Source organism: Cajanus cajan, chromosome 4, assembly GCF_000230855.2.
Source record: "Cajanus cajan strain Asha chromosome 4, NIPB_CcT2T_4, whole genome shotgun sequence".
Lineage (NCBI taxonomy): Eukaryota > Viridiplantae > Streptophyta > Magnoliopsida > Fabales > Fabaceae > Cajanus > Cajanus cajan.
This window is the reverse complement of record NC_138520.1, coordinates 2,532,940-2,604,361: the sequence shown is the minus strand read 5'-3', so window position 1 is coordinate 2,604,361 and position 71,422 is coordinate 2,532,940. Positions and strand designations below refer to the sequence as shown.

Below are 71,422 nucleotides of genomic sequence, written 5' to 3'. Positions count from 1 at the left end.
AAGAAAAATTAGATTTTAGCTATTGATAAATTTCGATGGCTATACATTTGAAAGTTCACAATACTTGAAATTTTATTGAACCAAGGTTAGCAGAAGGAGTTGATGAATGATGATACTGTTAGGAGGAGAGACTAGTTGATGCTATCACAAAAATTCACCAAACAGTAGATTGATCTAGTTTTGGCAAAATTGCACATGCCAAAACATTCAAAGAGGCGTGAAATGTTTTGAAGTTATTATATAGAGTAAAGAAGACTCAAAAATATAAGCTGCAATCTTTATGAAGGCAATATGAAAGGTAAGAAGTGTACAATTTTAAATTCGTGAAACAATACTTTTCATGAGTTACAAATCTCCTCAACAAAATGAGAGTATATGGAGAAGATGTTTTTGATAGTAAAGTGGTGGAAAAAATTCTTTGAACGGCGTCAATGATGTAAGATCCTTTCATGACTACAATAAATAAATCCCATGACATAGACACCATGATTGTAACAGAGTTGCAGGGAAGCATCAAAAGTCACGGGAGTAGAATCTTGGAAAATATAGAAAAAGTAAATGAAGAAGCGTGAAAAAGTCAAGTAAATCTCAACAATATAGTTGAAATCAATCAAGTGATTGTTGCACTTTTGCTGTCGAAGTTGAATACATTGCAGGATCCGATTATACTACATAGGTAGCATAATTGAGAAGAATTTTAGAAGTGATGCACCAGAAGCATATTACCCCTACCGAAATATTTTGTGGCAACAAATTCACAATTGCATTGAGTAAAAATCTTGTTTTTCATGGGCGATCCAAAGACATTGATATTCAATTTGACAAGATACGATTGTCCATCTGAAGAGCAAGTTGTAGATATTTTTACAAAGTCGTTGAAAATCGAGTGTTTTTACAGGTTGAAGAAAATGCTCAAAATAATACATGCTTGATTTAAGGGAGACAATGTGAGTCAAATATTAAATCAATCTTGTTGAAAACTTGTTGAATAAGAATTCATCATTGCCCATATTGTTGCTTTGCCTTCGAGAATAATGTTTTTTAAATGTTTTCAGTTTCTTAAATTTAAGATAAATATATTTTTAATCCCTCTAATTTAAAATTGATTCTTTTAGTTCATATGATTTCAAAAAAAATCTCATTTTAGTCCTTATACTTAAATTTTGTTAAAAAAAATTGTCAAACATTTTTACATAAAATTTATTTACCGATATTTTTGTTATAAAAAACATCACATTAAACCTAATTAATACTGTATAATTATATAAATATGTTACTTTCAGACATATTATTAACGATCTAAGGAACTAAAACAAGATTTTTAAAAATTATAAAAACTAAAAATAATAAATTTGATAGACAAAAAATAAATTTATCCTAAATTTAAAAAACTAAAAGCATATTTAATCAATTTTTTTTCTGCATCTCCATAATGAGTAGCTTAACATTAAGTATATTATTATGTGAGTTAAAGTTTTAGTTTTCTTAGCAATAAAGTAATAATATTTTATTATTATGTAATGCCTATAAAAGACTGCACATGCATATGTATAGCAAGATTTGAATGAATCATTTTTGTTTTTTGAAATTCAATTGAATTAATAGTGTGGATTTCAAAATCTCTTCCCCCTCTCTCTCTTCCTCTCTCGTTTTAATTGTGTATGTATGAATATTTTTATCCCATTGATAACAACAACTAAGAAAAACTGATGAATGAATGCATGCATGCAAACAAAATTTCATAGCTTTATATATGTCTTTCTCTTTTCTCATTGCAAAATTTGTTTGGAGTGTTGTATATCATTAATCCGGCAATCGTTCTCTTCAATGATGTCAAAACTGATGTGGTAATCAAAACTCTAATGCTGGAATTTGAATTGAATCTTCTTTCATTGAATTAATGTTCCTAGTGGTAAGTGTATGACAACGGTTCGAGGAACTCAGTTCATCCAAACTTGAAAACTCATAATAAAGAGTTCAATGATTTATAAATAAAATAAAAAATAAAAAAAAAGAGTTTACAAGTGATTATGTCTGTGTTTGTCCTATGATCATAAACTCGCTAAAAATTTAAAACTCTAGAGCTTCAAAATAATGACAGTATCTAATAGGCTAGGCTTTTAATATTACAAAAGACTTTAACATAAAACATAACATGAAGCTTAATTGTAAGGAATAATTTCTTTTGTATATTATGAGTCCAATTATTGTAACAAAATGTATACAACAGAAGTTGAAGCATTGAAACATAATGCGGGTATTTGCTATTCATATTGTTTAATTTAATGAATAATAAGATAATGTAAATCAAACCAACTTCACTACTTACTACATTCTTAACTTTTCCTCTTTACTGTTATTTCTTCTTCCAAGCACACTATTTCTTTTTATCTCAATCCATTCCAAAATGAGGTGAAGTTTATATCTTGTCAGGGATAGGAAACATCGCTAATACTTGAAAGAAATTGTTCTAGTTCATTTGCATATCACTTGGAGCTTGATATAACACAACTGTGTTTTACAAAATACTCCTTTATTACAAAAAAAAAGAGTTATATCTAACTAAAACTTATTGGGCCCTTTGAGGTATAAATTTTCAAGAAATGGATAATCTGTGTATCCAACAACAGGATCATTGGAATAAAAGGTGCTTCTATCAGGCTTGTTCAACTCAGCATCCAATTCAAATCTTCTAGGCAAATCAGGATTAGCCAAAAACAAGCGTCCATAAGCCACCAAATCTGCACCACCATTCTCTATCACTTTGTTTCCCTCACTCCTATTGTATCCACCAGCAACAATGAAGGTTCCACTAAAGGCCTTTCGAATGGGTAACAAGGATTCATTGGTCTCATGCTTTTCGAACATTGTCAGCATCCTGGGCTCAATCACATGACAATAGAGAATGCCCAATTTGCTCAAAGATTGGGCCATGTAAATGCCCAACTCTTGAGGGTTGGAATCTCCACAATCACAATAATCAGCAAAAGGAGAAAGCCTAACACCAACTTTGTCAGGCCCAATTTCATCAGCTACGGCCTTCACAACCATCAATGGGAAACGACAACGATTTTCTAAGCTACCACCGTACTCATCATCTCTGTCATTCACTTTGTCTTTTAGGAACTGCTCAAGCAAGTATCCATTGGCTCCATGTATCTCCACCCCATCAAAACCTGTGTAATAAATTATTCGTGCAACAACTCATTTATATATACCCAACAAGATTAAATGACTTTATCACATTATCTTATTCATTTGAAATATTACATTAATTATATTCATAAAAAAACTCTTAATTATATCATGCATGTGTAAGTAACATTTGAAGATGCGGAATTACATTTGAAATTAACAAGTTGTTTTTTCATAAATTAGATCTTAGTTTGTTGATAAAAGAATGTAATTAAAAGAATAAATCTCATTTAAGATGGTTAATTAAGTTTTCTACAAATACTACTAGTTTATCATCAGGTTAAGAACATGATTCTCAAAAAGTAATATTTGAAATTATAAACTAGAAAAAGAAATGCTAAGCAAAGGTTAGTACTTAGTACCAGCTTCTATGGCATTTTTAGCTGCAATTCTGAAGTCATTGACAATCATAGGGATTTCATCTGCTGTGAGACGACGTGGAGAAGGGTACTTAGTGCTGCTACCTTCCTTCTGAATTGGCTTGTTTGTACTTGAAATTGGGGCCTGCCCATCTGGCTGGAAAACTATGGGACAGGGATATGGAAACAATATTTATGGCATGTTTTCCCTTTGTTTTGATTCACAACAAAATAAAGACAAGTAGAAAAAACAAGGAAGAAAGTTGGCTTTTTCCATTGTTTGAATAATAACAAAAAGTATGTATTCCCCTCGTTTATGACAGAAACACTAAAATAAGTAATGAAGGTGGAAAATTAGATGCAAGTTAATTGAATTAAGACTTACATATAACATTACTATTAAAAATAAAAAAAAAGATATGAATAAAGAGAGATACCATAGTGGGAGACTCTTCCTGCGTGCCAAAGTTGGCAAAAGAATATTCCACCTTTCTCATGAACGGCTTTCACAATTGGTTTCCATGCTTCCACTTGTTCTCTTCTCCAAATGCCAGGAGTATTAGGGTACCTTTGAATTTAGCAAAGAAAACAAAAAATGGAAAGAAATCAAATAATTGATGTAAATATTCTAAAAATTAGCAAAGCTTTTTGTGTTCAATTTTTAACATGTTCTTTACGTTGGGAGTTGGGCGTACGAGAGAGAACAGAGAGTGGGTGACAACTCGATCGAGAATGGGGTCTCTCCAATTCAGAACATAAACAAAATCGGTTCTAATAAAAATCCATTTTAAAAATCCTCACGTCACTTTTAAAATTCATCCCTCTTTAATTAATTTTAAGATTTTGATTTTAAAAATGATTTTTATACTAGTGTAATAAAATTAAGATAAAGGAAGCTACTTTTTTTTTTTTATTTTAATAAAGGCAACTGTTTTGTTTTCCCATACACTTTATAAAAAGAACGTTTGTTACTTTTTCATTTATTTATTGAAATTGAATTCAACATCAAATTTACAATAGTTTATACACTTCTCAATTAACTAAAACAGACTTGTAAATAAATAAATAAATAAATAAACGTATGCTGTGATTATTGATGTAATAAAAAAGTAATGTTTCCTAACACAAATTCATTTTATAATTATTTAACAGTGATACGTAATTTTAGATTAATTTTAATTACCAAAAATATTATAGAGTTTAAATTAAATTTAAAATCGTTATTTCATATAGAATTTTGTTACCAAAAAAATATAGAATTTCACCTAAAAATAATAACTTTTAGGTAGGCTGAGAGTTGATTATGCGATTATTATTAAAATTTTAATTAACAATGTTTAACACGAAAAATATTAACAATGCTATTTGATATGATTTTTTGTGTGAAATATAAGTTAAATTAATTATTAGATTATCTAACTATTTGTGAATTTTTAGTTTGGTCTCCAAACTACAATATATATATATAGAGAGAGGTTTGATCTTTTTATAATTGAATTTCAAATATATTAAAAAATTCATTAATTATCATTTAGTGACAATTTTAAGTCACCATAAACAAATTTCGCAGATCAAATTAAAAAATTTACAAAATCAAATATTTAATGACAGTTATCTTTTTCGAGGAACTTAATCAAAATTCTCAAATAATTCAAGACCTACTAATTAATTTAAGTTCGTAATACGAAAAGGTTTGAAAGACAAAAACTGTTTTGAAGAAAGGAAAAAAAAAATTGCCTTATATCAATTATTTAGTGTTGCTACCCTCCTATATGTGTTCATGTATCTTTCATAAAAACAAAAACAAAAAATTGCCTTATTTTTTAAACGACTGAAAATTTCACCACTAAACCGATATTAATTGGCTGAAAATAATAAATTATTAAATTTGAGAAATATATGTATAGAAATAATAAAAAAATTATTGAAAGAAAAGGACGATTAATATTATGAGGTTTAGGAAGATTACCCTTGTGCAGTTTCTGATACCCCAGAGGCTTCTCCAATCAAAAATCCACCATTGGTTGTTCTTTGAGAATAATAGAGAGCAGCATGAGGCTGTGCCACGAAGTTGTATGATCTCGTTCTTGTTAATGGTGCCAGAACAATCCTATCACATCAATATCAAAATTAATTATATTAATTAACAAGTTTGTGGAATAATTTATTAATTAAGCTACATACCTATGCGATAGATTAAATTTTGCCATGTTGAATGGGGTGAGAAGGGGTATCACTTTCTCCTTCTCTTCCTCCATTGTCGTCTTCATCCTCCTTTTCTCCCACCTACTACTTCACACTTCACAATCTCAGATGGACACACACCCTCTCTCACTCTTCATTCTTATAGTAACTTACTAACTTACCACATTATTTTCTCTTTTTCTTTTTTCCTACTATTAAGTGTAACTCTAGTTTGTGCATTTATTATATGGACTTTTACTTTCTTTTTCTTTTTCTTTTTCCTTAACTCTAGTCTAGATGCATTTATATGGAGGTATATTTATTTATTATTTATATGGAGGTATATTTATTTATATGGAGGTATATTTATTTATTATATGGGTTATCGAAGTATGCATATAATTTTAAGTTTGAACTTTGTTATAATTTCTACAAATAAAAAAATTAAGTTTATCTACTTTGATTCAATTTTTCATTTCTCTTATTAAAAGGTTCAATTTGATTCTTTAATTTAAAAAATTATGTGATGTAGTTATTTTCATTCAATTGAGATTAACGGTATTAACTCCTTGTAAACATTATATAATAAGAAAATAATATGTATCTCTATATGAACAAAAATTTAATGCTGTTAGTCTAAATTGAACAAAAGAGACTACATTGTATTATTTTAAAATAAAATTAAGGAATCAAAACAAACCTTTTAATAATAGAGGGACTAAAATATATTAATTAAATAAAATGAGAGACAAGTAATTTAACCTAATTAGTTATTATTATAAAGACAAGTAATGTTTAGTTAGCGAAAGCCACTTACAAAGCATATACTAGTCTTTTATTATTAGTTTTGGAACATTGCATGAACATGAATATTAATATCCATGAAAAAAAATGTTATTAGTTTGATTGCAATTGAGTTTGGATTCTTTAAATTAGTCTTTAAAGTTTGAGTATTGTTATTATTGTAAATATATATATATATATATATATATATATATATAAAGAATTCAAATAACATCGATGTAACTTTTACTAAGTATTGTACTGTTCAATAATTTTATATTAAATGTGAATTTTGTAAATTTAATCGTTAGATTGAAAATTCATATCACTTTATATATTTATATCAAATTTTGTTAAAATTGAACAACAACTTAAAGGTAATCAAAGTATTCATAGTTTATTATATTTTAAATATATATATTACGCTAATTTTGTTTTATAAGAATGAAATATCAAATCATTTTGAATTAATATAAAATTTTGTATATATGATCTAAGAGTAAAAAACTTTCAATCTAGTGGTTGAATTTATAAAATTCATATTTAATATAAAATTATTGAGTAGTATAATACTTAGTAAAAATTACACCGATGTCGTTTGAATTATCCTCTCTCTTTTTCTTTCTTTCTCTCTCTCTCTCTCTATATATATATATATGTGTATATATATATATTTGAGAGAGAAAAAAAATAATAAGAGTGTGAATCAATAAAATTAGCCATTAACAAAATTAATAAATACTTTACATATATTATTAGTTTAAATATATATTTTGTACTTAAAATGTACCTGTTTTTTTTTTATCCCTAAATATTTTTTTCTTAGTTTCTGTAAAAAAAAAATTTGTTTTAAGTAACTGCCAATTTGCCATAACTTTTTTCACTATTTTGATAATATGTCAATCATCAAATGACTTAAATCTATTTGAAAAAAATTGTGCTCACATTTTACTTACCTCTTAACTAAACCAAATTTATTTGGGATAAAATCTTAGGACATTGGTTGAAAAAAAAAAAATTACTTGACAAAGTGTCCATATGTTTGACACATCACCAAAAATAGTAACATAAAGTTACATGAAAGACTAAAAATAAAATAAAAAAATAGGAGCAAAAGTCAAGAAAAACTTTTAAGATCAAAAGTAAAAAAAAATAAGCACCGTCTCATGTTTTTATTATAAAACATTTTTAATCGAATCACATAAATTAATAGATTAATATAAATAATTATGTTAGTTAATTTTATTAAATTTATAAATTAAAATTATGATTTATCAATTTTATCTTTATTACATATCATTAAATTTTTACAAGATAAAAATATTATTCTATATTAATATTTATGTATCAATTACTAATAAAAATTATAAATGATAATAAAATTTAAAGAAATATGAGAGAAATACATATTATAATATTTTTAATTAAAAAATAAAAAATAAAATTATTACTACTTTATAAAAATTGTAAAGTAAATTTATAAAAAAAAAGTACCATTAATTCTTTTTTAAATAGTTTCTTATATTCAAGCCTGTTATTTATTTGTTTAGAGTAACTCTCGAATTTATTTTATGGAGTGTTAATTGTTTTGTGCCGCCTGTTGTATAAAGAATGCGTTTTCTCCTGAATTTATTTTATGGAGCATTAATTATTTTGCTTATATTTTAATGCTTCAATCCATTTTATCAATTCAATTTAAAATATTGAAACTTAAATGATAGTTAAAATAGTTTAATTCTTTAATGAAATATTTTAGAGTATGTTTGGATTGAATTTCAAATTCTTTATAAATTCTCCATCCAAACAAGGTATTTCACCTCAAAGAATTTGAAATTCTTCAAATAAATGAATTACTCCATTTAAATTTCTCATCCAAACATATTATTAAGCATTTTCTATTCAATACGGTCTAGAACATATAAATTAAATATATTTATATTTACTTGGTATTGTAAGTGTATATTTATTATAAAATTTATTTTTTTATTATTAAAGTATTATATAAGAAATCCAAAATAAATATAGATGTTTTTATTATTATTATATATTGATTGAAGTTAATTTTAAGAAAACAAATTGTTTAAAGTATTATATTAGATTAATTTAGTTAATATAATTTTAATTACATTAGAATTAAATATATAAATTAAATATACAATTACATATATTTATACATAATTTATTTTTTAAAATACTTTTTAATTGATAAGTTAATTATTATTTAATTGTAGTCTTAAAGAATTGTATTTCATTCATTTATAAATTTATTAAAAAGTTGTTTTTTTTTATAGTCTTAAAGTATTATATTAGATTATATAAATTTATTATAAGGCACTTTTAATCAAATTACATAGTTAATATAAATAATTATGCTAGTTGAATCACATAGATTAATATAAATAATTATATTAGTTGATTTTATTGAATTTATAAATTAAAATTATAATTTACCAATTTTATCTTTATTACATATCATTAAATTTTTACAAGATAATTTTATATCAAAATTTATGCATCAATACTAATAAAAATGATAAATGATAATAAAAAATTCAAAAAAAACATGAAAGAAATACATATTATAATAATTTTTAATAAAAATAAAAATGAAAAATATAATTAATACTACTTTATAAAAATTTTAAAGTAAATTTATATATAAAAAAAGTATCATTAATTCTTTTTAAATAGTTTCTTACATTCAAGCCTGTGATTTATTTTTTCATAATAACTCCCGAATTTATTTTATGGAGTGTTAACTGTTTCGTACCTGTTGTATAAAGAAAGTGTTTTTTTTTAATTTATTTTATGGAGTATTAATTATTTTGCATGATATTTTAATGCTTCGATTAATTTTATCAATTCAATTTTAAAAATTGAAACTTAAATGGTAGCTAACCTTTTAGAGTATGTTTGAATGGAATATTTAAATAGAATAGCTTTTTTAAAAAATAAATAAATATCTTGAGATAAAATGTTTTGTTAATTTGGATGAAAAATTTATAAAGAATTTGACTTTCAAATATTTATGAAATTCTTGAAAATAGTTGAATTTCAAATTCTTCAAAAAAAAAAACATAAATTTAAAAATTTCCTCTTTTTTTATTTATTACTTTTTAGCCTGAATAAAATACTAAAATTAAATTGTTTTAAAAACTATTTATCAAAAGTGATTTTAACTAACCTAGTAGGGGTACTAATAAAACACCTTGCGTGAGAGGTGTAAATGAACAGAAAGTGACCTAAGCATTTTCTGTTCAACACGGTTTAGAACATATAAATTAAACATGTTTATATTTACTTGATATTGTAAGTGTATATTTATTAGAAAATTTATTTTTTTATTAAAGTATTATATAAGAAATCCAAAATAAATATAGATGTTATTATTATTATTATATATTGATTGAAGTTAATGTCAAAGAAAAAAAATTGTTTAAAATATTATATTAGATTAATTTCATTATTATTTTTAATTACATTAGAATTAAATATATTTATACATAATTTATTTTTTAAATTATTTTTTAATTGGTAAGTTAATTATTATTTAATTGTAGTCTTAAAAAAAATTGTATTTCATTCATTTAAAAATTTATTACAAATTTATTTTTTATTTATAATTTTAAAGTATTATATTAATTAATTTAATTAATATTTCATTAATTTATGTTAGAAAAAAATACAACTACTGTAAAATAATTTATATTTGAATAGTTAATTTTAATTAACTTTAATTTTAAAGTATTATATAAGAATTTTAAAATAGACATACATACACTTTATTAGTATAGTCATATGTTATTTTTTTTTATAATGTCTAAATTGCAACTCTATCATGTATCTGAACATATTTGAATTGGTGATAAAAATATAGTATTTAAATTTTTTATACAATACTTTAAAACTATAAATAAAATAAGTTAACTTTTCTAATCAATTTATGTTTACAATATCAAGTAAATATATATGTTTAGTTTATATGTTTAACTTATATATTTAATTCTAACATGATTTAAGGAAATATTAATTAAATGAATCTAATATAATACTTTAAGTAATTTATTTTTTCAAAATTAACTTCAATCGATATATCTTAATAAAATGTAGCACTGAGCTTAGGTGAGTTGTGGGGTCTCTAGGCAGAGGTCCAGTTGACCTCGAGCAAAAAAATATATAAGGCTTCTTCTGATAATTAAACCTCATAATCTCGATTTATCAAAGACCTTAGAGAGAAAAGTTTAGAGATAGAAGTTTTGATTCTTCTCCCTTCTTCTGTTTTGTTGGGATGACACTGGGCATGAGAGTATCGGAGGTTTTTGACTTGGTGACGCCAAATCCAAAGTTGAGTGACACCCAACATGACCAAACTAGAGCTTTTTGTCTAGACGAGGTCAAACATGGGATTTTTCCATGTCAAACGTGAGGTCTCAGGGGTCTCTGTCTTATTTATGTCGAGCGAGATTATGTAGCGCTAGGTGTGAGCGAGACAGAGAGTTCCCTGCCTTAATGGCACTAGGTATAGAGTGTGTTGCATCGGGCGTTGATTGCTAAATGAGAACATGTTATTTGGTTTGATGAATTGTTGATTGAGTTTTTTGATGACTAAATGAAGATGAATAAGTTGCATGAATGATGTTGTATGTGATGATTGTGTTGTGAGTTGTTAGTTGAAAGTCGAGATGAGTTGTAGGTTGTGTGGTTGTGTCCCTATGTTGAATTTGCTATATGTATGATGTTGTTGTGTTGTTGAGGTGATGAATGTCAATAATGTTTTAGACATTTATGCATGATGTTGTTGAGTTAGGATGACCAATCTAGGATTAGATGAGAGGTTTTAAAAGTTTCATGTCATTGTGTGGATAATGTGTTATGGTGCTCTGAGATCCCGACTTTATTTAAAACCTTTTGTGGGAAGTTGACTCTTGAAGTGAACAGTTGTGTTGAATCTCCTCTAAGACTTAATTGGTATCATGTGTGGGTAAATTCGAGATACACATGTATAAAGCGACCATAGTATAGGGTCAGGTTTAGCTATATTGATGACAAGTGACCAATTGAGTAAAGTACAAAGTCAAAAACTTAATCCCTAGTCAAGTATCAGAAAGACATAGTATTTAAAGGGTAGTCAATGGGTTAATCCCATAGGTGACTTAGTTAAGTTAGCTAATGTCATGGTAGGTCTCTACCTAGTTATTCTACCTTGACAATGGTACTAGGCTTCCTTGTTTAAGTTATTGCATCCGAGAAACCAAGTTGTTGTGTTGTTAATTGATATCTAATTTTCTATTGATCTAGCAAGCAAAAAAAATCACCCTATATTGTTGGTTGATAGAGTCAAGTCACTTAAACTACTCACCCCATGTTGTAGGTGATCTCCTAGTTAAAATGTGTGATGTCACATATAATTATTGTGTTGTGCATATGAGGTGTTGATTTAATTATATTGTTCATATGCAATGTTGACTTGTTATGAAGTATGATGATGTGTTGAAAACTAAGTTGTTAATGTTGTGTTGTTTAAGTTAACATTGTGTTATAGTAGATGTAGTTGTAAAGTTGATAGAGTTGAATGTGTTGAAATGTTGATGCTGAAAAATATGAGTTGTGTTGTAAAATCTTGTTGTATATGTTGATGTTTTAAACTCTAGCTTACTCTTGTGTGTTTTCATGTGGTTTGGACTACGATGATTATATTGGGTATGCGAGTAAAATAGGATATGCCTAGGTGTGCTGCAATGGAGACCATCTCGTAGATGATGGAGTGAAGTCTTTTTGATTCTATTATTATGTAGTACTATGTATAGAAGTTGCTTGACCGACAACTAAACTTGTATAATTTATGTTTATTGGAATACTATATTTATATTATATATATTTGTATAGTTATTTTACCTTTATATGCATGATATATATGTGCTCATATTTGTATTTATATGACTCTAAGTTAATAGTTGTTCCGCTACTAGTAAATATACTGCCTAGTGTAAGAATCATAGTGAATGGTTACAAAATAGATAAAAAAAAATATAATAACAAACAAATATAAAGAAAATCCAATATTATTATCACTCACAAGTTATTTCATTAGTATTATTGATAAAATATGATTTTATTTTCTAAAGTTTTTTCAAATTTCTTTTTTAGTCTTCAATGAAAATTTTGATGGATTTTAATCCTTAAATTTTTTTCTTTGTTAACCTTTTTAATTTTTGTGATCAAATACTTTTATTAAATAATAATATGACAATCATGTTGACAACTACATCATCTTTTATGTCATCAACTAGTATGATATGATAGTTACATGTAATTTTTTTGGTTTGTAAATTATGTTTTTATCTTTCATTTTCTTTACAAAATTCACTTTTAATCTTAACAATTTTTTTGATTGGTTTTAATATCATATTTTCAATGAAATTTACTTTTACTCCTTAAAGTATCATCTTTGAATAATAATATAATAACTACATTTAGAAAATGAGTTTGAAAAAAAAAAAAAAAAAGCGATACACCGAGTAAAAGAATAACGTTAAATATATAAATTAACAACCCAATAGCCTATAATCCAAAGTACAAAATCAACTACCTTTCGACTATAAGCAAAATCAATAAAGTGTTGAGATACAAACAAGTCTCACATTGATAAAATAAAACAAAAAATAATAATATATATAACACAAAACATACTTCAATGAAAGAGAAGACAATATCAAATCATTATGAAGTATGTTTGTGTAATAACCTTATAAAAATAACACTCATAAAATATTTCCTCAGATAAATATTATAAAATAACCCATCATAAAGGCAGTCAAAATCACAAACTACCAAATCCATAATCAAAATTTCTAAGTACCAAAACTACGTAAGTTCAATCTTTGAACCCTTTTGCTCCATAAGAAATAATGTGAACAAAGGGAAAACACAAAGTGGTTACGATAGTAAGAGCACGTGACAACTACAAAATTTAATGTCGCCAAAATTTCGAGTTATTTACTTGGGTTACTGCATCTCCTTTTTGTTTTTTTCCCCTTCAAATTTTCAATTTATTTATTTATTTTTACATTTTTAAGCTACTAAAGAAATATGTAGAACTTTAATAACTAAAAAGTATATCCAACCATCGACATTTTATCAATGCCAAACTAGTAATTCCGTTGGTAAATAACGTGATTGCCATAACATCAATTACCAACGATACTTGTTAAAGGATTAAGTTAAATAGTATATTGAAGGACTAAGATCATAAAAATAACTATCGAAAAACTAAAAATGAATTTTATAAAAAAATAAAAGACTGAAAACATAATTTTTTTAAAAAAAAACATGTGGATACCATGTCATAACATAACGGAAATACTTAATTCTATGAAAAAAAAAAAGGTTAATGAAAAAAAAATTTAAGACTAGGAACGGTCAAAAAAATTATTTTGAAATTAAAAAATAAAAAATAAAAAATAAAAAATAAAAAAATAAATTTAATTTTATTATTATTTATAATATACTTGATTCCGATAAAAAAATACGAAATTTAAATTAGGACAAAACAAAATAAAATATTTAACAACGTATAAAAAAGTAACAAGATATTTACGGGACAATAAATAATGTCATAAAGATAAATAAACACAAGTTTTAAGAGTATTATTAGCATTTCTCATAAATTATTGCATGCATATCTTCTATTTGTTAAAAAAATAAAAAAGGAATGATTTTTTTTTTATTTCTTATAATTTTACTTAATTTAGCCATTAGTTTTTATGCTTATATTTTTTTAAATTTATTTTAGTCTATGTAATTCAAGATAAATTTTTTTAATTTCCACACTTATAATTTTTTTAATTATTTTAATCTCTATCAATAATTTTTTTAATGTTATTTATTTTATGTTGACATGATATATGTTTTTTATTTTGTGAAAGTAAAAAAAGTTAGTGAGGGTAGAAAAAATATGAAGCGTTGATAAACCTAAATTAGACTAATTGTAGCAAAATAAATGTTAAAGTTAGAAACACAAAATTAAATTAATCTCTATTACATTAACACAAAATAGATAATGACATTAAAAAAATAGGGATTAAAAATATTAAAAAATAGCAATAATAAAAATTTGAAAAAATTATCTTAAATTATAAAGAGGATTGAAAAAATAAGTAAAAAAGTAAAAAAAATAAAAATAAAAAGTAAAATAAGTGAAACTAAAAAGATTAAAAAATATTTTAAAGAAAAGGAATAAAGTATGTTTGTCGCCGGAGCTTTGAGTGGAGAGAGAACGGTAGAAGAGAGGGAAAAGGGGGCGCAGGAGGTTCCTGCGGCGGAGTAAAGTGGTTGGCAGTGGCAATTCTGTTTTATTTTGATTTCATTTGTTTGTAGCAATCAATGATTGAATTTGATTTTGATGTACGGATATTGAATGATATTTGAAATGTGTGTTTTGTTTGGAATCAGTGCGTGCGTGTGGTTGTTCTGTTTATATTTGAAACAAGCTTAATTCAGATGAATATCATAAACACAAGCATTGAGGACATACATGCGTACCAAAGAACCAAAATAACAAAAAACATAATTAATAGTATACCAGGTTGTTGTGGTTTCAATTCTTCGCTTGTTTTGACCTTTGTCTTCCACCTCTCTTCAGTGTCCTAGATTTCAGCCTCTCAGTCTCAGCATTTTGGTGCACTCTTTCTCTCCTTTTAATTTCCAACAGAATCTTATTGAAACTCTCTATGAATTAAAAGTTTTTTTTTCTTCAATATTTATCTTAGGGAGTTTGTAATTATGATCATATGTATCTTATCACGAATAATTGGAAGTGATTTTAGTAAATAATATAATAATTGTTTTTAGTTATGCTCAGTGTTCTGCCAATTGATGTCCACTGCCGTGAAGCTCAATCATCTTCCCTTTCTAAATGATGGCCATTTTTGAAATTTGTTTTTTTTTTTTCCCTAAAAATTTCTTGCCTCGCATGCTCTGATATGATTTGTTTGTTATGCATTGAAGATAAAGAAACTCCACCAACGTTTTTTCCCTTTAAATCACAAGCATCTTTTATGAAATGTAATATTATTGGAGTAGCTAAATATCATCACCCCTCTCATTTTTATTATTAGATATAATTTAGAAAAGATTATTGATCCTTTCTTTATAATATTTTATAAAATATTTTTTTATTAAAAATTATGAGAATATGTATTCTATTTTTTTAATCTTTTAGACTCTTTAATTATTATTTATTATTTTTTTTGATGTGCATAAGTCTTTATACCAAATAATATGTTCATCTTTCATGAAAATTTAATAATGATTAAAACAGATAAAAATGACAACTCAATATTTTATTTTATAAATTCAATAAAATTAATTAACATAGTTATTTATAATTCAGTTAAAAGTGTCTTATAATAAAAAAATATAAAGTGATGAATAATTTAAAGTTGTATAATTTTTTTTTAACGTATCTTTAAAGAGATAAAAATATAATTTATTTGATATTTTAACATATGAAAGATAAATATTGTAATATCGAAAAAAATTATAATTTATATTAAAAATATTAAATTAAATACATTAAATTATATATTTTAAAATAAAAAAATTGACATTGACAATGTAATACTCTTTTCTTTCCGAAAATAGTAAGTTACTTAACTGAAAAGTTTTACCTACAAACATTTTCTCCCAAAATTCATAAAACCTATATATAAAGACATGAAACCTATTTAACCTATACCAATATCTATAAAAGGATTGCCCTAACAGAATGGTGGTGTGGGGTAAGGACTAAGGGAGAATTATAAAAAGAAAAAAATGAAAGGAAAAAAAATGGAGGGAAAGTGGGTAACCTCTTATTTTATAACATATCTTTTCATCACATTGGTCATTGGTGATAGGTCATAAGAGATGGGTGGGGGATGAAAGCTTTCATAATAAACTGCATTTATTTAGTGTGTACTACATATATAATATCTTAAGGATTTCAATGTTCTCATCAATTTTTAAAATGTAATCCTTTTCTTTTCTTCTATAATTTATTTCTTAACCTCTGTATTAAAAATTGGATTAATTTCACCTGTTAAATCAGTAAGGAAGTGGGGGGAACTGGAGTGGTGCATGCTTTGTCCAACCAACCAACTGCATTGTCTTTCTAAAGAATCATTCGATACAGTTATAAAACGGATAAAGTAATTCATTTTCATTTTCATTTTTGCAATTTATTTATTTAATACTAGGTAGCAGGAAAAACTAAAAAGAGACGCTGTGTATCTCTCATATTCTTTTTAGGGTTTTGAGAGAAAACAATGGTTGCAGAAGAAAAAGAAAAAATATTGAGATTTAAAAACTCTAAAAAAAAAAAAGTAACATGTCTATCTGAGAGAAGATAGAAAATTAAGCACAATTTTGCAGAGTGTGCAGTTACACGAAACATTATTTTGAACTGGAAGATAATAGATAATTACATTCTTATTGGTTTAACTTTTTGTGTACACAATTTTTTCTATATTATTCTTTAATTGATATATTGGTAGAAAGGGGTTGTAATATATTTGAACGACAAAAACGTCTTAAGAAAAATTGAAAATCGAAAAGAGGTATTCCTTCTATCTATTTTTTTTTATAGATATAAGGTACAAATATTTATTTTTAATTATAAAATATACATTTTATTATATCATACTAATAATATAAATATTTTTTATTTATAAAAGTGATACTAAAGTCGGAACATAAAACTTCATGTAAATTATCCTAATCTACCCCAACTTATTTTAGATTGAAAATTTTGAAGTTTGATGCTATATATATTTGTGATGTGAAACAATTTTAAAATTTAGAAGCCAGAAATTTAAAAAAGATTTTATAAGATGTGAAATTAGAGTTTGAAAAGGAGATAATTTTAGATTTTTATTTTAGATAAAAGTTAATATATTTGGTTGATGATTTTTAAGAAAAAAATATTTGATCAACTTAATTTGTGAAAAAAATTGAACAATAAAATAAAAAGTAAAAATACTAAATTTACATAATTTTAAATTTATATATTTAATCAACTAAAAATCTTAAAAGACTAAAATAAAATATAATACAAATTAAATGAACTACAGTTAGAATTAAACATACAATATAGTTGTTCCACGACCTATATTTTCATTTGAATATAAAAACAGTTATTGATTTTTTTAAAAGTTATATAGCTTTTAGGTATTTTAAAAGTGAATTTTTTTATATATATAATAAGATTTTTTTTCTTCTTATTATCATAAAATTAGTCTTCCCCTTCTCATACCTAGAAAGTAACTAACAAAGTTTTTGATTTGAGTAATACTAATTTTAATTTTCTTAAGCAAAATCTTAGACTTAAGTATTGTGTATGATAAAAATATAATTGAAAAAGGAGATCTCACTAAAGTTCATCGTCCATTTTTTTTCTACAAAGATTAACTACCATTGATAAATTAAAGCACCATTAAAGTTCTTAGGCTATAGTGATAAATTAAATTAATCAAAATTTAAAATAATATTGTAAATTATTATATGACATGAACCCATATATGCAGCTAATTTTATTACTTAATGAAACAAAATACATATAGCTAGTTTCTGCATAGAAATGTAGCATTTTGTTTAACTATCATGTACGGACCAAAAAGTGGCATATACCTTTATGTGATGGATTTAATCATTTTAACATCATTATACGATGCTCGTCTTTCAAAATAGCAACTGAATATTGGAGTTGAAATTTTATGATGTTGATTAGTTTATTTTTATTTTTTATTTTTATTTATTTTTTCAATGTGATGCTTGGTATAAGAAAAGAAAGAGAAACCCGATAAGTAAATAAATATAAGGTAAGATGATTTTGTAAGTTGTTTTGCACATGTTAATTAAAAAAAAAGTTAATTTTTTTAAAATAAAAATCTACATAATAACATTAATATATCTAAATAAAAATAAGGAGAGATTAATGATTTTATATAAGAAAAACTCATGGGCCACGTATTTTTACAGCATGTATATCATCTTCTATGTATGAATAGCATCTTCTTCTTTCCTCCCTATTTATATTCTTTCAAACAGATCACAAATTCAAAAGAAGTCAAATATCACATTATTTATGAAAAAGTCGATTCTATTAAATCCATTAGGCATTAGATAACCCTGTAGCAGTTGGTAAGAGATGGTCATATTGAATTATATATCGATGGCAATGATAACATTATCTTATCTGCACCGGTGGTTATTAAAGACAACAATCCACTCTTTCTATGTCCAATAGTTAGAAGCATATCTGCCCTTATTTTAAACCTTAGTTAATCATTATGGACTTGAAGAGATCTCAAAAGTTCCATCATATCGTTTACACAATTCGTATAATAGTTCATAGTTCTATGAAAGTTTAAACAATTATATCAAAAGTTTATTTGTTTATTATTAATGCTTAATTTTGTTATTGTGTTTCGACACTTGTCCATTTTAAAATAGATTTGTAATTTTTTTTAAAGAAGTAAAATAGAAAGAAAAATGATTAAGGATGATAAATAAATTTGTACTTGTGGATAATGTTTGAATTCGTCTCAATGAATATCCAATTTGGTCCGACATAGATATGGATACGAGTAATACCCAATTTATAAAATTGAGTACACGAGGTGTGTATATACTTACTCGTTTTGTACTTGTTTCCTCTTTAAAATTTTAAAAACTTAATTTATATAATTTTTACTCTATTTTAAATTTATGTCATATGAAATTTAATTACTATAATTTTGTAAATGTTACTCTATGTTGAAATTCTTATTTAATATATGAGGAGTGTTCAAATGACACCGGTATAACTTTTACTAAGTATTATCAATAACTTTATATTAAATGTGAACTTTATAAATCAAACAGTTATATTTAAAACTCTTTATTCTTAGATCATATATACAAAATTTTATATTAATCTAAAATGATTTGATACTTCATTTTTATAAAACAAAATTAACGTAATATATACATTTCAAAATAAAATATGAACATTTTAATCATCTTCAAGTTGTTGTTCAATTTTAACAAAATTTGATATAAACATATAAAGTGATATGAACTTTCAATCTAATGATTGGATTTATAAAATTTACATTTAATATAAAATTATTAAGTAGTGTAATACTTAGTACAAAAGTTATACCGTGTCGTTTAAACCCTTTTCTTTAAATTAATTTTTAAATAGATACGAGACAGATATAGATATACCTAATATCCGATAGAAATAAAAATGAGACATAAATTTAATGTCCATCAAATATGAGACAAAAATAAATACAGAGTACAAACTCAAATAAAGATATTAGAACATTGTCATCCCTAAAAATATTACAAACTCATTTATTTGATTAAAAAAAAACCCATATTAGAATATAGATATTGATAGACAAATATTATAAATTGAAAATATAATTAATAATAGTAATGATTATTAACAAGAAATTAAAAACTTATCACTCTATTAATCTGGTCTATATCAAAGAATGATTCAAAATAAGTTAAGTTGACCTTTGAAAAAAAGCAACTCGAAGGAACTTATACAGTCCATAGTCTTGATGGAGCTGACTTCAAAATGGTAATGCATGACATCTTCAACACTAAACTATGACAAAAACTAAATTTAGTACATTACATGTAATTGTATGTTGTCCCAAAAGGAAGGATACGTGTCGAAACAAACTTGAAATCTACAGCACTTTGTAAAGATTCAAAAGAAGAAGAAAAAAATGGTAATTGAAAAGCGTGAACCAGTAATGAAGGGTAAGTGAGGTTTTGCTTGAGGTTCATGATATATACACTTTTTTTTTTTATAAGTACACTTCTTTTTAAAAAAATTATAAAATATTATAATTTTTTTAAAATAATTTAATTTTACACTTTCAACTTTCAATTTGCTACTTTCTTCTTCTTATTCACACACTTTTTTTCTTTTTCAATTTTCATATGTTATCAAAATAGGTGGGGTGAAGGAAAAATAAGGGGGTGCATGTAAAAATTGAAAAAATGAGGAAAGATGTGTAAAAAGAAGTACTAAATTAAATGTTGTGGATGTAAAATTAAAAAATTTAAAACAAAAAATTAAAAATATTTTAATATTTTAATTATTTTTTTTAAAAGAAGGTGTACTTATAGAAAAAAGGAGGTATATATATCATGAGCCTTTGCTCGATCTTCAATTTTGTTCTGAATCGGTGTCGTCAAAATCTGCAAAAACAAGCATTTTGGGTTTACAAGAGCCCAACTTTGCGTTTTTTCTGAATGGAATGAAGATTTCAAGATGGGAGAGACTGTTGATTTGGGTGTTATTTAAAGTGTTGGGCTTAAATAAAACGGCCCAATCACTGGTAAACTCTTATCTTTAAATTAGCAAGAACTTCACATTTAATTTAATTTAAAACAACTTTGTAAAGGCTTTTGCTGTTTACTCTCCCAAAATGCTAAATAGTAAATACATTATCTTTTTTTTTAATTTATTTTTTTATAACATGGTTACGCACAAGCAACTTTCGATTCCATACCTTTTGTCAAGTTCTTGAGATTCCTCTTTCATAACACTTCCAATTGTTCCAATTTTTCAACCATTCTAGAGTACATCTTTTTGTGAAAAAGGAAGAAGGGGGTAACTTCAAATATAGAAATTCCGGTAGCTGACAAATTAAAACAAAATTATTAAATAAATCATCCTGAGTGAAAAAAAAAAAGTGATATAAAAAATTGAAACATCAGAGATTTTATTATTTCAAGTCGTTTCTCTTATAGAATAATAAGAATATAAGTGGTTTTGTAAAATAAAATGAAAAATTGACGCATAACAAATATGTCGTTAGTTTAATTTCTTAATTTCATGATTTTCATTTTCCCGTATTTAAAAAAAAATGTAGTCATGTCAGTAAACCAAAACACCCACACAAGATATATATATATATATATATATATATATATATATATATATATCATAAATATCTCAAAATTTATTAATTTAAAGCTAGATATTAAATGTTTAACATGTTGATATGTATGTTAATATTTAATAATATAAAATTAAATACAGTATTATAAGTATTATTATTATTATTATTTTTAATGTTAATTTGATATTATATAAATTATAAAAAAATAAAAATTTAATTATAATTAATATGAAAACGGAAAATATTAGAGTTAAACTTGATGTAACCCAACCCCAAGCGTGTGGTTCAGCGGTAGGGGTTGATCCACGCTTAAGCAAGGTCAGGGGTTCGAATCCTGCCTTGTGTATGCAGCCGCGTTAAATCTTGGGGCCAGCTATCCCACCCTTTGAGGTGCCTCCAACGTAGCGAGGAGATTAGTCACTACTGTCGGCGGTGGATACTCCAGGAACGAACCTAAAAAAAAAAACTTGATGTAACCCCAAATCCATAATTTATATGAAAAGTTTTTATTTTTTAAATTTTAAATTCAGAAAGTTAATTAAAAATATTGTTTTTCAAAAATAATTTTTTGCATTCTCATAAAGCAGATGAAAAACTAACTTTCTTAAAATAAAAATAAAAATTTAATCATTTGTTTACTTAATACAATAAAAATATTGATTTCAGACATTTTAAAAAAAATTTATAACTGATTAAATAGATTTTGATAATTGTTGAGAAACATAATTCTGAAAACTAATGATGATTTTGATAGATAAAAAATTTGGCGAAAAGAAGATGGGAAACTTTGTCGGCCAAAGATGTAGCCGTACGCGTAAGGGAAGCGTTAATTACGCCAACATTGCCTTCTCTTCCAACGCGCTAAGCACAAATATTCCCATTTATTCTTAAAATAGTGAAAGCGACATAAACTTAATAAGAGAAAGTAAAGCGTGAAGTTAGAAGCTAAGTTGCGGGATTTGCGGAATGAGGCTAAATCGCGCAGTAAACTACGGTGGCTTAAGGTTTGACTTGAGGTTTGAGGAATGAGGAATGAAGAATGAGGAATGAGGAAGCAAATTGGAAATGCAATTGTGTGAGGCAAAGAGCAGAGAAGCAATGGAGGGAGAGCATCTGGAGGAGGTCTCAAACAGCCTTTATGTGAAGGTTATGACAGACGAGCAAATGGAGCTTCTGAGGCAACAGATATCTGTCTACGCCACAATCTGCGAACAGCTTGTTGAGATGCACAAAGCTGTAACCACCCAACAAGACCTCGCAGGTTTCTTTCTTTGCGTTCCTTCGTTTCCATCTCTCACTTTCCCACACTCATTTGTTGTTGTTGTTGTTACCTAGGATTGAGGCTGGGTAACTTGTACTGTGATCCCATGATGGCGTGTTCTGGACACAAGATAACTGCCAGGCAGCGTTGGACTCCGACGCCTCTGCAGCTTCAAATTCTGGAGAGGATTTTTGATGAGGGAAATGGCACCCCCACCAAACAGAAGATCAAAGAGATAACCATTCAGCTTGGACAACATGGCCAAATATCAGAGACAAATGTTTATAACTGGTTCCAGAACAGAAGAGCTCGTTCTAAGCGCAAGCAACTCGCTCCCGCACCAAATCTTGTAGAGCCTGAGCCTGAGCCTGAGCCTGAGCCTGAAGTTGACTCTCCAAAAGACAAAAAGACACGCCCAGAAACCCCTCACCTTCAACCCTATGACAGTTCCTCACCTCATAGGATCAAGGATATGTACATCCAGAGTCCTGACATAGGTAATTAATCTCTCACTTAGTTATGTCCTGTTTAGTATTATTAGTCTTAGTCTTGCTCTTATTTCTTATTGCTTCGTTTACGTAGGATTTGACCAATTGATGGCTAAAATAGAAGTTGCGGGCTGCTATAGTTCTTATTTTCTTTGAGAAAATCTGTGAAATGGATGGGTTCAGGACTCGATTCTGATTGCAGCTTGCTGGACTCGAGTTTGTTGAAGTGACTGTTATATATATGGGCTTTCCTCCATTATGTTCATGAACAACACATTATGTTGTCGTATAACTAATTATATTCACATGCATGTTGTATAAATTGTTTTACTTAGGAGCTTTGCAGAGTTAACTGTTGCTCAAGTGTTCTGTGACATTACAATTTTACAAGTTTTGGACCAGATTTCTTCTCCCAATTATTAGAGCTAGCGTGTATGTTATCATGGTTAGGCTTGATTAACACCTTTTTCCATATTATTAGTAACCTGCTTCTTACATCACTTTAGCAACCTTTTTGTTCTCATGAATTCAACATTTACTTTCACTTGTATTTCTACTTATCTCCTGTTCTTGAGGTCATCACCTAATCACCCGTCTGCTTTGGCATTGTTGATACTTGGTAGCATTAGTTATTACTTTTTCTTGTTCTATAATATCCAAAATTTCAAATAGAAATGTTGAACGTTAGAACCAAACAATTTCAATTTTATCTAATAGCAATGAATTTAGAGAGATCTAATAAACAACACTACTACACTTTGTTGCTAATTAGTGTAGAATCAGAGGAAAAGAAAGCACCAGCCTAAAACTAGCCGTAGAATGTACAAAAAATCAACCAAAAGCTCTGCATCTCGACACAAGATTGAAGTTTAAGATGGATAATTTAAGCATTTAGAATTGTTTGTATAAAATTCTCCCAAAACATTTCTAGAAGAAAAAAAAAATGAAATAAACTATTTTTTAAGCTAAAATCAGTTTATACATAAACTAATTTATAAAAACTCTCTTATATTAGTTTTAACTTATATGAACAAATTTATTTTGATTTTTTTATATTTAAAAGTGCTTTTAAGAGACTTTAGCTCAAACAGCAACTATCGGATACTTATCTAAATGGATCTCTCACTTGCATTTATATAATGAAGACTCGAGGGAGACATAATAAGAACTCTTGACAATCATTTGCGAATTATATATTCTTCGTAAAAAAAATTTGTTGGACGATCTTAACACACTTGTAAAAACTTGTTTATTTGATATCAAGTGTTATATGTGTGTTTAAACTGTATTTCCACTGTTATGAGTTGTAATATGAAGAGACATGAAATAAACATTTGTTTGAAACATTGTTATAGTGGACATATCATCGTGTTGAAGAGATAGAAAGTAACTCTTATTGACTAGTAAACCATTATAACAATATATGTTCAAAGTTTTTGTTCTTTGTCCTTCGTATTATGTTATCTTACAAAAATGTTTGTCTGAACGCATATTAAAAAAGATTTTGTGATTTTCCCCCCCAATATATTACATAAACAATTCAACCCTCCTGTGTGTTTGTTTTTACATAAATATCACACTTTTTCTATAATTGATTTTGATTTTCACTTTTTGAAATGTTATCTTAAATGATTTATATCTCTCTATTTCTCTCTATACATAGAAAGAGAAAGGAAGGACCAAATTATTTTAAAATAATTTTTAATATAATTACTCTATTTAAAAATTTATGGTATATATTAAATTTCAATAATTTAATTGTTAAATTAAAAATTCATAATTCATAGATTACATATATTTTTTTTAAAAGAATTTGAAAATTATATAATAATTTATTATATAAATTCAAATCAACATATAAAATATTTTATAATTATCTGGTAATTTGAATTAATAAAATAAAATATTTAATAATTTTTAATTTTTTAAAAAATTTAAACTTATCTATACATTAAACAAATTTAATTTAACACTTGAATTATTAAAATTCAACATTTACTATGTAAAATAACTCTATCAAAAATTATTTTTGAAATAATTTAATCTTCCTTTATATATATAATATCACTTTTTTAATTTAATTTATTTGAACAGCTTACTCTTAAATATGGAAGTAAAAATTATTCATATTGTTTTCTCCACTATTTTTTTCATTTCCTCTTCTCTTCTTTTACAATATACAAACAAACTCTATAACTAACAATTATTTCTATTTCCACTACTCACGTCAATTCAGAATTTACATCAATCAAAAAAGTTAACTCTACTCCTATTATTTTTCTAAACAATTATTTAATTTTTATTATCTATATATATTTTTTTAAATAACTATATGAAAGTAGAAAATTATTTTTTCACAACAGTATATATAAACTAATTTTTAAATAATTAAAATTAAAATGAACTATATTTATAATGATTAAGTTATTATTGTTTAATAAAAAGTTATTATGAGATAAAACACCTTTTATCCTTATATTTTATTTCAAAATAAAATAAAAAAAATTAAAGCTAAGTAATAAAATAGGTGAATAACGATTTGAGTGATTAAAAATGATTAACTTATTTGAATAATAAAAATAAAAATAATCTTTAATATTATTTTATATTAATAATATACCGACAAAAAATCAGTTATAAATCGATGCATCTTTGACACTCTATACCTTATTACTGTATTATCTTGTAATAAAAGAAGGAAGTGGACGATTATTATAATAAATATAAAGATAATATATACCGATATATAAAGAAAATATTTCTTTTTATAATTATTTTTCATCTTCATAATTTAGTAATCAACATTAATTAATTCTAAATAATCATTCACAGTATTATATTTATATTTTATTTTTAAAAATATTTAAAGAGACGAATTACCACTTTACTCTAATAATAATAATATTAATATTATTATTATTATTATTATTATTATTTGTTTGAGTGCGGAAATGGTAAAATTATTATAAGTAGAAATTTGTAAATGCAATTTGTATTCCTCCGTAGAGCCACAGCCTGGGCTGCGTTGTTGCAGTCGGAGAAGACGCCACATCCCAATCAACCTCGCCGGGAATAAATAAAATAAAAATAAAATAAAATAAAAAGCGTTAGCCTCTTCCACTTTATCGCCTTTCTTTAATTCTTCCAAATCTGCGAATTCAGGCACACAATAATCCAATTCCCCTTTCATCCGCAATTCATCGATTCCACGAAACAAATCCCTAACCGACTCGATCTACTTTGAGGTCGAACACGAAACCGGCGTAATGGCGGCGCCGAACATGGATCAGTTCGAAGCGTATTTCAGGAGAGCAGATTTGGACGGAGATGGCAGAATCAGTGGAGCCGAAGCTGTCTCTTTCTTTCTGGGATCCAATTTGCCCAAACCAGTCCTCGCTCAGGTTTCCTTCTCTTCTCAATTTCCTATCTAAACCAAACCTTTCAATTCTCTCCACTTAAATTCATAATTTCCACACGTGTTTTCTCTTCGAGGAATAGGATTTTCGTGATTGTTTGCTAGAATCTTTGATTTAGGTTTTCGCCAAATCTTCATTTCGCTTTTTTCGTTCGACATGTTATCTCGATCTAGATTATTCTAGAGTAATGGTTTTTGTTCTCGGTATGAGTTACAGGTATGGGCGTATGCTGATCAGGCTAAAACTGGTTTCCTTGGGCGCGCGGAGTTTTTTAACGCTCTGAGGTTAGTAACTGTGGCTCAGAGTAAGCGAGATTTAACGCCTGATATTGTGAAGGCAGCGTTGTTTGGTCCTGCTGCTGCTAAAATCCCTGCACCGCAGATTAATCTTGCTGCGATTCCTCAACCGCAGCAAAATCCGAGGCCCGGTGCTGGTTCTGTTGGGCAGATGGGTGTTACTGCACCACCCACGTCAGCTCAGAGTTTTGCCTATAGAGGACAAGGGTTGGCAGGTCCTGTTGCAAACCCACAATATTATCCTTCGCAGCAGAATCCTGCCCTGAGACCTCCTCAATCCATGCCTGCTAGTGGCGGTCCGCATCCACAACAGGGTGTTGCAGGTTCACGTCCGCAACAAAGTATTCCAGGTCTGCTACCACAACAAGGTGTTCCAGGTCTGCAACCACAACAGGGTGTTCCAGGTCCACGTCCACGTCCACAACAGGGTGTTGCAGGTCCGGATATCACTAGAGGAGTTAACATGGGTGGTCACAATTTCTCAAATCCTGGGGGCTCGAATGATTGGAGTGGAAGGCCTGGTACGGTTGCTACCAGACCTGCAGGAATCACTCCGTCAGCTGCCTTACCATCCTCAACATCGCCGGTCTCGCCAATGCCCCAGCCAACAACTGTTAACACTAGAGCATTAGGTGTTTCTGGAAATGGTTTCTCTTCCAATTCAGTTTTGGGCAATGATTTCTTGTCTGCTGCCTCATCCACACCGAAACAAGAACCTGCTGGACAGGGTTATTCTGTTAGCAATGTCTCATCAGCAATTGTTCCTGTTTCCACTGGTGCCCAACCTGCAAGTAGGCAAAATTCACTTGATTCATTGCAGAGTGCATTCTCGTCAATGCTGCCTGCAAATAGTCAGTTACAGCGGGCACAGTCTCCATCAAACAGAAGCCAGCAAATCTCACCACCGGCTTCTTCTCCGCATACCCCATCTGGAATGACAGTTGGATTTGGGAATGCAAATTCAGACAATTCACAGAATTCTTGGCCAAAAATGAAACCTTCTGATGTGCAGAAGTATACAAAGGTGTTTATGGAAGTCGACACTGACAGGGATGGGAAAATCACTGGGGAGCAGGCACGCAGTCTATTTTTAAGCTGGAGATTGCCAATAGGTAAAACCTTTTTCTTTTCAACTGACTATTTTTGATGTAATGTTTATGCATTTTGGTATGTTGATGTGTTAGTCAATGAAATGTTGCATAACCAACACTTTCTGATGTGCACTGATACTGGGAGTTTTTATTGTTTTTGGTGAAGGTAAGATAAATATGTTGATTTTATTTGAAAATAAAAATTGAAGTCTCCAGTAGCAAAGGGCCATTCAATGTCCAAGTTTAATCGTGACTAGTGATGGAAGTATGATTATTATGGCTTCTCATTCTAATCTGAATTAAAAACAATGGTGGAGGGTCAGTTCATATTTAAGAATCCAACGAGTGTGTCTACTGAAGCTTTAGTCAAGACATGCTTTGTCTGCAGGGTTTGATGGCATAATTTATTGGAATGCAAATTATGCAGTTTTTCTAGAGTCAGATTATGTCTTTTTTACCTCTACATTTTTTTATCTGCTTTCGTTTGGAATGAAGCTTTGGAATCACATGATTTTCAATTAAGTGAAAGTAAAATTGAGTATATAGATGGAATGCAAGTTCAGTAAAACACATTTGAGCATTGGCTTGGATAAAAATTGGAGATTCTACCATACTGTAAGTCACTTGGTTTAGATATAATGATATATTGGATTTATCATACTAGGTCACACAAACAGTGGAAGATATATCATATGATTTAAATTTGGTAGATGAAATGGAGAAATGCTTTAGCTATTATTGATGATCAAATGTATTGCCTGAGATGATTTGGCTACATGATGGGAAGACTAATAAAAGTTTCACTAAGGAGGGGAGAGGAAGTTCTTTTTTCAATAAAATGTTATAAACTAGGATACATTCATAACATAAACATTCCTCAGTAGGCTGAACTCAAGCAGTTAAGAAGTGCCTCTCTAGTGACCTCGTTTATATATCTTTTCACTTACTGTGAACTTCTTGGTACCATAATGGAACATTTTTTGAAGGATGGTGACAAAGATATTGATAATTTGAGAAGGGATATATGGTAGGTTACAGTTATTAAACCTAATATAAACTATACATTTATAAATGTTTGGTTGTGAACCAACTCAACCGAGGATCCCAACCAATTCCAAATCCTCATGTTTCACCTCAGTATCACAATAACAAGAAATACTGATGGCTTGTTATGTTAGATTATTTTGTAAAGGAAAGCTACAAAATATACCAATTTTTTGAGCAGGTTTATATCGTAGGTGAGAGTTTTGGGCTTGGGATCAACACCACATGTAAATTAATTTGGTATGAACCAAGAGAGTTTCCAAATTCCCATGTTAACCCTACATGAATTTTTTTGGGTCAACCAATGCAATTGTCATTGCTGACGAGGTCTCATTGTCAGACTGCTAGGAACCCAGATTATGAAATATAAGATAGAAAAGAGAGGTTGTTTCATGACTGAAAAATAACAGAAAATAGGAGAGATAGCTCTCTTTCAAGGGTAAGCCCTTCACAAAGGATTTCTGCTTTCACAAAGAGTAAAGCTCAATTCTCAAATGATACAATACAAGATAAAATGCCTGTTACCTTACATCCTCCTATTTATTTACCTCCCAAATCCCCTCTAGTTGACTAACCCTTCTTCTAATTAACTACTACAACTGTCCTAACTACCTTCCTGACAATATTATCATCTTGAAATTAAACCATGTCCTCAAGGTTGTAATTTTGGAAGTGAAAATTGAATAGAGACTCCCCATTAGCTATGCCCATCTTCCTTCCATTTGTTTATCTCTCAGATTCCCTCTAACTAACCTACCCTTCCACTTACTAACTAAAACAACTGTCCTAATTAATCCTAAAACCGACAGATGGACTAATAGAAATTAAAACTACCAAGAAAAACATGCTACATTGATAATGCTACTAGATATGTTTCTTTACTCTATTTTTAGATTCCGTTTCTTAGTTAAGTGCTTCACTATTTTGGAGAATTTCTTGGAGAGATGAAGATGTCTTGGGATGGCCTTTTTATTATTTCTCTGATAGCAAATAAGATCTTTGTGGACTCTGTGCAGATGTCTTAAAGAAGGTGTGGGACTTGTCTGATCAGGACAATGATAGCATGCTTTCTTTGAAGGAGTTCTGCTTTGCTCTTTATTTGATGGAACGGTTCAGGGAAGGTCGCCCTCTTCCACAGTCTCTTCCAAGCAATGTTATGTTTGACGAGACACTGATGTCTATGACAGGCCAACCAAAAATTGCTTATGGAAATGCAGCCTGGGGTACTGGCCAAGGTATTTCCCCTTATTTACACTTTCTCAAACCTTTTTTTTTCCTTTTCTCTTATAGGATATTTCTTGATTTTATTTATTTATTTATTTTTATTTTTTATTTTTTTACTTTTATCTGTCTCAAGGTTTTCAGCAGCAACAAGGGATGCCAGGTGCTCGGCAAGTTGCACCAACAGCTGGTTTGAGGCCACCTGTGCATGGAAGTTCTGCCCGGGCTGATGGCATAACTCAGTCCAATCAGCAAAAGTCAGGAACACCTGTGTTGGAAGATTCCTTTTTGAACCGCACAGATAATGGTGAGCAAAATATATTGAACTCAGATCCTCAAGGGGATATGACCGCAGAGAAAAAGGTAAATGCTCTGCTTTTGTAGTTATTGTCCATGTATAAATATATTTGGGAAAGTGAATGTCCCTATGCATTTTTTTTAATGCTTTTGTTTTCTGTGTACATCAAGGAAGATCCTTTATTCTCCATCCTTTGTAATTATCTTCTCTTCATCTTAGTGTATTTTATGATTTTCTCCTTTTAAAAGAGGTTACATGTTATTTTAATTTTTAAATTGGAAAATTATAAAACTCATCCATAAAGGTAAGAAACACTTTTGTAAAATACGAGGGATTTCTCTCCCAGCCAAATATACCAAAGAACTGTATAAACTGCACCCTCCCATAAACACACTGTTTCCTTATTTTTGCCAAAATCTTTTGAAAGTGTAACTAGAAACTGTTCCAGTAGAAAGGACACACAAACAAGTTCACAGTCCCTTAGGATCCGTTTGGTTCAAAGGAGGAGAGGGGAGAAGATAGAAGGGGAGGAGTTAAAAATTTTGTTTGGTTTGAGAGGAGGGGAGATAGGTCTTTTGTTGTTTGGTTTACAAGGAGAGGGGAGGAATATTAAAAGCTAATTTACTTTTTGTATCCTTATATTTTTTAATTTAATAATATAAATAAGAATATTTTGAATATTATATGAAAAATGTTTTAAAATCCATCTCTTCCCCTCCAAATTCCCTCATTATCGGAGGGGAGCTAAAATTGGGTTATGAGGAATTTTGTTCTCCTCCCCTCTAACCAAACGCTATGTTAGTGCTTGTTTGATGATGGCCCCTTCAAAATTAGTGATTGCCTTATGGGGCCCAAAATTACTTTTTGATCCAAAGTGAACTGTCACTTTTTATGCTTGTTTGGCGGGTGGGCCCAATTTACTTTTTTAACCAGAAATTAATTCCCCATATTTCAGTAATATCTTCAACCAGGTTTATTATTTTGTTAGAGGTCTTGGTTCTCTTGCACATTCTAAGAAATCATAAATAAAAAAATATTTTCTCTTCCCTGTTGTAGTCTGAAGAAACTCAGAATGTGATTTTGGATTCAAAAGAGAAGATCGAGTTTTACCGCAACAAAATGCAGGAACTGGTGAGTAATTCATATCTTGTTTCTTTATTATTATTATTAATTTTTTTTATTTACTTTGATCTTAGATCAATGTTTCTTGCTTAAGGCTTGGCGTGGTTGAAATCAACTATTTGTAGGCTTGCTAGGCCATTCTGCTGGTGGCTCAAGTTAAAGTGAACTTGTGTTTGCATTAATGAAGTTATTGCATGCCAAAGAGGTTAAAAATAAATTTATTAATGATATTTGACCTGTAGCTTTGTGAAGAATCATCACATGTTTGGTTTTGGTTGATTTTTACAGAAAATAACTTCTAAGCTAAATAGCTCTATTGAGTGTACTATTATAAGCATAATACAAGCTAATTCAAAACACAGTCAGTGGCTGTTTAATTTAGCTGTAGGGATTGGTTTGCTATGACAAGTGCAACTCATCCTACAATCTAAATGTTAGGTTTTATGGGTTTTGTTAGGCTTCAGTTGAAGCCTAGGAATTGTCTTTTGGTTAGGTAGACTGGAAATTTTGAAGGCAAGGAACAATTTATTTCCCCTCAAGAAAATCAATCTGGATTCATGCACAGTGAAAATATAGATGATTTCAAGTGGATAAGTTAAGGATTTAATTGGGTTAAAATCATTATGAATTCATTAATTTATTTTGTAATTTGTATGTATGCTATGAATCTGATTTAAGAAATGAGAATCATGCACTCACTCACTCCCTTCTCCCTCTGTGTTTACTTGTATTTCAGGTTCTGTATAAAAGCAGATGTGATAATCGACTAAATGAGATTACAGAAAGGGCATCAGCAGATAAGCGTGAAGTATATTCCTTTCTCTTAATATGTGATGCAAGTTTAAGGTGTGAAAAGAATTAGCTATCATTTGGTTTATGTTACAGGCAGAATCATTGGGCAAGAAATATGAAGAGAAATACAAACAAGTAGCAGAAATAGCATCGAAATTGACTGTAGAAGAAGCTAAGTTTCGTGATATACAGGTAATTGGAAAATCTGAATTACATGTTGAAAGATAAGCTATTTGTATACAGTGAGAGTTATTGACTATTTAATATGCACTACTTTTTTTACTGCATTGTTCTTATGTTATTGTGAAGGACCAACTCCCCAAAAAATTAAGCTGTTAGGCAAAAGCTCATAAATGGTTTTATATCTAAGATTCTAAAGCACTCCCCTCCTGCAAGATCCCTTTGGGATTGAAGCATGCATAACACACAACCACCTTACATTATGCTAAAATTCAACTTTTTATTTAGAATGGAGTGAGAAAGATTAAACTCGTGACCACTTAGTCATACAATCTCCAATACCATGTCTAGAACCAACTCTCAAAAGCTTAAGTTGTAAAGTAAATGCTCATGAATTGTTTTATATCTAACAATTATGAAGTGGGCTGTATTTAATTTTGGGCTTGAACCATAGTTGTCAATCCTGGATAGTGGAGCGGAATGGCCAACCCCAAAAGTGAGATAGCAGGATTGTGGATAAAGGGATGATAGTTATTCTAATATTATATTTATATATATTAAGTAATTAATAATATATATATATATATATATATATAAAAACTGAAAAACAGAAAAAATAACTTTAAATTCATGCATTAATCATTTTTAATCATAAAAGGTCATAGTACCCGAACAAAACATAAAATGTCTAGAAAACAAAGTTTTAAAGCTCTAAGTAATTAAAAGAGTAAACATTAAAGTTCAATCTTCTTCCTCGTCAAGATTAATGGTCTGGGATTGGGACTTGGGACCAAGAGCACCAATCTGGGATTGAGCTCTGTTTTTTCGGTTGGGCCATGGTTTTGCTGATCACCACAGAACAAAAATGCCCAAATAAAAAAAAAATGAACAGAAAAAAGAGAAAGAAATGGGACAGAAAAAAGTAGCAAACAGGAAGAAAAAAGAAGAAAATCACAGGAATGTCAGAAGAGAAAAAGAGAGAAAAAATACTGATGATTGGAGAAGAGAAATGGAGAAGACGAATGAAGAGAGTCCAAGAAGACAAACAGAGAGAGTTGGAGAAGACAAACAAGAGAGTCGTCAGAGGGTTAGGGCAGTTCACACTCAATAGAAAAGGAGAGGGGACTTATAGTTTAGGACAAACTATGTAGATGGTGATCCTTATGAAAAGGCAAAAATACCCTCATTTAATGAGGTATTTTCTGATTTTTTAAACCGTCACTCTGCTCTATCGTGATTCTCACCGCCTCCCTCTGCCTTGTTGCACCCACTATATGAAACCGCTCCGCTCCAAGGTCCCTGTAGCAGCATGGAGTCGCCCCACTCCACTCTGCTGCTATCACAGCCACTATTGACTACTATGGCTTGAACAGTTGTCAGTTACTCCTTGTCATCTTAACCTTTCTTAGTGATTCTTTTAATTGCTTTGATTGTCGGGTTTGAATGCTGGTCAGTGGTGCACTATTTGTTGGACCACTTAAATTATGTGTCTCTTTGACTCTTTCTCTTCTTCCTATTGTTTGTGTTGTGTGCATTATTACAACAGCTTGTTTGTTCAAACATAAGCAGTGGAGGTAAATCTACTGAATCATGTAATTAAATGAAAGTCCATTCAATATGCTTTGTATTCTTATGGAAAACTAGGTTAGGAGGAAATAATTTGCACAGCAGCCTGAATGTGCTCTATTTTAGTTTTAGAGCACAGATGACACTCTTGTCCATCCAAATCCACTGAACCCCCCTCCAAAAGAAAATTTTCCTCCCTCCATCCACACACACACACGTGTGTGTGTGTTTCAGAGAATGTTACTTCCTGTTTGGAAATGGTTCTGAAGTTGGGAACTGGTTATTTATTCCTCTCCTTCACATCTTTTTTTTGCATCAATAAACCAGTGTCTTAGGTGGATTATGAATGTCTTGAAAGCTAAAACATTTCAAATTTCAATGTTTTTAAACCAATGATTGGTGCATATTTAGGAAAGGAAGGTGGAGTTGCAGCAAGCCATTGTCAAAATGGTACAAGGAGGCAGTGCAGATGGTATTCTTCAGGTGAATTTTATTTCTCAAATAAAGACTGGTGCTTCTGGGGAAACTTGGCTAGTACTCTGTTACTGATGTTTAGCCAATTCCATAGGTCCGTGCTGAACGCATACAGTCAGATCTTGAGGAGTTATTTAAGGCTCTAGCTGAACGTTGCAAGAAACATGGGATAGATGTGAAGTCAATTACAATGGTTCAGCTTCCTGCTGGTAATTATAATCACATTTTGTTTCACCATGGCTTCTTTCTCAATCATTTATTTCTTTTATTTGTTGTTTCTCCAAGAATCACTCTGCAATAACAATTTTATGTTTTATTTTGACTTTTTTTCTTCTTGATATTTTTTATTCTTGGTATTGATTTTGATGTGAAAGACTTATGATTTAGAAACCTACATTTTTCTAAGGATCTTTTATTAAGATCAAGGGCATTGCATATCAACTGACTGATAAGCTACTTTATATTTGATACAATTGAATGCACTTCTCTCTGTTTCTAACTTTGATGTGGTTGTGTCCATGTATCTGTGTGAACCAATGAATTATAGGTTGGCAACCTGGAATTCCAGAGGAATCAGCTCTTTGGGATGAAGATTGGGATAAGTTTGAGGATGAAGGTGGCCATAAACTTTTTTTATTTTAGCAAATTATTTTCATGTTTTGCATGAGGTAACTTGTTTTATTAATTTCTTTGTTTACTTTTAGGATTTGCTAATGATCTCACTTTTGATACAAAGAATGCATCTTCAAAACCAAAACCTGCATTAATTCACGGAGAGCAAAATTTTGCTGATGATAATTCTGTACTTGGTTCACCTGTGAACGCAAATGGGAAGCAAGAACATTCTGTTAATGGTGATTATACAGTTGAGGATGAATCCTATGCACACAGTGAAGATGAGTTGGCAAGAAGCCCCCATGATAGTCTAGCTAGGAGGAGCACAGTGGGGAGTCCTTCTCAAGACTTTTCAAATGATCATTTTAAAGGTTCTGAAGCAGATGCAGAAACACATAGGTAATTTGTTTTTTCTTTTGGTCACGAGGGGTGTGTTGGGGGAGGGGGAATCTTTTCATGATGGTCGATTGATCTTTTCCAATTTTTTTGGTTTTTGTAATGGATGGATTTGAATGTGAGGCATCTAGTAATTGTGATATTATTAATCTATGGTAGCAGAAGTTTCGATGAATCAACCTGGGGGGCATTTGACAACGATGATGTCGACTCTGTGTGGGGTTTTAACACTAAGCCCAAGGTAACTCGAGCTTTACATAGCTTCTAATTTTATTTTGTTCTGGATACCAAGCTAATTAGTTGCAATCATTGAGAAGAATTGTTCTCGGTAAAATTCTTTTAAGATTATTTTTGTACTGAATTGATGTAAGATAGGCAATGGTGGACTTTTTCCCCTTATTTTTGAATTAGCGCTACTACCAAAGAACTGAATAAGGGATGTCATTTTCAAAGATCAAGTTTCTTTGGTTTTCGAGACAACATAACATCGCTTGCTACAGCATAGTGCTTTTGTGAAAAAATAATTGATATAAAACTACTACCAACTAAAATTTTTATGTTTGGTTTTGTAGGAATCTGACTTCGAGCAGAGAGATTTCTTTAAATCTGATGATTTTGGTCTAAACCCAGTTAGAACAGGATCTACACATACAGATGGCATGTTCCAGACAAAAAGCCCATTTACTTTTGATGATTCAGTGCCTGCAACTCCAGTTTCCAAGTTCGAAAACTCTCCGAGGTACAGTGAGGCAGGGGATCACTTCTATGACATGTCAAGGTTTGATTCCTTTAGGCATGAAGGTGGGTATTCTCCACAACCAGAGGGGCTCACGAGATTTGATTCCATAAGTAGCAGCAAGGATTTTGGCTTCGGTAACGACAAATTCACAAGGTTTGATTCAATGAGTAGCAGCAAGGATTTTGGCTTCGGTAACGACAAATTCACAAGGTTTGATTCCATGAGTAGCAGCAAGGATTTTGGCTTCGGTAACGACAAATTTACAAGGTTTGATTCCATGAGTAGCAGTAACGATTTCGGCTTTGGTCATCAGGGGCATGCAAGGTTTGACTCAATCAGTAGCACCAAGGACTTCGGTCACAGTGGTCCATTCTCTTTCGATGACTCTGATCCCTTCGGCTCCTCTGGCCCTTTTAAGGTCTCTTCAGAAAATCATTCTCCGAAGAAAGGCTCAGATAGCTGGAGTGCATTCTAGCCTGCAATCCAACTCGTCCCGGTTTTTCTTTCTTGTTTCCATTTCCTTGATTGTTCATCATAGCATATTATTTTTTGTGTATAGCTAGAAGAAAAGCTATTGTATGGTGTGACCAATGTATCAGTTTCAAGAGAGCTTTTTCTATATATTTTTTTTTGGTAATGCCCGGATGTGTGTGAATGATGGATAGATAAAATTAAATGTCTTGACGTGTAATATGTACTACTAAGTTTAATGGCAAGTGCATGGAATTTTTTCTTTCTTTCTTTTTCTTGGGTTCATTACATGATACACGTATGTGAAGCGTTCAATGTTTCATCATTTCGCTATTATCACAGAAGCAGCACCGAAATACATTGCTCACTCTCCACTTACTTCATGTCTTCAGTAAGCTTAGGATCAACAACACGAGAATACGATATATAGGCCAGGAGAACCGGTGAAGACTCAACTAGAACATATCCAATTCTATATAGTTTATTCACCATAAGAGATCCAATCCAATTCTACTTGTAATACTTGTGTTAATATATGAATATCTTGTCAATGAGAATTATAATATATATATATTAATGAGAGGAAGTCATCAAATTTGTAATATACTTCAGCACTATCTGCAAGTTTAGATAAGTTCGTACAACCACACACATAAGAAAATGAGAAAGAGCTAACTATACTATAGCAGCAAATCAAATAACAAAGAACTAAAAAGTTGTTCTAACGTGTATGTTTAATTTCAGTATTATCTTAATGTCCAGTTGAAATTACGTTTAGAGAAAAAAAAAAAAAGTACTCAGGTTCCCCATGAGTGGACCAAAGTTTTGAGTTAGTTTATCAACTTTTTTTTGTTAAACATAGCTTTGACTTCATAATTAGGTTTTTGACTTGTGTTATGTACCATGCAAACAAATTATGGGAGTATAGTGATTACTTATTAGTTAATTTTTTTTAATATTATGTAAAATGAGTTTTAACTTTTACATAAATAATAAGTTATGTTAAAGTATTTAAATTTAACATTTATGTCTTTACGAGCTATGAAACTTCAACTTGTATCAAACATATTTTATTTTTTAGTGAATCTTTTAATAATGTATACAAATAATCTGACCAAGTGAAAAAATTAATAACCTTACAAACATTGTTATAGCCTTATAATAGTAATAAAATACATAATAGATGAAATAAAAATATTGGGACAATTTAGTTTTTTTTTATAGTTTGAAAAATATAAAATCACTTTTGTTTCATATTTTTTTTGACGAAAATTTTGTCTTTTCTACACAAAAAAAATCATTTCAATATTGGAAGGGGGATAAATATGAAAAGAAAAAGATTTAACTCTATTTTTCATTTCTTTTATTTTCTTGAACCAAATACAGTGTTAATTATATTTAATAAGAAAATTTATTAGTTAATCAATAGTTTATTTGACTAAAAAAAATATTGTAAGAACCACTTAAATAAGTCATGTGATTTTTCTCTCTTTAAAATCACATAATTTAGTTATTTTAATGATAACTATTAATGATAAAAGTTTAAAGTTCGATAAATATTTTTCTCACTCTCACTATCCCTACTTTAAAAGAAGTATCTCTCGTAAATATGCTTCGTGTAATAATAAATCAAACTTGATATTTATTTCTAATATATCATTGTCAACTAATTGAGTCGTTGATTTTTTTCATTTTTCAATAATCTATATTTATATATAAAATTATAATATATTATTAGGAGATTTTAAAAATACTATGGTGAAAATCGGAGTAATACGAACATATTTTAAGATCGAATTATGATGAAAGCTTTTTAAACAATGATTATACAAGTAAAAATACTTTTTAAAGTTTTAATTCAATAAAAAACTTAAGTCTTGTTTTAAAGTATTACTATTACTTTTCAGTTAAATTTAAAACTTTACATTCATTAATTGTACCTGTTTGAGGGTACACTCGTAATCTTCTGTGGAGAAGGGCCGAACGGGAGCTTCAGGTAGATACTTCGGAAGGGGGGAGGTACCTGCAAAAGGCACTCCGACGCTCAAGTCAAGATAAACACGATTTTTTAGGATAATTAATGAATAGTGACGTACCTCGATATAAATAACCTATTTATACTACCACTGATAGGCCTTGTCAGTAGTGGGCCTCTTCTAAAGCTTACCAAATTAGATAATATGACTCTAATCGGCTAATTATGTCTTAATCATACACTTATCCTTGCTAACCATGATCAATATCATAATCCTTGCTTTATCCTTCGACACATCGCCGAGCCGACAGGTTAAGGCTTGGGGTGCTGGACGTCTTCGGCTGTTGGCCGGGCCGATAAGTACTTGCTCGGCTATTCTACTTGATCGGCATTTGGCTAAGCCGCTACGCGGTATATGGAGATGCATCATGGTGCCGTTCGTATCGGCCTTCAGCCGAGCCGATACTGCTAGCAGACTCTTCTCAGCCTTCAGCTGTAGGCCGAGCCGATGCTAGCGTCAGGGTTTTAGGTATGGTTCAGTTTGCATGGGTGTCTGACGGAACGGTACGTGTTGGTCCACGTGACCGATAGGGTCCTCCCGGTACATTAATTAATATTAACTTTTAACATCAATTTTTATCTCAAAAAGTACAATAAAGTTTTAATTTTAATTTCTAGAAATGAATATTCAAAAACTATACCTAAAGTCATTATTCTATTAGCACATGATATGAGCCAACCTGTTTTTTTCGATGGCTCGGGTGGATGATAGCTCTATCTTCTCTGCTTCCCTTTGTCTGACCTGATGACTATTACAATCGAGTCAACCTTCTCTCTCTCTCTTTTCTCTCTCTGCATTTTCTATTTTTTTATTTAAAAATATTATTTATTTTTATCTTATTGTTTTCCTTTTCCCTTCTTACCACTTTCTTTTCTTATTTCACCAAGTTTTTGCAATAAAGCTTGGGTTTTTTTTTTTGGGGTGTTTCTGTTTAACTCAGCTCAACTCAACTCAACAACCTCTCTTCTCCGGTTCGGCTCCTGCAATTCCAACTATTTACCATGGCACAACGCCAATTACGCTGCAAAATCAACTTTGCGTTAAGGGTTTCTCTTCAATTTTCAAACTAGAAAGTAAAAGAAGGATTTTTTTTTTTTCTGGCTCGCTGCTTCTTGGAACTCCGACACAGGTGCGGTTCTTCTTGATTAGCTTACTGTCGTTTGCGATTTTTCGATGCGTTTTAGAATTGAGACTTTCTGTTTGTTTATGGTCGTTTATCATCGCCGCACCGCAGTTACTGGAGAAAAAAAAAAGTTTCTATTTTTGATTGAGTCTGAATTACTTAAAATACCATCTATTTCTGTTTAAATGAAGCTTAAGCTGAATTATTTTGCATCGGCCTGTTTCTAAATTAAGGAATATGCAATTCTGGGAGATCTGTGTCTTACGTTTATTAATTGTTGATACTGGGTCATTGCAGCTATCTAATTTGTGTTAATAATTTATTGCATTGGATAAATTAATAATTGGGCAGTGACGATCAGAGGGGTTTTGACTTCATTTGATTCATAATTGGACGACATCTTGCAGTTTCGTTCTTGTAATTAACTTCTTACACAACTTGGTTTGTGTTTCTGTCTGAGTTGCTGATGCTTTTCTGGCACTGGTTGAAAATAATATGATATATAGAGTTTAAGTGTTATGTCAACCAATCAGAAATCATTCTATGTATAAGTTTTAGTTATTATAGAAGTAAACAAATGTACCATTCATGACAATTTGTGATTAGATGAGAGACATATAGTTCTAATTTAATTATATGTAAATGGCTACATATTTACGTTGAATTATTTGATCTTCCAATTATTGTATAAGTTTCTCAGCACTACCTTGACCGTGTGCTCTTTGTGACAATAGATTACTAGATATATAATGGCTGCGAGCTGGGATGGAAGTAATGACCCTGGCAGTCAGTCGGAAGATAGCCTTCATTTTGATAGGTTGCATATTGAGCCTCTTTATGATGCCTTTGTATGTCCGCTGACGAAGCAAGTTATGCGTGATCCTGTTACTTTAGAAAATGGACAAACTTTTGAACGTCAAGCAATTGAAAAATGGTTCAAGGAATGCAAGGAGAGTGGACGGAAACTGGTTTGCCCTTTGACTCTGCAGGAGTTAAGAAGCACAGAACTGAATCCAAGTATGGCTTTGCGTAACACCATTGAGGAGTGGACTGCCAGGAATGAAACTGCACAACTGGATATAGCTCGCCGGTCATTGAATATGGGGAGTCCAGAGAACGAAACTCTTCAGGCCTTAAATTATATCCAGCACATCTGCCAAAGAAGTCGATCCAATAAATACATGGTCCGGAATACAGGGCTTATACCAATGATTGTTGACATGTTGAAGAGTAGCACTCGCAAGGTTCGATGTAGAGCTCTGGAAACCCTTAGAGTTGTGGTAGAGGAAGATGATGAGAATAAGGTTTGTCATAGTTTGCTGGTTATCATTTCATTTCCTTTCTAGTTTTTTGGTTTCATTGATGTACTTTTGGCGTATTCATGTTAACATATTCTCTATGCTCCAAAGGAATTGTTGGCTGAAGGGGATATTGTGCGTACTGTAGTGAAATTCCTTTCACACGAACTTTCTAAAGAAAGAGAGGAGGCTGTCTCCTTGCTTTATGAGCTTTCAAAATCTGCAACCCTTTGTGAGAAGATTGGTTCAATCAATGGAGCCATTCTTATATTAGTAGGAATGACAAGCAGCAAATCAGAAGATCTTCACACTGTTGAGAAGGCTGATAAAACGTTGGAGAATCTGGAGAAGTGTGAGAATAATGTGCGGCAGATGGCTGAAAATGGTAGATTGCAGCCTCTTTTAACCCAGCTTCATGAAGGTACTAATACTCTATAACATATATTGCAGCATACCCATGATTTGTTGCTTGATTTATGTAGTCGCCCTCACCTAGTAGGATCAGGCTTTTGTTGTCGTTGATGAGTTACAATGCAATAACCTATACATGTTGCTTTATGTTTAAAATGTTCAAAATAAGCTTCTAACTGAAGATTGATATCATTTATGTTCCTAATAATCACTTCTAAGTTCTAGGTAGAAAATAGCTTCCTTGAAGATATTTCTGGGAAGAGAGTATTTTTAATTGAAATTTTTTGTTGAAAGTGATATAATATCTTATAGTTTTCTTCCACCTCTAAAATGTCCAAGTCAGTTTTATCTCTTAAAATAATAAAGAAATGTTTTCTGAAAAATTGTCTACCCCAAACACCAGAAACTATATAGATAATACAAACAATTAGAAAAGGTGCGATTACCAAAAATTAATCAAGATATAATTTCAATGAAATATTAGAGAATGCAGCCCTTGGTAAATTTTCGTGTTCCATTTAGTTTTGATTAATTATTTGCAATAACAACCCCAAAATTTGGAATCAAGATTCTCGCTTGTAGAACTTCATGTTCCTATGTGGATATCAAGTTGTTTTTGATTAAATGTTTGCAGGGCCACCAGAAACCAAACTCTCCATGGCTGCATACCTTGGTGAGCTGGTTTTAAACAATGATGTTAAAGTCCTTGTTGCTGGAGCTGTGGGTTCATCTCTGATCAATATGATGAAAAGTGGTAATATGCAATCAAGAGAAGCTGCACTGAGGGCACTAAATCAGATATCATCGTGTGAACAAAGTGCGAAGATTTTAATAGAGGCTGGAATACTTTCTCCTCTTGTCAATGACCTTTTTGCCGTGGGCCCTAATCAGCTTCCCACACGATTAAAGGAGATCTCTGCTACAATTCTTGCCAGTGTCGTAAACTCAGGAGAAGACTTCTTTTCCATTCCATTTGGACCTGATCACCAGACTCTGGTCTCAGAGGATATAGTTCGTAATCTGCTCCATCTTATAAGTAACACTGGTCCAGCAATAGAGTGCAAACTTCTCCAAGTTCTTGTTGGACTTACCATTTCCCAAACTACAGTTCACAGTGTTGTGGCTGCTATCAAAAGCTCTGGTGCCACCATTAGTCTAGTTCAGTTCATTGAGGCACCGCAGAAAGATCTGCGTGTAGCTTCCATAAAACTTCTTCAGAATTTGTCTCCTCATATGGGTCAGGAACTAGCGGATGCATTACGCGGCTCAGTTGGACAGCTTGGTAGTCTAATTAGAGTCATAGCAGAAAATACAGGAATCACCGAAGAACAAGCAGCGGCTGTCGGCCTTTTAGCCGAACTACCAGAAAGGGACTTGGGCCTCACAAGACAGCTTCTAGATGAAGGTGCATTTGTGATGGTCATATCCAGGGTGATTGCCATCAGGCAGGGAGAGATCAGAGGCACTCGTTTCATGACTCCATTTCTCGAAGGGCTTGTAAAGATTGTTGCGAGGGTTACATATGTCTTGGCCGAAGAGGCTGATGCCATTGCACTCTGCCGTGATCACAATCTCGCTGGGCTCTTCATTGATCTGCTTCAGTCCAATGGACTTGACAATGTTCAGATGGTTTCAGCCACAGCTCTGGAGAATTTATCCCAAGAATCGAAAAATCTAACCAAATTGCCCGAAATACCACCACCGGGATTTTGCGCTTCAATGTTTTCATGCTTCATCAAGCAGCCTGTCATAACTGGATTATGTCGGCTCCACCGAGGGATGTGTTCTCTAAAAGAAACATTTTGTCTCTATGAAGGGCAGGCGGTGCTTAAGTTAGTAGGTCTACTGGACCACACAAATGTGAATGTGGTTGAGGCAGCACTTGCAGCATTGTCTACTTTGATAGATGATGGGGTGGATATTGAGCAAGGTGTGGCAATTTTGTGTGAAGCAGATGGAGTGAAGCCTATACTTGATGTGCTACTTGAGAAAAGAACAGAAACTTTGAGGAGGAGGGCAGTTTGGGCAGTGGAGAGATTATTGAGAACAGATGATATAGCCTATGAAGTTTCTGGGGACCAAAATGTGAGCACTGCACTTGTGGATGCTTTCCAGCATGGGGACTATCGAACTAGACAGACAGCTGAGCGAGCCCTTAAACATGTTGATAAGATACCAAACTTCTCAGGAATCTTTCCAAACATGGCATAAGACGAACTTGTAGTGTTGTAGATGCTTCACTGTTCTGTTGGTGATCACAAATTTGTATGTAATTTTATCTTTGCCAAGCAGTTTTGGATTGTATCTATGGTTATCTTCTACTATTTGTATGCATTTATCCAACTGCAGTTGGGGATTGTTGTATACACGTTACCCATTCTTTTATGAGGTGTTCATTTGTTGCTCATGATTCTGTCGCTTTTTCAGGTTTGAATCGGATTTTAGTCCCCGGATCACTTCAATTTTTCTTCTTTTTTTCCCCCTCTTTATATTGTTTCTTGTATTTAGGTTTTCATCCTTGCTATCACAATACCGATTTCCATATTTTTTGCTCATTTAAATTTTAGTTATTATAAATAAACAAAATTTATAGACTAATACAGGTAATACTCATTTTTTTTTCAAAAAAAAATTATATCTAAGATTATATTTTTTGTATATTAGTCATTTTTTTATCTATTGAAATTGACCTAAGTATCAAGGGATTTTATAATATTCACATGTTTTACCCGACCAATTAAGTTAAACTCTCTTGTTCATTAACCATAAATTAAACTCTCTTGTTCATTAACCATTTATATGAAACATAAAATTACATTATTTTTATAATTTGACTTAAATTGATTTTTTAATTATCAATGGATTAATTAACGTCATTTTTTTTAAAACAATTGAAAAATATCATGTGTTTTATAAAACAAATATTTACTTATTATTTTAAATTATTGATTTAAAAAAATGTTTATATTAAAAGAATTTATTTATGAAAAATAAAACTTATTTAAGTAGGATAGAAGTTTATTATAGTTACAGTTTATTTTCATTTTCATTAACCTAATAATTTTTTTGTAAAAACTCAAATACCCCTTAAATCTTATTGACGTTACTTGTAATGGCCTTTTCAAGAGCATTGAATATTGATAATAGTAAGATATATTTGCTCCTCCTTTTAGGAAGAATTAAAATCATGGCCGAAAAATAGAGGTAGAAGTCGTATTATTTTCAAGAGAGAGTAAATTGAGAGTAAGTTATATTTTCTTATTAAAAAAAGTGTATATAGTTATTCGTAATTAGTGATAGCACATTCGCAGTTCTGAATAATTAGTTTTATTATATTAGAAAATATAAATGTAATTAAATTACCTTTTGAAGAATTTAATAAGCTTGTATTATCAATATACAGAAATTTATACATCAACCAATCACAAATTATTTCCGGCATCAACCAATCACATATATTATCTATTCTTTATATTATCAATATTGCAAAAATAAATAAAAAAGTATGTAGAAGAAACAAAAATCACAGTAATTTTCTTTTTGTTTGTATATTGCTCTCGCATAAATCTTTCAAACTCGGCATATGCAGTATGCAGGCAATCGACTGTGTTGTCATTATTCACATGCACAATAGTACACAATAAAAGTTCTCGCATGGCCATTTCAGAACCTTTACCGACCAAATAATTAAAATTTTGATTTTGTGACTTTTTTTCTTCTCATTAAAAACATATTTTAATAAATGAAAAAATAAGCCTTTATCATATGGTTAAAGGGATAAACAAGACTACACTTCACAGTTAACTAACTTCCACAATGGTCGTATGCAACAACATTTTTTTGGAGGGGTTAATGTTGTCATGTTTTTGGAACAATTTTCTGATACAAGAAAACGCTAATTATACCAGGTGTTTTCATGAGAATTTTAGTGATTTAACGATAGATGCACCAAAGATTCACAAGAAAACCTCTAGCAACTTTTCCAGCAAATATTAGCAATGATAGATTTGAGGGTGCTACAATGCACCTGATCACACATTATATGCTCGTTTTCATCATTAAGCCAATTCCCTGCCCAGGGATTTATGTCTTCTTCAGAACTGAGAAAGTCAAATTAAGATCTGTAATGTTTCATGCAGTCATGTGTGAGGCTAACTGCTACACTTGGAGTGCATAAAAGTATAGCCATATACCAAATTCATAAGGAGGTTGATTAGTGCAACAAGTTATGATACAAAACCATAGTTCCAGAAACTTGATGGCTAGAAGGAATAATACAAGTGCAAAGTCAGTGTGGAATTCAACTTTATGATTGGTGTGAAATGAATTAAATAAAAGGTACATGAGAAGCACAGAAACTGAGAATCGCGGAGTTTAGAAGATTTGCCCATATACAATTATATGCAGCAAAGATGAAGCAGGACTTACCGATCCTGTTGCATAACAAAACAACATAAAGGGAAGATCTAAGATTCTGTTTTTTAGCATACATGCACAATGGATTTCAAAGGTGTAGCACTGCCACAGATTTGGTCAAGCACGAAGAACCATCCAGCTCATGAGTCGCATGATTCCTTGAAATATGGTTCCAGTTTGCCATATCAGACACATCACATACAGTGAAAAAACCCAACACCCGACCAAATATTTTGAACATCTCCACCCCGAAAACCAGGTTATTGTCTGCCACAAAAACAGCATTCCAGTCCATTGGGGCATCAGGATGCACTGAGGCTTCAGTCCAGGTAAGATACATGAGATCCAACTCCCATAATTTTCTAACGGCCTTGTTTCGTCGCCCAATTTGACCATCCCCTTCACACCAGGACACTGAGAGCAAGAAAAGACGGCCATTAGAAGATACAAGCTTGGGGTAGTATTCATGAACCCGAGGTGGGATTGGAGTGGTTTGAATTGCAACCCAAAAACCCCGTTCTATGTCATATGCCGCAAGCGTATCCGTTTCAGAAAAAACATAAAACATCCTGCCACAAACAGTTCCAGAACGAGCAACCCCAAAATCAAAAGGTAATCTTGGGATTTCAGTCCATTTATTTGACACAGAATCATATATTTCTCCAGAGTCCAGAGGCTCATCCCAAGATCCCAGACCTCCTACAGCTATCAACAAGAATCTTTTACTGCCCTTTGAGCCTGAATGATCACTTTTTTGTCTAAGGAATTTGTATGCCTTTCGACTGGGCAAAGATGGCGCTTCGGTCTCATTAAAAGCAGATCTGCAATGACGTCTCATTGAAAGCTTATGAGGATCCTCATAGACATCTGAAACCCCACCAATCCTTGATCTTGGAAAACGTCTATCCTGCCGACTTTGATGGCTTTGACAAGCTGGAAAATCCAAACTGACCTCAGAGACTCCTAATATAGGATTTGATCTGGCATATTTCATGGACGGCATTTTACGCCAAGATTTAGTCAAGGGGCTAAATACAAGCACCCCTTTGTGTGTCTTGAACGAGCTCCTATCCACTTTCCCAAAGTTAGTCAAGCTAGAACATCCTCCAACAACGAAGATATCATCTAGTATACCAGCAACGGAGAACAAGAACCTTCCTCTGAGAAAATCGGCATCTATCCTGTGCCATTGATTCATAGACACATCCAGCACATGTATCTCACCAGAACAAAAGCCATCTTTAACAGCACCGAACAGAAACAACCATGGATTTTGATATGAACCATCCCTCCTCATTTGGAGGAATCTAGGCGTTGTAGTCAAGGACCTCCACTTTTTGCACACAAGTCGGGCATTCATGAGACTTGTCAACGGGAGCCTAACCAAACACATTTCAAGAATATCATCAGGAAGAAAGATATGCATTCTATTGTTCGTTAACAATTCTTCAAGCTCGGAATTCTTTCGGTAGTATCTCCTCCAAAACCTGTCCTTCACCCCATATGAAAAGCAATCCACAGCAGTTTCTTCCGGACCACAAATCGGTTTATATCCCTTCCCTTCGTCACTGGCACTAGACCTCCTTCTACTGCTTGAATCACCAAAATCATCACTAGTGTCAGCACCTACCTTGCAGCCCCCACCTCGTCCATACAGATTTAAGCATCTTAAAGAAACCCCATTTACATCATCATCATCTTCCTCCCCCACATTCCTGATATTCTTCTTCCTCAACTTCTGGCTAACACTCCTCACAAGTCTCTTCGACACACTCAAACTCTGCAAATCTTGACAATGAGATTGGTCTGCCCCCAATCTTTCAGAAAACATTATGCTCACTAATTCTTCGCAAAAAAATACACAATACCCATCGCTATCTGGCAGATTTGCGTTCAGAGTAGCACACAAGCTCCCCTTCTATGATTCATCCAAAACAATCAGATTCGAGCAATGTCAAAGAACAGAAACACCAAACATACACACACTCGCTGCAAAGCCCTACACTATCAATGTTTCAGTTAACATTCCACATCTAACCCACAGAATATTATTACTAAAACAAAAGGGAAAAACGAAGATGATCCTGAAAAAAAAAAAAATTACCTCGCAAAAGCAATGAATGAATCCAGATCCTGAAGGGAAAGAGATATGTAGGATTAAAATTAGTAATTAGTGAAATTAAGGAGGTGAGAGTGAACAGTGAGTGATACCTAAATCTTTTGCAGAAGCAAATACATATATAAGTTTGCGGATTGAGGAATCTAATGCATAACGGAAACCTCACTGAATTCCAAAGACGGAAAGGGAAAAAGGAAAAGGAAAAGGAAAAGAAGACTTACACAACATACCAATGCCAATGGGAAACAAATGAATCACCAATTTCTTCATCACTCATAGATCATATTCATATACATAGCATTAACATACCTACCCCAACGCAACTTTACTTTTTCATTTTATTATAAAAATACAAACAAATAATTTCCACACTAAACAACAATTTTCCGGTTTCATTCGTTTAGTAAAGCGACTGCTACACTCATCAAAAAGCCACGCGTCGCTTCTTTTTTTTAATATTATTAATAATAACATTATTCTTTTTTAACTTTCTTTTTCTTTTTCTTTTTTTCCACCCTTATGCCTTCTAACATGTCGTGTAATAATAACTGTTATCTTAGCATTCAATTCCCCATGTGTGTGATTTATTATTAAGCCACGTTTAAAGTTCAACGGTTACCGATTACTCTACTAGTATGTTATACGTATTGCAGTTTGTACAACGTAACAGTTTATGAATAAAATTTGGAGAAAAAAAAACAAAGGCAAATGCAAAATAAAATTAAAAAGGATCTCCAATTGTTTGATGGATGAAGGAGCAGGTGAAGTGATAGAATGTGACAGGACAGGACCACAAGTGGCAGATGCTCAATATGGGATGCACTCATATGAGGTCCAAAAATAAGTCAGCATCTATAATGGGAGTTGCTTAATCACTTTAAATGAGTCTTACTGTGTCATGTCACTCATAAGCAACTCATACTATATTTTTATAATTTTTGTTCCAATGGAAATTGCTTATAAGCACTCCTACTTTTTATAACTTATACTACACTTTTTGACACCTCACACTACATTTTATAAAATTTGATACAGTTAATAAGAGCTAAGCAACGTTGCTTGTTAAAGCTCCGTTGCTAAAAAATAAGCAACTTTCTATGCCAGCTAGGACTACTCTAATGGGAAGTGCTTCTAAGCACTGGAGCTTATTTTTAAGGGACAGCATAAGCACCTCCCGTTGGAGGTGCTCTTAATTACTTACACCTTTTATTTATTTATTTATTGAAATAAATATTTTTAAGTTAAAAGTGATTTTGAATTGATATTTAAATATATACTTAATTATGAAGATAGATACATCTTTTTATTTTCTAACAGTCAAACTCAACACTAAGCATAAGCGATAAATGTTTATTTTTACAGGAAATTCATCATATTATAACATTTAAAATAAGAAACAATACAATTAATTTGGAATCAAATTAAATATATTTGAACTAGCATAAAATCTAGACTCTCATGCTAAAAATGAGTGGATTGATATTCTTGTTGGCCGACAAACTAAATTTTACAGTTTTGAAATGTGAAAATATTTTGTCAAATATTTATGATAGTGTCAAACTCGTTATTCATGTGCTCCTTTGCATGCATGCGGTCAACAATCTATTTGCAATCGAATTCAAAGAGGATAGATAGTACTATCTGAGTTGTTTATTTGGACTCATTTGATTGTCGTAAGGAAAGCTATTACTTTAGCTTGTTGAGGAGATGATATTCCATAAAATAAAACCTAAGTGATTGAAGTGTGTATGAGACCACTTGAATTCAACTCAATTAAGAGTCGATAAAAAAAAATGTTAGCTTTTCTTTTATATTTTTTATCAGAACACGTGTTTTTATGTTGAATGTGATTTTAAATTAGTATTCAAACATACATTTAATAGTAATAAAGTTAACATTATGATCTCATATTATTAAAAATGATTGTGTTGCATTTTATGAAACTTTCATGTGATTTGATTCATTTAACATGGTTTATGATGTTTGATTTCACATCAAATATGACCATAATTAATTTGAGTATACCTAAAATGATTAGAATCACTAGTAACATTTATGATTATTAGTAGAATTAGTTTTCAAATGTGAAAATTCACATCTATTTGGAACTTGAAAACAACTATTAGTAATTTCTCCAACAAACAAAATTAATTATGAATTTTTTTCTATTCAAATTTATAATTATACATTTAAAATCAAATTTGATAACAAGTTTCTAAACAACATTTAATATAAAAATCAAATTCATATCTTTTATCACTCAAACAATAATCATATTAATTTGAACTCATATTTATTCAAAATCAATTCTACAAATTCACATCGATTGAAAATTAATTATACCATATTCAAACTTCGGAGCACACAGTGTAATGGTTGCAGGTGGTGCATGTTTTGCTTGAAACCACTTCCAATAAAAAAATATGTTAAGATGTTAATTGAAATGCGACACAAACCGACTCCAGTAAACTCTTCCACAATTTTTCACTCCTCTCCTCCATAAACACCAGAACCCAGAGACAATTCTTTCAAAAATTTGATTTTCACGGAGAGTTATGAGAATAGAGTGTTAGAAATTTTATTTCTAATAATTATTATGGGCTGCATATATTATTTGTAGTATTTATATTAGTTATTTACATTTAGTTGGGCTCAATAAAAGTGATCTAATTTTAGTGAGTCTTTAAACTGCCAACAGGAAAAACTGATATGGGCCCATATAAGTAGAAACCAAATTTGGCCCGTTAGGGGTTAATGGGAACCCTAATAGGTTTAAAATCATAAAGATGGTCATGGTCCCCAATATGCCAAATCAGAAACACACGTCTCTCTGTCTCCCCATCAGAAGAGTAACATCAAGTCCCATCAAGGAATCCAGTGATTTGGCTGAAGAAGATCATTGCACCAAAAGACTATTCTGCTGCAACCTTTTGATCAACGTCAATGGATACAGGTACGTATTATTAACATTAACTCTGTAATCTGAGACAACGGTTCTTAATATTAATTAATGGAAAATTTCTATTTGGCTTAAGAAATTTTATCCCAACAAGTGGTATCAGAGCCGCCGTTGTTATTAGGTTATAGGGTTCTAAAGTGTATTGTTGCAATTTTTTTCTCTCTCTTCATTGATAATACGTGTATTTGAATGCGTTGGTCAATTTTTTTTTTTTTTGCTTCAATTTGGTTTAATTGATTATACGGATAAAGAGATCGATTAAAAATTGAATTTTTAATTAAAGAGTTTTTTTTTTGTGAAATTGTATAATTTTTCTGTGAATGTTATGTATTTGTATATGTAACAATTTTGCAATGATCCTGAAGACATTGTCAAATGTAAATTTTTTTTTGAATTTTTAATTTTCTCACCGGAAGTGAGATAATTGTGCAACAATGCAATAAAGGAATATTTTCTCTCCAGAAGTGAGTTAATTGTGTAACAATGCAATAAAGAAATATTTTCTCACCAGAAGTGAGTTAATTGTGCAACAATGAAATAAAAGAATATTTTTCTCACCGAAAGTGGGAAAATAATATTATGTTTGATCCTTTGAGTACCACCAGAAGTGAGATTTTTTTTTGTTTTTTTGTCAAAATCATTGTTGTTATATTAAATGATAATAGCGAAAATTATATGATTAATATATTGAATTCCACATTATCAATTTTTAATGGAATTCGCGTAAGAATTATTTTCTTGAAATTTGATTGATATTAAGTTCATATTTAAATTGATATTTTTTTATATATCAAATTTGAGTGCGAATGTTGGCAGATTATAGACCCTCTTTATTAATTAATTTGTCTGGTAATTTTTAATTAAATAAATTGATGTAATATATTACCAAAGCAATCCCTATTATAGAAATTAATTTGATTAAAAATTACAATAGATGTTAGTATGAGATTATTTATGCGATTTGTGCTCATCCCAAAGGAAGACATAATTTGGCCAAATAATAACATGCCTGTGATGATAAATATGTGACAATTATAAAGTTACAATCATGTGAATAATAGTCGGTCCAAAGAAAGGCTATTATTTGACAGAATTAATTGTCAATATTTGATCGTTTCATTGAGAGTACCACTAACAAGTTGATTTGTATGTCCAAAGACAAAGAATTAATGTTGTGCTCGGTATCTTGTAATGGGTCTATTATGTAAATAATCTGCATGTTTTATTTATTTTATTTTACTGTGAGCATGTAATTAAATTAAAAAAAAAATTCTATGTTCTATTACAGTTGCTGTTGCTAGTGTTGTTAACTTATCTGCTCAAATTAATTGTATACCTATGCTTAATGGGACAAACTTTAAGGCCTGGAAGGAAGCAGTTGAGATAATTCTTGGCTGCATGGATCTTGATCTTGCACTTCGGGCTGAGAAACCCACTCCAAATCCGAAAAACCCGGATGAGGATAAGATTGAAAAGTGGGAACACTCAAACCGAATGTGTTTGATGATCATGAAGCGATCTGTTCCAGAAGTTTTTCGGGACTCTATTTCTGAGAGCCACAATGCTAAAGGTCTCCTTGATGTCGTTGAGCAGTATTTCACCAGTAATGAGAAAGCTGATGCAAGCAATTTGCTTGCTAAACTTATCTCTATGAGATACAAAGGTAAAGAAAACATAAGGGAGTACATTATGGAAATGTCTAATCTCGCGTCAAAACTAAAAGCACTAAAGTTAGAGTTGTCTGATGACTTGCTCGTGAATCTAGTTTTGATTTCTCTTCCTACACACTTTGGACAATTCAAGGTGAGTTATAATACTCAGAAAGATAAATGGACCTTGAATGAATTGATTTCTCACTGTGTGCAAGAGGAGGAAAGGCAACAAAGAGAAAAGACTGAAAGTGGCTCATTTAGCGTCAAGCTCTCAGAATAGGAAGAGAAAGAATAATAAGGATGTTGTAGAAAGGACTTCTCAACTAAAGAAAGTCAAAAAGGATGAGAACACACCTACTTTCTTCTTCTGCAAGAAGCCTGGGCACATGAAGAAAGAGTGTCCCAAGTACGCCTCTTGGCGTGTAAAGAAAGGGTTGCCTTTGGAGCCGACCGCCAAGTGATAATGAAAGATTTATATATGTGGGTGATGGCAACAAGGTCACAGTGGAGGCTATTGGAACATTTAGATTACAGTTAAAAATTGGATTTCATTTGGATTTATTTGAGACTTTTGTTGTACTGTCTTTTAGGCGGAATTTAATTTCTATTTCTAGTTTGGACAAATTTGATTTTTCTTGTTCATTTGGAAATAATAAATTTAGCCTCTATCAAAATTCAAATGTTGTTGGTTCTGGTTCTTTAATTGATAATTTATACTTACTAGATGTAGTTAGTTCCAATAAAGAAAATTTTAACATTGATTCTCGTGGTACGAAACGTAAAATAAATGAGAACTCAGCCACCTTATGGCATAAGCGTTTAGGCCATATCTCTAAACAGAGAATTCAGAGGCTTGTGTCAGATGAGATTCTTGAACCCTTTAACTTGTCAGACTTTGAGGTTTGTGTTGAATGTATTAAGGGTAAACAAATAAATTCTAGAAAATTAGGTGCCGAAAGGGCTAAGGACGTTTTGGAATTAATTCACACAGATATTTGTGGACCATTCCCTACGACATCTTGGAATGGACAACAATATTTCATTACGTTCATAGATGATTATTCAAGGTACGGCTACCTATTTTTAATTCATGAGAAGTCTCAATCCCTAGATGTTTTCAAATCTTTTAAAGCTGAAGTTGAGCTTCAACTTGGAAAGAAAATTAAGGCCGTCAAATCTGATCGTGGTGGTGAATATTACGGTAGATATGATGGATCAGGTGAACAACGTCCAGGGCCTTTTGCGCTTTTCCTAAGGGAATGTAGCATCGTTCCTTAGTATACTATGTTTGGGAAACCAAGCATGAATGGTGTTGCAGAACGTAGAAACAGGACTCTTAAGGATATGGTGAGAAGTATGATTAGTCATTCTTCCTTACCAGAGTCATTGTGGGGAGAAGCGCTTAAGACTGCAGTCTACATCCTAAATAGGGTACCAAGTAAAGCAGTTAACAAAACTCCTTATGAGCTATCGACGGGTAAAATGCCAAGTCTAAAATATTTACACATTTGGGGTTGTCCGGCTGAAGCGCGTTCTTATAGGCCGCATGAAAGCAAGCTGGAGTCAAGGACTGTTAGCTGTTATTTTGTTGGTTATCCTAAAAGCTCTCGGGGCTATAAATTTTACAATCCCACTACTAGGTCATTCTTTGAGATGGGGAATGCGAGATTCCTTAAGGATGTTGAGTTTGGGAAGGAAGAGAACATAAGAAATGTTATCTTTGAGGAAGAAGCTGTCATTGACAGTGATCAAGTCCTCGTGCCTATTACTATTCCAGTACCTACCCCAATAATAGGTGACAATCATGGAGTTATTCCTGACATTGTCCCTACACAAGACAATATTGAGGTTCTCTCTCAAATACCTATAGAGCAAGCTCAACAATCTCAAGAAGTGCCATTAAGGAGATCCACTAGAGAAAGGAAAAGTGCAATTCCAGATGATTACATTGTGTTTCTTCAAGAACATGAGGATGGCATTGGTTTAACAGAGGATGATCCAATCAACTTCTGTCAAGCTATGCAAAGTTCTAGCTCTCAAAAGTGGATTGATGCCATGAAGGATGAGATGAAATCTATGCAAGACAACGATGTTTGGGATCTCGTTGAATTACCAAAAGGTGTGAAATCTATTGGTTGTAAATGGATATTTAAAACCAAGAGGGATTCAAAAGGTAATATCGAGAGATATAAGGCTAGTTTAGTTGCTAAAGGTTTCACTCAAAAAGGAAGGCATTGATTACAAAGAAACCTTTTCTCCGGTTTCTTCAAAGGATTCTTTTAGAATAATAATGACACTCGTAGCTCATTATGATTTAGAGCTCCATCAGATGGATGTTAAAACTGCGTTTCTAAATGGTGACATTAAAGAAACAATTTATATGATGCAATCATAAAATTTTGTGTCTGGTGACTCAAAGTCCATGGTATGCAAACTAAAGAAATCCATCTATGGTCTCAAACAAGCTTCCCGTCAATGGTATCACAAGTTCCATCAAGTTATTACCTCATATGGTTTTGAGGCAAATATAGTTGATGATTGTGTTTATCATAAGTTTAGTGGGAGTAAATATATATTCTTGGTGTTATATGTCGATGATATACTGCTTGCCAGCAGCGATATAGGCTTATTGCACGAAACCAAGAGATTTTTAACAAAGAATTTTGAAATGAAAGATCTTGGTGAAGCCTCTTTTGTATTAGGTATTAAGATACTAAGAGATCGTTCTCATGGTATCATAAGGTTATCACAAGAGAATTATATCGATAAAGTTTTAAATAGATTCGGCATGAAAGATAGTAAACCAGGAGATACCCCTATAGCCAAGGGAGACAAATTTAGCCTCAAACAGTGCCCTAATAATGACCTTGAAAGAAATGAGATGCAAAAGATTCCCTATGCTTCAGCTGTGGGAAGTCTAATGTATGCTCAAGTTTGTACTCGTCCCGATATTACATTTATAGTGGGAGTTTTGGGTAGATACTTAAGTAATACTGGGATGCAGCATTGGAAAGCAGTAAAGCGTGTAATGCGCTATTTGAAGAGAACAAAAAGATATATGCTCACTTATCAAAAGTCTGACAGTTTAGAGATCATTGGATACTCAGACTCTGATTTTGCCGGATGTCAAGACAGTAAACGCTCCACATCTGGATACATCTTTATGTTGGCTGGAGGAACTATCTCTTGGAAGTCTGTTAAACAGACTATTATAGTTTCATCAACCATGGTTGCAGAGTTCATTGCTTGTTTTGAGGCATCCAACCATGGGATATGGCTGCGAAATTTTATCACTAATTTATGCGTGGTTAATGGCATTGAAAGACCATTGAAAATCTATTGTGATAATAACTCTGCAGTTCTTTATTCCAATAATAATAGGAGTATAACCAAGTCAAAATTCATTGATATAAAGTTTCTGGTTGTTAAGGAAAGAGTTCAGAATAAGCAAATTTCTATAGAACATATAGGGACTAATTTTATGCTAGCTGATCCACTTACTAAGGGTTTGGTGCTTAAAGTCTTTCATGAGCACACTGCTCATATGGGTGTAATTCCTTATAGTACCTTAGTTTAGTGGGAGTCTCATTTATGTTGTGTCTTCTTTATTTTTATTTTTTCCAGATATTTGTATTATTTGGATTTTCTACAGAAATAAAGTTGATGTTTATAATTTTATTCTGAACTTGTTTTTGTGCAATATATATATGTTGCGTTTTGAATGGATCTCTATAAAGAATAAAGTTTGGACCAGTTGGAAATAGACATGACTAAGATCACGTTGCATGTAATTTCTATGCCACTTATCCATATTTGATCTATGTCATTGAGTGCATACAATTGTGGTGATCATTATGGTTTAGTCACATTAGATAGTGATGAAAGTTGTAGTGGTTCCCTGTTGTTGTATGAGATGGACCAGATTGTTTAAGGGGAGTCTAAAAGTAAATAACATACGGTTGCGCGCCTAAAGATTTTTGTGATATAAATACTTAAATGAATATAAAGTCCAAGTGGGAGATTGTTAGAAATTTTATTTCTAATAATTATTGTGGGCTGCATATATTATTTGTAGTATTTATATTAGTTATTTACATTTAGTTGGGTTCAATAAAAGTGATCTAATTTTAGTGAGCCTTACAGGAAAAATTGATATGGGCCCATATAAGTGAAAACCAGATTTGGCCCGTTAGGGGTTAATGGGAACCCTAATAGGTTTAAAATCATAAAGATGGTTATGGTCCCCAATATGCCAAATCAGAAACACATGTCTCTCTGTCTCCCCATCAGAAGAGTAACATCAAGTCCCATCAAGGAATCCAGCGATTTGGCTGAAGAAGATCATTACACCAAAAGACTATTCCGCTACAACCTTTTGATCAACGTCAATGGATACAGGTACGTATTATTAATATTAACTCTATAATCTGAGACAACAGTTCTTAATATTGATTAATGAAAAATTTCTATTTGGTTTAAGAAATTTTATCCCAACATAGAGAACAAAAAAAGTCTTCAAATCTTCAGATTTTTTTGCTTCTTGACTCAAACGTGGCCAAATTCCATATGAAAACCCTAAGATAGAACCATAGTTTTAAAAACCGGACCGGTCATCGAACCGGTTAAGGTACTGGGTCAGTGGGTCAAAGGTTGAACCAGTGGGTCAAAGGTTGAACCGGTGGGTCACTAGTTGAACCGCATGACTCGATTTTTATTAAAAAATATTTATATTAAATATATTTTATACTTATAAATTTTAATAAATTGATATCTTATTTTAAATTTCAATTTTTCTATCTTATATAAAATTTTTTTTTATTTTTATTTTGTAAAAAAATACATAAAAAAATTACATGTTAAACGGTATATTAATACAAATTAAAAATATAAATAATATGTACATATATAATATGCTTGCAATTAATATCACAAAATAATATATGTAATATTTACATAGATATTGCATTATTAAATATATAATTTAAAATTAATAATATACTATAAAAGTTATTTAAGTTGTATATATTGCAAACAAATATATTAGAATAAGTAGTTATTGTTATATTTAATAAGACTCCTTGCTTTTTCATTAAGAGATTCAATTTTCATTATTATTTTTGTGATTTATGGTCCCTTAAAAAAATTTAAAAAAAATAAGAAAAAAAAGTGGTTGAACCGGTTTGACCCACCGGTTCACCGGTTGAACCAGAAAATTGACCGGTTCAATCCGGTTTGAAACGGGTCGACTGCATAACCAATCTAACTTCAGATTCGAACCGACTAGACCACCAATTCCCGGTCCAACCGATCTGACCGGCCGAGTCGATCCGAGTTTTAAAACACCGGATATAACACGAACTTCTTAATATTTGCACTAAGGCCTGAGACTAGAATGTCTCAAACCCAAAACTCAAAAAAGAGCAGAGAAGACAAGACAGAGGATAGTTAGTTGTACTACTTGATGTGTCTTTTTCTTAAAGAGATACACGAAATTTATAAGAAAAAAATGACTACCATACCATGAGTACTACCATGTTCATCAATCATTATAAAATATAACTTTTTAATCATGAACATTATTTACATTCTTTTACCTTTTTTATTTCTAATTTGAAAAAAAAAACCCAATTATATATACGACTACATATAATACTAAATCTGTCAAATAATTCTAAAAAAAAGAAAATATAATTTGCCCCAGATTTTTAAACTAATAATAATTAAAAGACTAATATAGTATCTTATAAATATTCTTATTTACAGTAACTCATAAAAATAGATATATTCAATATGTTGAAAACATAAAATTGTTCCATACTTAAAAAAAAAAAGATTTTAGTATGTTTCTGATTTTTTAACAAATCTTAATTACTTCCTTAAAGTTAAAAATTATAATTGAGTTATTAATATTTAACAATATTGAATCTCTGAATTAATTTATGGTAGCTTGAAATTGCAATAAAATAAAATTTTGCGACAATTTTACTAATTCTAAGAACTTAATTATATTTGAGTAAAAAAAATTAATCACAAAAAAAATAAATTAAAATTCAATTACATTTTTTAAAAACTCAATTACTTACTGATATATTAAACCTTTTTAAAGTTAAAATTGTTCCAAACTTATTATATATAAAAAGTAAGAAAATTAATAAGAGAGAAAAATGGTGCAAGGAAATATGAAATTATTATATTGATTAAAAAAATTAAGATTATTATGAATAATTTTTTTATATTTTTTAAATTTAAAATTAATCTTTTTAATCTTCATAATTTTAAAAAATTTATTTTAATTTTTACAATTAAATTTTGTTAAAAAATTTATCAAATATTATATCATAAAATCTATCTATTAATATTATTATTTATAAAAATATCATATTAAATCTAATTAATATTATATTATTATTTTAATTTATTAATTTGTTAATTATCAATAATTTAAGAGATTAAAATAATATTTTTAAAAATTATAAAGATTAAAAATAATTATTTTAAATTTAAAAAATAAAAATAAATTTATCTTAAATTTAAAATATTAAAAATATATTTAAATTAACTATATATATTATGCGTTGGCTGAGAAGGCTCGAGAAGTTTATGTATCATTGATTTTAGCAGCAAAGACTATACTGAGTAGAGAGGTGAAAGCGTGAAAGAGAGAGAAGAGAATGTCAGGGTCATTCTCAATGCTGTTTTTGTTTCTCTTCATACTCGTCGGAATGTTACTCTCCTCCGACGCCGTTGATGACAAATGTGCCGCCTGCAAAGCCGTCGCGGTATGTATGCTTTCTTCCCTCTCCCCATTCAAACTCGAAATAGATCCATTTTTAATCATATTATTTTAAATCATATGAGATCTTATTCTTCATTTCATAACCATTTCGTATTTAGGTCTCACTCTCACAATCGTTTGCACCTTGCAGGAGGAGCTAGAGATTGGGCTTTCTGCTGTAACGTCTTTTTTTTTTTTATGTTTTTTAATTTCAATTCGATCATACATCTTTTACGATCCGCTTTTCGAATATTGAGACATTGCGATTTCCGCAGGAGAGGCCACGGAATCACTTAGATATGCGCCATCGCTTAGACTCCAAAGGCCAACGTGAAGGAAAACTAATCGATTACAGGTATATATATATTTGGATTGATGCAACATGATGAAATGGAATGGGAAGATACTAATTTCCCTTCAATTGGACGCTGTGAGTTGAAGCTACGTTTTGGATTTGGCTCCTAAAGTGCACTTTAGGAGATAAATTGTACTCGCATTTGTTGATGAGATTGTAATTAATTTTAGAGTTTGTTATATATGTATAAGATTTTATTTTATTTCAGTTCTCAATGTTAATTTTTTTCTAATCAATGTTTGTGAGTGCATTTTATTCTCTAAAGTATACTTTCTCACATTAGAGGAGCCAGATCCCCAATATTTTTCTATGCTTCATCATAAAAATATTCGGCCAATGAAACAATAACTTTATTTTGTGTCGTTCTGTTTCATTATTCCATTCGTATATCCATACATAGATTGGGAAATTGTTGAAATGAATAGTATGGTAGGGAGTTGTTGGGAACTGAATCCTCTACTTTTTCATTTTCAGAATTCAATCTGACATCGGTCATCTGATTTCTTCAAACAGTTATAATTACATCTCTGTATGTTGATCTCTTGAAGATAAATGTATTTGTTCAACGTAGTTACTAACATCTAATGATTGCGTAACTGTGAAACTGTTTTATACAATATACAGAGTTAGCGAGTTAAGAGTCGTTGAACTTCTTGACGGCCTTTGTGAAAAGATGCAAGATTATACACTCAAGGTGCTTGATTATATACTTTACATTTGTTCTTCTTCACTGTTCCAGTTTCTTAATCTGTAGCTATTTGTTGTGTTAGTGTTTACATTTTATATGGAAATTTTGTTATAAATGCATCATACTTATTATATACTACCACTTCTTTGCCCCTTTGACTTGCTGTATATTTAGATATTCCAGAGTGGGTGTTATTGGTATTCTATTTTCATCTATTTTTGCAGATAAGTGCAAATACCTATGAATGGTTCAAAGTGAATAGCTGGGATAACATCATAACAAGTATGCCCTCTATTTTATCCATAGCATAGTTGACTTCTGCAATTTTTCCAGTATGTTTGTTTTACTGCCCATATACTTCAAGACTGTTTCTTCAACATCAAGAAAAAAGATATTCAGGTTTTCATGGCAATTGGCAACCAATAACTGAGGAGCATAGTTAAGAAAACATTTATGCTACACCTGTCTTTTCTAGAATATGTGGGCTTTATGTTACTCAACAGTCCAATGATATGTTGAACAATTAAAATGATAAGAGATTAACCATTATTTTGCTTGTGGTAGAATGAATAGGGGTGTTAAATTGTAATCATTCAAAAAATTCACACATTGAGGATAAGAATATATATTTTATTTAGCATTTTGAATGCTTGTCTTGAATAGGGTGTTTTGAAGTACTTATTTTACCATGTGGCATGTATTCTTTTGAGTATTGTTGACATCTTATCGTATCAGACTAACCTGTGAAATATTTCTGTTTGTTGCATTGTGATGATTAATCCTGTGTTTAGCATTTTAGTTGTCTGCTTCTTTTTTTAATGCTTTAGCAAATAAATATTTAGATATTTCTTTAATTCTCATCAATTTTCTGATAAAAATACTCTATTCTAAATTCTTCTCTTGATAGATAAGCAAGAAGCTCGGGCATATTCAAAAGCTATATCTTCTTATTGTGGGAGGTAAGAGGCAACTAGTTTTATGCTTTTACCTCTAGTAATATTTTTTAACTGGATACTTTTGGCATCAAAGCGTTGCCTTTATCTTTTGCAACAAGTTATTGTTAAAGCTTGAGTATTGCATTTGTGGACTAACCATCTGTGCACTGTGACCAGATTACTTGAAGAAACAGAGGATGAGGTGAATTTTCATGTTCTGAATTTTTAGAAGTTAATGTATATATGTTCATCTGCATTATATGGCAGTGATGGTTTTTCTTTTTCAAATGATGCCAATCTTGCAGTTGGCTGAATTGATCAGAAAAGGATCTGTTAAAGTGGGAGGTGTGAGCAAAGTTCTTTGTCAAGATTTGAGCAAACACTGCAGTCAAACGAGGTAACTTAAAATATAATTGTAGGAATTTATCCTAACATATTGGTCTGCTTGATAAGGCGAGACACATTTGTTGAATTCATGTTCTAAAATTGGTATTTGGGTACCAGGTTGTATGTTCTAAAGATAATATCATTGTTTATTGATCACAAGCATTCTAACTAGCTTTTAGAATTACTGAGGTGGTCTTCCTTCTGGCCTATCTTCCTAGTAAAAGGGGGCTTATAGGAATGAATTTGAATATATGTATCGTATATGACCTTTGACCCATGTAGGATAGTTCCACACTTACAAAGCTTTTGCTGCTCTCGTAAATTTCCGTGCATCCATTGGCAAGTGATATATTTATTGTTTTTAGTGAAGTAAACACATGCCTCCTCCAAGGATCTGAAATGTTACATATAGTCCGTTGAAGTAAACTACAACTACCTGACGGACATCAAAATTGAACTTCAAAGAATAAAATACGCTGTCGACATCATCTGATAGATGCTTAAATTTTTCTATGCTCTCCTAATTTTTATAAGTTACACCCCCTTTGACAGGTTAACATGTGCTTCACTTTAATTCATTTCAATGTAAACAATTTTGTTAGTGGTGGTGGACATATTTCTCTTTTCTCCTCAATTTCTAAGGTGATTGACAATTAATTTTGAACATTGTGTTATCGATTTTTGGATTATAATAGAAAAGATAATATTTTCAGTATTCACATTATTAGCTTTATATCTCCACTTAGAAATTTAGAATCTTAATTTCATCTTCTGAAGTCTCAGTTCATGGTGGAGTTTTAAGACTAGTTGCAGAAAATATTAAGAGTAATAGAAAGATAGAAGAAAATTACTCTTAAAAAGATTTATTTACATTAAAATGAACCAAGTTGTACCACATTAATTTCTCCGGTAAGAGGAGTATAATTTACTCAAATTCAAAACGAGATTCTTCTAAGTTGACTCGATTCTTGTCAAGAGCTTTTGTAATATTTCAAACATCGTACTTATTAACAATTGAAACTTAAAATTATGGTATATGTAGATGACTTGATATGGCTATATTCATGCAGTGTATCACATGCGGCAGAGGTCGACGACGATGGACGTAATGGAGAGCTCTAAAACGATGGATATTAGGATGGCTGGAAATACCAGCTTTTGGCCAAATTATAAATTGATAGAGTGCATCCCAAAATTCATGGTATTGGAAATGGTCTATTTTCTCATTACAAAAGAAGACTCTTTCAGCAATGTGGTGGATCAGACTCTCTAATCAAGTAATTATCAAGGGTCTAAAATCTTGTTTTGTTTTTTGTATTTTTTTTGTTAAAAATATTTAGTAATACCTAGTAATTTCATAGACTAGATACCTCACCCAATGGAGAACCCAGCTGTGGTTTTTAACTTATTTTTAGTAGACCTTACATTTCTATAGAATTTCAAACAATTTTTCATTCCAATGATAGAATTCTTGAGACTTTAAATCAAGTCTACAACGGACTGCACGTCTTTAAATTTTTTGATTGATTCAGAGAAGCAAAATAATTTTTTGATCACTCAGTTCCTATATAAGAATTGGTTTTTACACTTGATAGTTATATTATCAAGTTCCAATGTTAGAAACTCAGAAGAACAAGTTCTTATCTCTAACCATCCTGGAAGATGGCCATATAAAACATCACAGAAGTGGCTGAGAGTTTGGGGAGAGCATTATTGTTTGTCTGATAAACTGGATATTGCTTGGCATTTTGCGATTTTCAAAAATGTTTCATCCATTTCCGAGATCAACATAATATTAAACTGCCAATTTCTGGATTATTCTCTAAGATTTGGAAGTTATTCTGGGTTAGTCTAAGTCTGGTGTACTCATCCACGATTTGTATTTAAGGAGTTTGTCTATCCCCGGTTCACCGATTTTACGACTACCTTTATTCCTTACGTCAAAAGAGTAAAGAAAAGCATAAATAGACAAGCGAAAAGCATTATCTCGTATACCGTTCTTGAGAGGAAAGGAATCCCAACTGATGAATATAATCCCATTAAACTGAAGAAACTAATGACCTCTTATGTACAACAAAACGGTTCTCTAAGGGATGTTAGGAAGGTGAACAAATAGAATAATCATGGAATGTATGGGACAGCAGTGGAGGGCGAAGATCCCCCAGCAACCACCACATCAAAATAATTTTATACACACAATAATATCCATTCTTATCTAAACCTAAACAATCATCACAAACTAACACTAACAGTCCAATACACCCTTAAGTAAATTGAGGCCTTCCGCTGATATACTCCTCCTGACTCGAGAAGGTGGCATCTCTATCCTAGGAGGGGGATCTGGGGAGAAACATACGACGATAACTGTTAAATTATCACACGAGTGACGCTTAAGAGCCTCTCTGACAAGCTCTCTTGAACACCTTTGAGGGTCATTATGTATCATCAATTCTTTCCTGGCCATGGTGACAGCACACTGGTTACTCATTACATCCCAAAGGCCATCGCAGCCCATAATCAAGAACTCATCATCCTCGGTCAGGTTGATTTCTCGCAGCTCTGGCTCAGCACTCAAGGGGCATGCAGAACCCTTGGGACCCTTCATGTGCCAGTCTCCCAAGGCACGGGAAACAGATAACTGGCCGTTCAAGTAACCATCGTATACCACTCCGCCAAGTTTCTCAATCCTTAGCTTTTCCGAAATGCAATTCGGTTTCTGGTCTGTTGACATCTCAACTGCTCTACCTCGTCTCCCCAGTACAGCTCGACAATCTCCGGCATTGGCAACAATCATGGTCCTGTCAACGATGAAATTTCACAACTTGAGGAAATCATGCAACTAGGTGCATTTGCAGTCTCCACATGGGAAATATTAAATGCATGCTCGTAACACATTATGATTTATTATGTGTACAAGTAAAGGGTCTGGCTATATGTAGAAAGTTTTCATTGGAAATTAAAATAAGGTTACATAGAAGAATGTGTGGTACACTTTTTAATAATAACTTTTTGCTTTTATTTTTTAACGGACACCGGTTAACATTTTCCATAAATAAAAGGCACTACAATGTACCAACTTCCTTCCCTATACAACTAAAAGCCAACACGCTAGGAAGGCAACTATTAGTAATAATTGCCGGTTGTCATAATTAGTGAAGCTGATACTGAATCATGGACATTAATATAATCATAATGAATATTGATTACCTTCCAAATACAAGAGCAGTTAAAGCAGTGGTGCCAGAGGAAATATCAAGTGCACTAGAATCTGCAAATTCATAATCAGCTTTCAGAAACGCACTTGTAATTGCTTTCCCCACACAAGTTGGAAAATGGGAGTCCTCAACTATGAACCTTAGGATGTTATTTCTTATAAACAAAGCTGCGTCTGTACCTCCATGGCCATCAAACACCTGTACAGTGAGTAGAGGTTAATGAACTGTTAAACTTAACATGCAAACAAAAATAGAGTCCGGAACTCTGAATCACATCATGTGGGCAACAAAAATAAATAATCAGAATAAAACAGTGTCTCCTGATTTTCAGCACTGTCAAATTTTAACATCACCCATAATTCATCCCATAAACATTACAGGTGTCAAGAAAGGTTGGATTCAGAACAGTGGTTATAAAAGATAACTTTTTGATAAAAATATAGAGTATAATCCAAAGGAGGGGGAATAAATGCATCCAAGTAACATTAATGGAAAAATCTGGCGTTATCAAAGTGATTGTAAACTATAATGTCAGGTAAAATATAAAAATAAAATAGACGACGAACCCCATAAAAAGCTCCGGGTGAAGGAATAGTTGAAGCAGGACCTATATGCTGAATAAGATCATCTATACATATGTGTTCATCTTCCATGTATTGTTTAGGTCCTATTTCAGCACAACTTCCTGACCGAAACATTGGTAGAAACTCTGTCTTTTCTTCAGAAGATGACTTGCTCCCAGTAACCCCCACATCCGAACTCTTAAAAAAAAGAGAGAGAGAGAAACAGACAAATTAGACAACCGACACATTACAAAGTGAAGTATAGTATTATTGTTGAAAAGGAAATGAAGTTCCATAAGAAGTTGGAAAGAATATCAAATCTTCACGGCATGCAAGTTCACATAGCTTCCCACGACGAATCATAAAGATTGACTGAAGGCATTACAAGAAAGCTACAGAATTGACAATTGTAAGGGCAACAGAGAAACAAGATAAAAGACTAACCGAAAACAGTAGCTAGCAAGTATTAAACCAGATTGTCAAAACATAACTTGATGAAAACAATAAACTTACCAAATCCAGCACAGCCACCAATTTGGTGGTGCTAACGCTGTGCCTCATACCCGAACCATGCCGCGGAGGTTTACCCTTGGTCATTGGTTTTAGATTATCCGAATCCGAATCTCCCAATTTCTCATCTTCCACCACAAATGCACCCTCTTTGTCCTCTAACAGAGGAGAGAAATCCATTCCCACAGGCATAGTCTCTCCCAAATCATACATATAAAAACCAATAATCACTAAATCAACAACAAACAAAGGCAGCTTTTCACACTGAACACTGTTGTTGGCTGAATTCTTCTAGGGTTCCAGGAAAAGTACGTTATCTGGGGAAGTAGCAAGGAATGATGATTGGATTTGGATCTAATTAATCAAATTTTATAATTTTAATTATGATGCAAAAGACCAAGTCTTGGAAAAGCAAAGTATCGAGTTGTAATAATTAGGGATGATCAGGTAAAGGAGAGAGTAGGTGATGAAACATTAAATGATGCTAAATTTTTCAGATAAAATGAAAAAAAAAAAAAAAAATAGGCACCGAAAATTGCGGTTGAAGGAAGAGTCGACGTCCACAAGCGAAGAAACCTCAAAATAACTAATATCGTGGAAAAAGGGAACAGTGTTGTTGTTGTTCTCTTGAATATGGTGACGATGAAAGAAACCTAAATCGATGTGCTATGTTATGGTATTGCTACTGCTCCAACAAACCCTGGCTACAAGGAAAAAAAAACAAAACACAAACTATGCACGGTTTCGCTTTGCGACCGGCAATTCCAGGTAATATTTCGTGCCTATGGCGGTTCTCGATGGCCACGTGGAGCCTTTCCATTGGGTGTTATGGATGGCTTGGAGCGGATTTCTTCCTAGCCGTTGGATCTGTTTTAAGGTAAATGGACGGGTAGGATGAATTTGTCCTTTTAAACGTGCAAAAAGACATGGGAAAGGACCTCGGATTCTCGATGTACACGCGTTTGGAAATGATTGAGTGGTTGTGAGAGTAAGCTAAGATAATAAAGCATAAATGATTTGCTTTGCTTTTTGGATCATCATTATTAAGTCCACGTGTCTAGGACAAGGTGTTGAGATTATATATCTCGATCTCAATATCAGGTGAACTCATGTGATATCACTTATATGTCATAGATATCTGAAGAAATAAAACCAATTAAATTTTGATATATTTTTTTATGAAAATTATATTTATATCTGATAATATATTATCGTGTTATTTAAGAGTGCAAGAAACCTTGTTCCAAGCTCTCACAACGTGACCTAATGTGATTAAAAAGGGGTGGTGCGTTAATGTGTATGATGCCTTTGCATGGAATGTGCTCATTGCACCTTAACCACCTATGAGAAAGATCCAAAACTTCTACAATTTTAGGTCCAAAGTTCATAAATAAACCCTTCTAATCTCGAGGTAATTGTCTAATATAATGGTTGCAGTGGTCCCTTGCACGATTTTACACCTCTTCTATATTTTGTTTGTCGATTAAAATTTCGACAGAGGCTTAATAAATTAATACATATAATTAATGAGTCTAATTTTATAAAATAATTTATGTAAATTTTCAAGATTTTCTTAAACAGTGGCAGATCTTTTTTATGACAGGGAGAGGCACGACTCTCCAACTTTTTCTTAAAAAAAATTATATATATAATATTATATTTGTATGATTATTTTATGAAATGACTAATGAATGATAATATTTTTTTGGAATTTCATTACCGTGCATGTTTATTTTGAGTAGAAAAAATAAGAAATTTTGTTATTTTTTTAATTAGTAAAAATTTAATTTATATATAAAAAGATTAATTTAGCACTTCAAATTTTTTTCAAATTTCGTTACTATTCTTAAATCTTTTTGAATTCTAATCAATAATTAAAAATACATTAATAATTATTTAGAGTATAATAGGAAAAAAAATTGTTATATTAATATTGTAAAACGAAAATCAAATTAAAATAAGTAAAAAATATTAAAACGTGAAATAGAATGAAATGGATATATTAGCAATGTTTTAACGTTATCTTAGTCATCTTGGTCGACAATTCAAAACTTTTATAATATATTTAAGAAAAAACTATTTTACTATTAGAAAATAAAATATTTATTAAATAAAAATATATAGTACTATAGGGAATCTTTATGTTAAGGATTATTTTACCTTTAGCTGTTTAAATTAAAGTTTATCTCAATAGAATTGATTTTATATATATATATATATATATATATATATATATATATATATAACTAAGTACTTAAATAGGGGTGTTTAATTAATCTTCTTTTAAAATCATCCTTTATGTTTTTATAATTTATTTTTCGTATTTACTATAATTATGGATTATAACTCAAAATCTTTAATATTATCTTATGTTTTATAAAGTTTTTTATCTATATAATTTTATTCGTTTAATTTAATTTCATTCGTTTGAAACTATATATATAATTTATCTCTATTCATCTAATGAATTTAATGTCTTTATTAATTTGATAAGTTTAATTTAACTTGATTTATAAGACTTAATCTATTATAAAGTGCATGAGATAAAGAGAAAATGTGAAGAATAAAGTGTTGAGTGTGAGCACATAGAACTATGAAGAAGATACATAGAGGGAAATTGATAATCAATTAGAAAGATCAAGAAATTTATGAAAATAACAAAAGGTTAATTGTTCTACTAAAAAGGTTTGATATTATTTTCAGATAGTGAAATTTATTATTTTCCTTAGATGTAAGTTAAATTGACCAAATTATATAAATACATTGTGTTCTTTTTATAAAATTTGTTGGATTTATTTTTGTTTTTACGTTTTTTGTTTGTTGTTGTATAAGATCTATTCTTGTTTTTTTTTTTCCAACCAACAACAACAAATATAGCCTGCGTGAGAATTGATCGATATGGTTTTGTGTGATTACTCTTTTGATTAAATAAAAGATATCTGATACGGTTATTTAGTTTGTATAAGTGTTCTATTCTTTTGTCGAGAGATGGGGGATTGGGTAGGATTTAAGGGATGGCACGAATTGAATCTGGTTTCTTTCAAACACATCCATTAATTATCTATGAATACATTCTATTGGATGGTAGAGCAACTCGTACGTGTTAGCCAACTCAAACAAATCATTTCTTTTTAAACTCGTATAAAAATGGCCCTAAACTTGTAAGATTGAAGAAAGGGGACAATACACTACAAGAAAAATGTAAATTTTCGATGGAAAATTTTCGACAGTTATGGATCCGTCGGAAATTTCCGACGGATTTAATTTCCGTCAGAAATTTTTGACAAAATTTTCCGTCAGAAATTTTCTGTCGGAAATTTTCGACGGAAATATAAATCCGTCGGAAATTTTCGACAGAAAAATAAATCCGTCGCCGGAAAATTTCTGACAGAATATTTCATCGGAAATTTCCGACGAAATTTTCCGTCAGAAATTTTTGACGGAATTTTCCGTCGGAAATCTTATTTTTAATTATTATTTTTAATTATTATTTTTAATTTCTTTTTTTAATTTCTTATTTTTAATTTATTATTTTTAATTTCTTATATATATTTTAGTGTTAAAAATTTTATATATCTTTTAAAGGTATAAATATATATTATAATTATTTATTACAAGTTTTTTATATCTACGATTAGTATTAAAGATGAAAATAAATTAGGTTATACTATATTTTATTATAATTTACTTGGTTTGAACCTAACTTTCTTTAAAAATATATATTTTAAGTGTGACTTATTTATCTATCATAGATGATTTTTAAATATTTGGGTAGAACTACAATCATATAGACTTATTTTATAATAATTTAACACTATTAAAAATATAAAAATCTATATGTTAAATTTATAAAAATAAAGTTTAATTTATTTATGATATAAATATGTTTTTAATATCTAATTTATATTTTTAGATGATAATTTATTTTAAAATATATCTTATAATAACAATTCTAAATGGAATATAAATCTTATGATTTTTCTTATTTTGATTTTTTTAATCAATGTATACAATTTTACTATTTTGATTTTTTCAATCAACGTATACAATAAATAAAAAATACAAAAGAAAAACATACATGCTACAAATTTTATTTTATCAAAAAATTATTTGTTTTAATATATTACATTATATATGTGAATATTAAGACATATATATATATATATATACATATATATATTATAATTAAACTGGTGTAACTTTTACTAAGTATTATGCCGCTCTATAATTTTATATTAAATGTGAATTTTGTAAATCCAACCGTTAAATTGAAAGTTCATATCACTTTATACGTGTATATCAAATTTTGTTAAAATTGAACAACAACTGGAAGATAATCCAAGTGTTCATATTTTAGTGTATTTTGAAATGAATATATTACATCAATTTTGTTTTATAAAAATAAAGTATCAAATCATCTTGGATTAATATAAAGTTTTGTATATAATCATCACATTTAATATAAAGTTATTGAGCGGTGTAATACATTATAAAAGTCGCATTTAATATATATATATATATATATATATATATATATATATATATATATATATATATATATGAGGGGGGTTATAATTACAATGGTATAAATTTTACTAAGTGTTACACCACTCAATAACTTTATATTAAATGTGAATTTTGTAAATTCAACCGTTAAATTGAAATTTTTTTACTCTTAAATCATATATATATATATAGACACACACACACACACATATATATATATATATGAGGGGGTTATAATTACAATGGTATAAATTTTACTAAGTGTTACACCGCTCAATAACTTTATATTAAATGTGAATTTTGTAAATTCAACCATTAAATTGAAAATCTTTTACTCTTAAATCATATATACAAAATGTTATATTAATCGAAGATGATTTCTTATAAAATAAAATTAAATCTGTCAAAAAATTTATATTTTTAATGAGAAAATTTTTGTAGGAAAAGCTATATTATTAATAGAATATTTCAGACAAATTTATATTTGTCGAAAATGTAAGAACTGGTTTTAAATTTGATATGAAAATATTATGAT

General features: G+C 30.7%; 6 protein-coding genes and 1 pseudogene across 16 annotated transcripts; 4 read left to right on the top strand and 3 right to left on the bottom strand.

Moving 5' to 3' along the window:
- Positions 1-2,455: 2,455 nt before the first annotated feature.
- LOC109802084 (putative 12-oxophytodienoate reductase 11) lies at positions 2,456-15,255 on the bottom strand. Of its 3 annotated transcripts, none has more exons than XM_029272246.2 (6): positions 15,103-15,255; positions 5,739-5,843; positions 5,524-5,664; positions 3,992-4,122; positions 3,558-3,719; positions 2,456-3,176 (listed from the first exon to the last, which is right to left on the bottom strand). In XM_029272246.2, exons 2-6 carry the CDS (start codon positions 5,822-5,824, stop codon positions 2,563-2,565), a joined length of 1,134 nt encoding a protein of 377 aa, XP_029128079.1. In that variant the 5' UTR covers positions 5,825-5,843; positions 15,103-15,255; the 3' UTR covers positions 2,456-2,562. The 3 variants fall into 3 exon arrangements, with proteins under 3 accessions (XP_029128079.1, XP_029128078.1, XP_020218886.1); XM_029272245.2 differs by having other exon boundaries at positions 5,739-5,846; positions 15,103-15,254; XM_020363297.3 differs by lacking the exon at positions 15,103-15,255 and having other exon boundaries at positions 5,739-6,160.
- Positions 15,256-22,372: 7,117 nt separating this feature from the next.
- LOC109802340 (WUSCHEL-related homeobox 8-like) lies at positions 22,373-23,774 on the top strand (annotated as a pseudogene). The gene is made up of 3 exons (XR_014433594.1): positions 22,373-22,730; positions 22,805-23,227; positions 23,313-23,774. The product of XR_014433594.1 is annotated as a WUSCHEL-related homeobox 8-like (transcript).
- Positions 23,775-26,203: 2,429 nt separating this feature from the next.
- LOC109801808 (Calcium-binding EF hand family protein) lies at positions 26,204-37,205 on the top strand. 2 transcript variants are annotated; one of them, XM_020362933.3, is made up of 13 exons: positions 26,204-26,619; positions 26,851-28,042; positions 30,082-30,300; positions 30,423-30,649; positions 31,641-31,715; positions 32,443-32,514; positions 32,592-32,690; positions 34,656-34,727; positions 34,813-34,927; positions 35,266-35,334; positions 35,423-35,732; positions 35,892-35,970; positions 36,302-37,205. In XM_020362933.3, exons 1-13 carry the CDS (start codon positions 26,485-26,487, stop codon positions 36,941-36,943), a joined length of 3,306 nt encoding a protein of 1,101 aa, XP_020218522.2. In that variant the 5' UTR covers positions 26,204-26,484; the 3' UTR covers positions 36,944-37,205. The 2 variants fall into 2 exon arrangements, with proteins under 2 accessions (XP_020218522.2, XP_082930032.1); XM_083073906.1 differs by having other exon boundaries at positions 35,889-35,970.
- Positions 37,206-39,711: 2,506 nt separating this feature from the next.
- Positions 39,712-44,214, top strand: LOC109802069 (U-box domain-containing protein 44). Its single transcript, XM_020363276.3, has 4 exons — positions 39,712-40,104; positions 40,833-41,402; positions 41,508-41,817; positions 42,442-44,214. Exons 2-4 carry the CDS (start codon positions 40,848-40,850, stop codon positions 44,016-44,018), a joined length of 2,442 nt encoding a protein of 813 aa, XP_020218865.1. The 5' UTR covers positions 39,712-40,104; positions 40,833-40,847; the 3' UTR covers positions 44,019-44,214.
- A 1,763-nt stretch (positions 44,215-45,977) lies between these two features.
- Positions 45,978-48,723, bottom strand: LOC109802378 (F-box/kelch-repeat protein At5g42350). Of its 6 annotated transcripts, none has more exons than XM_020363720.3 (3): positions 48,573-48,723; positions 48,328-48,356; positions 45,978-48,141 (listed from the first exon to the last, which is right to left on the bottom strand). In XM_020363720.3, exons 1-3 carry the CDS (start codon positions 48,610-48,612, stop codon positions 46,312-46,314), a joined length of 1,899 nt encoding a protein of 632 aa, XP_020219309.1. In that variant the 5' UTR covers positions 48,613-48,723; the 3' UTR covers positions 45,978-46,311. The 6 variants fall into 6 exon arrangements, with proteins under 6 accessions (XP_020219309.1, XP_020219310.1, XP_020219312.1 ...); XM_020363721.3 differs by having other exon boundaries at positions 45,978-48,222; positions 48,564-48,721; XM_020363723.3 differs by having other exon boundaries at positions 48,564-48,721.
- A 10,819-nt stretch (positions 48,724-59,542) lies between these two features.
- On the top strand, positions 59,543-63,577 carry LOC109801857 (TLR4 regulator/MIR-interacting MSAP protein). Its single transcript, XM_020362993.3, has 9 exons — positions 59,543-59,732; positions 59,880-59,906; positions 60,004-60,083; positions 60,708-60,777; positions 60,996-61,053; positions 61,679-61,730; positions 61,884-61,908; positions 62,012-62,103; positions 63,164-63,577. The coding sequence occupies exons 1-9, from the start codon at positions 59,625-59,627 to the stop codon at positions 63,213-63,215; spliced, it is 564 nt and encodes a 187-aa protein (XP_020218582.1). The 5' UTR covers positions 59,543-59,624; the 3' UTR covers positions 63,216-63,577.
- A 513-nt stretch (positions 63,578-64,090) lies between these two features.
- On the bottom strand, positions 64,091-67,147 carry LOC109801856 (putative protein phosphatase 2C 27). Of its 2 annotated transcripts, XM_020362992.3 has the most exons (5): positions 66,911-67,147; positions 66,385-66,698; positions 65,875-66,069; positions 65,301-65,506; positions 64,091-64,891 (listed from the first exon to the last, which is right to left on the bottom strand). In XM_020362992.3, the coding sequence occupies exons 2-5, from the start codon at positions 66,592-66,594 to the stop codon at positions 64,339-64,341; spliced, it is 1,164 nt and encodes a 387-aa protein (XP_020218581.1). In that variant the 5' UTR covers positions 66,595-66,698; positions 66,911-67,147; the 3' UTR covers positions 64,091-64,338. The 2 variants fall into 2 exon arrangements, with proteins under 2 accessions (XP_020218581.1, XP_082930030.1); XM_083073904.1 differs by having other exon boundaries at positions 66,385-67,147.
- Positions 67,148-71,422: the final 4,275 nt, after the last annotated feature.

Bases quoted from the DNA above. Each gene is read 5' to 3' on its own strand.
- LOC109802084 (XM_029272246.2), bottom strand. From the start codon at position 5,824: ATGAAGACGACAATGGAGGAAGAGAAGGAGAAAGTGATACCCCTTCTC. The intron at 5,665-5,738 runs GTATGTAGCTTA...TTGATGTGATAG, and splicing joins AAATTTAATCTATCGCATAG to GATTGTTCTGGCACCATTAA. The intron at 4,123-5,523 runs GTAATCTTCCTA...CTAAATTCAAAG, and splicing joins GTATCAGAAACTGCACAAGG to GTACCCTAATACTCCTGGCA.
- LOC109801808 (XM_083073906.1), top strand. From the start codon at position 26,485: ATGGCGGCGCCGAACATGGATCAGTTCGAAGCGTATTTCAGGAGAGCA. The intron at 32,515-32,591 runs GTATATTCCTTT...TTTATGTTACAG, and splicing joins CATCAGCAGATAAGCGTGAA to GCAGAATCATTGGGCAAGAA. The intron at 35,335-35,422 runs GTGGCCATAAAC...GTTTACTTTTAG, and splicing joins GGATAAGTTTGAGGATGAAG to GATTTGCTAATGATCTCACT.
- LOC109802069 (XM_020363276.3), top strand. From the start codon at position 40,848: ATGGCTGCGAGCTGGGATGGAAGTAATGACCCTGGCAGTCAGTCGGAA. The intron at 41,403-41,507 runs GTTTGTCATAGT...TATGCTCCAAAG, and splicing joins AGGAAGATGATGAGAATAAG to GAATTGTTGGCTGAAGGGGA. The intron at 41,818-42,441 runs GTACTAATACTC...AAATGTTTGCAG, and splicing joins TTTAACCCAGCTTCATGAAG to GGCCACCAGAAACCAAACTC.
- LOC109802378 (XM_020363720.3), bottom strand. From the start codon at position 48,612: ATGAAGAAATTGGTGATTCATTTGTTTCCCATTGGCATTG. The intron at 48,357-48,572 runs GTATGTTGTGTA...CTTTCCCTTCAG, and splicing joins TTTGTTTCCCATTGGCATTG to GATCTGGATTCATTCATTGC. The intron at 48,142-48,327 runs GTAATTTTTTTT...GATGAATCATAG, and splicing joins TCATTCATTGCTTTTGCGAG to AAGGGGAGCTTGTGTGCTAC.
- LOC109801857 (XM_020362993.3), top strand. From the start codon at position 59,625: ATGTCAGGGTCATTCTCAATGCTGTTTTTGTTTCTCTTCATACTCGTC. The intron at 61,909-62,011 runs GTGAATTTTCAT...CCAATCTTGCAG, and splicing joins TTGAAGAAACAGAGGATGAG to TTGGCTGAATTGATCAGAAA. The intron at 62,104-63,163 runs GTAACTTAAAAT...ATATTCATGCAG, and splicing joins AAACACTGCAGTCAAACGAG to TGTATCACATGCGGCAGAGG.
- LOC109801856 (XM_083073904.1), bottom strand. From the start codon at position 66,594: ATGTATGATTTGGGAGAGACTATGCCTGTGGGAATGGATTTCTCTCCT. The intron at 65,507-65,874 runs GTTCGTCGTCTA...CTCACTGTACAG, and splicing joins CACCCGGAGCTTTTTATGGG to GTGTTTGATGGCCATGGAGG. The intron at 64,892-65,300 runs GTAATCAATATT...CATCGTTGACAG, and splicing joins ACTGCTCTTGTATTTGGAAG to GACCATGATTGTTGCCAATG.